This window comes from Ochotona princeps, chromosome 7 (genome assembly GCF_030435755.1).
Source record: "Ochotona princeps isolate mOchPri1 chromosome 7, mOchPri1.hap1, whole genome shotgun sequence".
In the NCBI taxonomy this organism is placed as follows: Eukaryota; Metazoa; Chordata; class Mammalia; order Lagomorpha; family Ochotonidae; genus Ochotona; species Ochotona princeps.
The window spans coordinates 34,589,473-34,660,460 of NC_080838.1; the positions used below are offsets into that span (position 1 = coordinate 34,589,473).

At 46.2% G+C, this 70,988-nt stretch overlaps 1 protein-coding gene and 2 long non-coding RNA genes across 6 annotated transcripts; 1 reads left to right on the top strand and 2 right to left on the bottom strand.

Moving 5' to 3' along the window:
* Positions 1-8,515: 8,515 nt before the first annotated feature.
* On the bottom strand, positions 8,516-28,655 carry LOC131480761 (uncharacterized). 2 transcript variants are annotated; one of them, XR_009245791.1, is made up of 4 exons: positions 28,480-28,655; positions 22,333-22,429; positions 13,878-13,938; positions 8,516-9,020 (listed from the first exon to the last, which is right to left on the bottom strand). It is a non-coding gene; the product is annotated as an uncharacterized LOC131480761 (long non-coding RNA). The 2 variants fall into 2 exon arrangements; XR_009245790.1 differs by lacking the exon at positions 13,878-13,938.
* Positions 24,653-30,508, top strand: LOC131480760 (uncharacterized). Its single transcript, XR_009245789.1, has 2 exons — positions 24,653-24,814; positions 28,913-30,508. It is a non-coding gene; the product is annotated as an uncharacterized LOC131480760 (long non-coding RNA).
* Positions 30,509-30,759: 251 nt separating this feature from the next.
* On the bottom strand, positions 30,760-50,790 carry PITX2 (paired like homeodomain 2). Of its 3 annotated transcripts, XM_012929625.2 has the most exons (5): positions 50,254-50,533; positions 46,235-46,291; positions 45,612-45,749; positions 34,602-34,807; positions 30,760-32,033 (listed from the first exon to the last, which is right to left on the bottom strand). In XM_012929625.2, the coding sequence occupies exons 2-5, from the start codon at positions 46,278-46,280 to the stop codon at positions 31,470-31,472; spliced, it is 954 nt and encodes a 317-aa protein (XP_012785079.1). In that variant the 5' UTR covers positions 46,281-46,291; positions 50,254-50,533; the 3' UTR covers positions 30,760-31,469. The 3 variants fall into 3 exon arrangements, with proteins under 3 accessions (XP_012785079.1, XP_012785081.1, XP_004594581.1); XM_012929627.2 differs by lacking the exon at positions 45,612-45,749 and having other exon boundaries at positions 50,254-50,790; XM_004594524.3 differs by lacking the exons at positions 45,612-45,749; positions 46,235-46,291; positions 50,254-50,533 and adding an exon at positions 35,647-36,907.
* Between the last annotated feature and the right edge of the window lie 20,198 nt (positions 50,791-70,988).

Sequence of the window (70,988 nt, forward strand, 5' to 3'; positions counted from 1 at the left end):
TATGAATTTTTACTGAATTTCTACCTGTGGTGAGAAACTGTTAAGAAATGTAGACACAAGAAAAAATAAGCTCCAATGAGGCACATAAAGTAGTGATCCTTTTAAAATAAAATTCTTTTCTAATAATTTAGTTATATTTACTGGTTTTTAAATGCATTAAAATGCATCCTAAAGTATTTTACTGAAAGAAGTGACATTTTGCTTTTTTTAAATCTCTAGGAAGCCATAACAAGAGCTTGGAGTTTAAAGAAGGTTTTAGAGTCTTCAAATCTATAAGACATGTTTAGAATATAAATTGCCAGTTCTGTCAGCTACAAGTCAAGTATTTACTACTATTTATTTGTATGTGGATGAACTATTATCCAAATTGCATTCCCCAAACTCTTTTCTCTAAAGCACTGTTAAAAAAAAAATATAATCCGGGCCCGGCGGCGTGGCCTAGCGGCTAAAGTCCTCGCCTTGAACGCCCCGGGATCCCATATAGGCTCCGGTTCTAATCCCGGCAGCTCCACTTCCCATCCAGCTCCCTGCTTATGGCCTGGGAAAGCAGTCGAGGACGGCCCAAAGCTTTGGGACCCTTCACCTGCGTGGGAGACCCGGAAGAGGTTCCTGGTCCTGGCATCGGATCAGCGCGTACCGGCCCGTTGCGGCTCACTTGGGGAGTGAACCATCGGACGGAAGATCTTCCTCTCTGTCTCTCCTCCTCTCTGTATATCCGGCTTTCCAATAATAATAAAATCTTAAAAAAAAAATACAATCCAAACACTTGCCCTATTTTGTACTGATGGATTCAATATTGTTTTTACATTGTAATGAAGATAGAAGATAGGTGAAGATGAGTTCCTGGTAAGAATTAGTGTTTTCTACTCAATTCCTGACTTCTTTCCTTATTGTGTCATTACAATAGTGTGTAATTTCACAGTGTGAATATGTAGATGCATATCCTTTGTTGGACTGGAAATATCATTTCAAATATTTTTATAATTGTGAATTAAAGTATAAATAACAGAGCCAGAAAATGATTCAATTATTTTAAGGATAAGAATTGTACAGGTTTGAAATGTATTAATTTTCTTTTAAACTATGTTTAATTAAACTAAGTTTAATTTCCTTTAAACTATCATGGAAAGAAAAGCAACACTGAATTTTGATAAATGTTCTATGCACCAATAACAATGAACACTTTGAAATTTGCAAATAAGTAATAGAAGCATTGTAAAAAATAAATAATTGTTTCATATTTTAAAACATGTTTTCCAGTTATCTAACATTAATTTCCATTATGTAAAATAAATACATAGAAATAAAAATTGCACTTTATTGTCTAAGATATTCTGGCAATGTTATAGTTGTTTTGTGCTCTAATATCTTTAAAAATGAGATCTTTAAACATAGTTTAACAGTTATTTGGAATTTAAAAGCCTTTCCAAAAGGGAACTAAATACATTAATTTTCCAGTATTTTAAATATTTAACATTAAGTCACATACAATCATGAAAAGTGAGACCGACTATCATTGTCAGAATTAAACTTGCTTATATATTTTCCAGACTGTACACCCTGCTGAGTTTTCAGAAAAGCTGAATTTAATATTAGTATACATTGAAAATGAGAGCTTTCCATCATCCTTAATGATGAGTGGGATTACCTCAACTTAGCACTGCAAGGAAAAGTATTTATACCTATTTGGAAATCCGTGGCTCTTGGCTTTCTGTGTATTTGCAGTTTATAAATGTTAATCCCAGTGGATCCCAGGGACTGGTGGAGGCTCATAGACTAGGAACATGCATTGTATGAAGTGAAAACAGGAGATATTCCTGTTGCTGTAAACCAAGAATTAAAGAACTTTGAACTACAATCTGAAAATTCTGGCATAAGAACTCAAGGTTCTAGAAGGCAGATAATGTTAGAATGTTGAGGTTTTCACATATGCTTTGTCACATACACATACACATTTCCAGCTAATCTGTACTAATAATAGAAAACAAAAATAATATTGATGAAGAAATAACTCGAGGGGCTTAGCCTGAGGAACAATGATGAACGACTGTCTTGCAAGTAAGATTTGTCCAAAATTCTAAATTGAAGAATAGTCTTTGAAATGAGCCAATCTCTCAGCAAAAGAGCACAGAACATTTGTGTTCTATTTATCTATAAATAGATACGAAACATCTCTCTTTAAATACGTATATCTAAAGCATCATGTTAATATGCATTGTTCTAATGAAAATGTTATAGCTATCTTAATAAACTGAAACTGAAGTAATTTTTGAAATGATAATATTTAACAGGCTCTTCATCTGCAAAGAACAAAGGGTAACAAACCAGTGTTTTTATAACATCCTAACGTGTTCTACATAAATATTAATCCCAGCTTATAAAGCTAAAGCATTTATAAAGCGTAACGCTAAGAAAAGATTCTTAACCTGAGAGACACCTGGTAAAAAACAATGGCTTTGTTTTCCACATTTCTGCTTAAGGAACTTGTATTATACTAAGTAAAATTATCCAATGGCATGAAATACTGTTTTTATGCCTGTAAACACTGCACTAATAATGCTGTCTATTTTCAAAAAATGATATCAACTAGTCTTTGTGACTTTTTATTAGTCAAGAAAAATAGCTATTTCCTAAGAGATTGTAAAATTGTGTTACATTACAATGTACATTACAATGTTAATGTACATTGTGTTACATTAAGTTGTAAGAACTCGCAATTCCCATCTCGACTTTATCATCAAAAATTTTGGGACTGAGCCGGGCTCAGTAGCCTAATGGCTAAAGTCCTTGCCTTGCACAAGCCGGGATCCCATATGGGTGGGAATTTATATTCTGGCTGCTCCACTTCCCATCCAGCTCCCACTTCGTGGCATGGGAAAGCAGTAGGGGATGACCCAAAGTCTTGGGGCCCTGTCCTGCGCATAAGACCTGGAGGAAGCTCTTGGCTTTTGGCTTTGAACTAGCTCAGTTCCAACCACTGCAGCCACTTGAGGAGTGAATCAGCAGACAGAAGATCCTTCTCTGTCTCTCCATCTCTCTGTGATTCTAACTTTCTCCCCTTTTCTCTGTGAATCTAACTTTCCAGTAAAAATAAATACATCTTCAAAAAAAAATTTCCGGGACTTTAGTTAATGGACAAGGCCTACACGTACATATATGGTACATCATATACCAAATACACCCCAAACAATATGAAATTGTTCCCAATGGAGAAAATGATTTATGCTTAACTTCACTGTACTTTGTAATACACAAGTCAATTTTCAATCTTACAAATCATTCTAGGCCACACTGTTCTGACTTAAAATGAAGCCAAAGCTGAACCTGAGTCTTAGCTTTAGAAAATCACTTCTCTTCCTGAGAAACTTTGCCCCCCAACCCTTAACCTGTATGTCAAATAAGGAGAAATGGTGTCTTCCTTCTGTTATTCACCTTCTGGTTTGTGTCTTGATACTTGTCTGACTGGGGAAACACTAATTACAGCCTGTGTGTCTGCAAAGAAGCTCATTGCATCAACTAAGATCATACTTCCACAAGATTTTGGAAGTTTGTGTAAAGGATTCCCTGTGCACACTCTTTATTTCAGACAGCTGTGTAAATGTATTTTCCCCTCCCTCCCTCCCTCCCTTCCTTCCTTCCTTCCTTCCTTCATTTCTTTCTTCCTTCCTTCCTTTCTTTTCATTGAATTATTTTTTTGAATAAAGTTTTGGGAAAACACATTTTACAGACAGAAAGAAATACACAAAGATTCTATGCCCACTGGTTCACTTCCTAGGTGGCTACAACAGCAGGAGCCAATGAATTCAAAGCCAGGATCCAGGAGCATCCTCCAGCTCGTCTCATGTGAGTGCAGAGTCCCAAAGGCTTGGGAAATCCTCTACTGCTTTCCCAGGATACAGGCAGGGAGCTGGATGGGAAGTAGAACAGCTGGGACTTGAACCAGCACCCATATGGGATCCTGACGTGTGCAAAGTAACCATTTAGCCACTGAGCCATTGCACTGGTTCCAGGAGCTTTCTATAGCACACTTCTTGTACGTGATAATTAAGCCTGTGTTTCAACTCTTCCGATGAGGAAGTCATCTTCCGATGAGGGAATTCAAAGCATCAAAAAATGCTTCCATATGTTTGGTCAAAATGCACCATTTTCTAACTTTTATTTAGCCTTTTTGTTTTTCTCCTCCTCCTTTGAAGGAGCATAGCGTGTGCAGAATACATTAATCATATCTTTCTTTTAGTGCTGTGTCTAATACTTGCGTAGATACTGTGCGGTTTGTAAGTTCACTTGGGGCTGAATGCCTATGCCCTGTACCTACAGTATGGTTAGATCTGAAATCATCCATTGTACGTTGAAAGTACAGTTAAAGAAAAGCTGCATTTTGTGTTCTGACTAAACATTGTAGCTTTGCTACATGGTATACCGTTCACTGCCAGATCTTTGCCCTTGTGGCCATTGGGCTTGCTGGGAGCTGTTTACTGGTGCACAGCATCATCGGAAACCATCATCATATGGGATATTGACAAACCAGGGAAAGATTAGAATTCAAGGTTTGGCAGGCCCAGAGCGGTAACCTAGTGGATAAAGTCCTCAACTTGAACCAGGATCCCATATGGGAGCCAGTTCACATCCCAGCTGCTCCACTTCCCATCTCGCTCCCTGCTGTGGCCTGGAAAAAACAGTCAAGGACAGCCCAAAGCCTTGAGGCTCTGCACTCATGTGAGAGACCTGAAAGAAGCTCCTGGCTCAACTCTGGCTGTTGTGGTCACTTGGGGAATGAGCCAGCAGATGGAAGAACTTTCTGCTTCTCCTTCTCTCTGTAAATCTGCCTTTCCAATAAAAATAAAATAAATCTGAAAAAATTCAAATTATGGCATTCCCATTCAATTCATTTTGCTTTCACAACATCATGAAGTAATACTAGTAACAATAATAATAAGGCAAAGCATCATAAATTTATAACTCTATTTTGTAAGGTCTTCACCATCCTGACAGTTGTTAGGTGTGCTCAATGTCTCTTTTGAAGATTTATTTATTTGTTTATTTGAAAGTTACACTTACCGAAAGAAAGGGAGAGACAGAGAGAGAGAGGGAGTGATCTTCCATCTGCTGGTATACTCCCAAAAAGGGCCAAAATGGGCCAGCTAACAGGGTAAAGACCGGTACTTCACCCAGGTCTCCCATGTTGCAAACACTTCAGCTATCTTCCACTGCTTTCCCAAGGCCATTAACAGGTAGATGAATTGGAAACAACAGCCAGGACTTGAATCAGCATCCAGACAGGTTGCTGATGTTGCACATGGTGGCTTTACCTTCTGTGCTACAGTGCCCACTCTGCTCTCAATGCCTTTACATGGTTCTTCCAAGAAGGTAACTCACATATCACACAGCATGACCAAGTTGGTATGGGTGTAGAAGTAGACTGCTAGCACGAATAACGTGGAAACTATTCAATTGATGCATCCAAAACAAAGAAATAAACACAAACACAAACAATAACAAAAACTCACAGCGTTTTAAAGGAAAACTGGAGCCTCCTACTGAAATTGTAGTTCATTGACTAGTTACCTATTGCTGTGTAACAAATTAACCCAAAAGTTGGTAGCTGAATACAACAACATTCATTTGTTATCTCACACAGTTTATGTGGCTCAGGAATTTGGGATCAGCATAACTGACTCATTCTGGTTCAGTGTCTCATTTGAACTTGTGGTTAAATCTCAGCTAGGGTTACAGTCTTCCAAACACTTGTCTGTAGCTGAACGTTTTAACGTCTTCTCCTCCTCCTTCTCTTCTTCCTTCTCCTTCTTTTTCTTTTCCTTTTTTAAAGATCTACTTATGTTTGTTTGAAAGGAAAAATTTACAGAGAGAAGGAGAGACAGAAAGAGAGATCTTCCATCTGTTGGTTCACTCCCCAAAGGGCCACATGGCTAAAGCTCAGCTGATTCAAAGCCAGGAGCCAGGAGCTTCTCCTACATGGATTAAGGGCCCAAAGAAGTGAACCATCTTCCACTGCTTTCCCAGGTCATAAGCAGGGAGCTAGATGGGAAGTGAAATAACTGGGACATGAACTGGTGCCCATGTGAGATGCCAGCACTTACAGGTGGAGGATTAGCCTGTTGAGCGGCTACACCAAGCCCTGAAGTTCTGTTTCCAAGATGCTTTGCTTTCATGGCTGTTAAATTCTTCTACCAAGGGCTGGAATTGTATAGCTGCCAACTGCAGCGCTGGCACCCTGTATGGATGCGGTTTGGGTTCTGTATACCCCACTTCTGATCTAGCTCCCTATTAATGTGCCTGGGAAAGCACCAGAAAATGACTCACACTTGGGCCCTTGCACCCACTTAAGAGATTCAGAATAAGCTGTAGCTTCCTAGCTTTGCCCTGGCACATTTGCAGCCATTTAGGGAGTAAACCAACGGATGGAATATCTATTCTGTTGTCTCTTCTTTTTTATCTGTAACTCTGCCTTTCAAACAAATAAATCATTTTCTAAAAACTTTTCAAAAAATGCATTTTCTTACCTTGACTCCTTGCCACGTGGACTTCTCTATGGGACTGCTTGAATGTCCTCACGACAAAGTGTGACAACTGCATTCCTCCAGAGTGAGTGATACAAGAGACACCACGGTGCAAGCTACAATCTCTTGTACATGCTAGCTTTGGAAATCACTTATTATTCATTCTGTAGTACAGAGTGGGTGCATACATTACCAGTGTCCAGTGTGAGAGGCCACTGAATAGGGACAGGAATACCACGGAGCAGGGATTATGTGGACAACATCTAGGAGGCTAGCTCCTGAGTCCACACCACATTCTCCAGGGACTAATCTTCCTCCCATATGTGATGTAAACTCACATTTCCTCAAGGCTACCAGAAGTCTCACTCCATTATGCAACATCTCAACATCATGAATTGTGCTGTCTCAGTGAGGTCTGAATCAAAATGAGCCTTTTTGAGTGTGGTTCTTTCAGTACAGCTCTTTGAGTAAATTTCTTGATCTAAAGACCTATATATAAAAAGCATAAGGTATATGCCCAGCCCCCCTTCCCCTGCACATATCTAACCTACAATGGTGGGATGGAAATAAGGTAACAACCAAATACCTTCCTGTCCAAAGTGTAGAAAGTAAGAGACATATGGAAGTCCTTGGTCAATAGCTATCCTGAAATTCAGCTAAGCAAACATTCCAAGTTCTTCACTCACACTCCTTCTACTACACCCATGAATGGTTTTCTATGACTCTTGCCTCTGACCTTTGGGCTTTTGGCTGTGGTTTGGGTTGTAGATACCCCACTTCTGATCTGTGTATGTTTCTCAGTTTGGTTTCTGCTTTCAATAACTTGGAGATTCCATAGCTGCTTCTCTTTCTGTTCTACCTTTGTTCCTTTCAGTTCCACAGCTGATGTTTCTGGCAGTTAAATCCACTTTAAAACCTTGCGAGTATCCTGTGAACTCTATCATAGTGGACCCCAACATGCAGAAGCCATACCGCACATCTGTTGGAGCTAAGCCTTTCTGTATATGGTTTTCTGCTGAGGTCACTATGGGATGGTCCCCTTACAATTTCTAGAAGCTGTGATATCTGCCTTGCTGAGGACAGCCTTGGAGCTTTCCAAGGTCTTTGCAAAAGATCTTACAACTGTATAATCAGTTTCATATCCAAAGAACTTGATGGTTGGGCAGTCCTGGGTTTGGTTTTCTCTCAGAGCCAATTTTAGGTTTCAGCATTATTTCCCATATCGAGGGACTGGTAATTCCCAAGCTAAGTCTTGGGTTCTGGTGGTTTAAAAATACCTCCTTTATGTGTTGGTTACTCAGTGGCACGTTCTTTCATGGTGCTGTAATTTGTTGTTGAAGTTGTTGTTGTTGTTGTTGTGGCTGTTCTAACTCATGCCAGTTGTTGACCTTGTTTCATGGCTTCTCAGTTGTGGAACTCTATAGTGATGGAGTACTGGGGTCAATCATATGCAGATGTGGGGGCACGATGGAACATGTATTCCTGCTTCCAGATGAAGGATGGATTCCCAATGAAATTGTTGGACATGTGTAGACAATGGGATGCTGGACTGTCTGACATTGTCTGTACCAATAATGTTGAGGTACACTTAAGAAAGAGACTGATATAATTATGGTTCCTTATGAAGGACTATACCATTATAGTAAAATGGGGAAATCTGTCAGGGGGTGGGAATCCCAGTCTATACAAAATTGTACCACATAATTCAAAATTCAAAATAAAAATATACTTAGAAAAAGAAGTACATCAGCTGAGACTTGATGTGGAGCCTTTACAGGATGTTGGTATTGCAAGTGACAACTTAACTCGCTGTACCATAACGTCCACTGCTAGTTGGTTAAAATGGCAGCAAGCTACTTCCAGATCTATTCATTGTCCATTAGCATGTTGAAAATTACTGCAATTTCTGATACCTCAAAATAGATGTGAACATTTACTATCTCAATTTCTGAGCCAGGAGTTTGGAAGCAATGCAGCTCGGTGGTACTGGGTCATGCTTTTTTTTTAAAGGCAGATTTATAGAGAGGAGGAGAGGCAGAAAGATATTCTGTTTGCTGATTCACTCCCCAAGTGACTGCAACAGTCAGAGCTGAGCCAATCCAAAGCCAGGAGCCAGGAACTTCTTCAGGGTCTCCCACACAGGTGCAGGGTCCCAAGGCTTTGGGCAATCCTCCACTGTTTCCCCAGGCTACAAGCAGGGAGCTGGATGGGAAGTGGGACTGCCGGGGCATGAACTGGTGTTCATGTGGGATCCTGGTGCATGCAAGATGAGGACTTTAGCCACTAGGCTGCCGTGCCAGGCTCCTGGGTCACATTCTTTCATGAAGCTGGATTCAAGGTAAGGCTGAGGTTGTAGCCATAGAAAAGCTTGACTATTGCTGGAGGTTCAGTGGTCAAGATGCTCTGTCCAGTGACTGTTATGTTCATTCTGGCCCATCTTCATTCATAGGGCTGCCCCAGCAGCCCCGTAACAGAACAACTGCCTCCGTCGCTGAGAGTGATCTGGAAGAAAGTTAGAGAACACTTACTATCTTTTCTGTCAGCCTTGAAAGACACACATCATCATTTCCACAGCGTCCTGTTAGCTACATGGGAAAACCTTATTCACTGTGTGAAGGCATGGCAAATGAATGCAAATTTTAAGAACCTGAAATCATTGAGATTGTGTGGCTGGCTACAATTTCTACTACAACCTCTGATGGCACAAGTCTCACTTTTCTCTTTTTCTATCTATTATCTACATGTTCCATATTGACATCCTGGTTCTCATTCATTGTCAGAGCATGCTGTGAACTGGCCCTGCTCAGCCCACATGTATGCCAATGGATAGTACAGCCCAGCCTGGCCTGACTTGCCCCCAGCCTCAGCTATCCACACTCACTAGTGGAGGTTATAACCTAGCAAAGGAGTTCCCCAAGTTGCCCTACCAGATCCACTACCAGCCCTGGATCTGTGTGTACGGCACGTGCTGTGGCCCTGCGTGTCATACCCCACCCCCAGTCCTGGCTCTCACTGGTGGATGTTGAAGGCCAACCCATCCTGATGTGGGCCACACTCCATCTTGGTGTTTGCATGTGCTAGGCTTCCACAGCCTGGCCCAGCCAGCTTGCCCCCAGACCCAGCCCATACACATGCCAAGAGCTGCAACTTTGCTTGGCCTGGCCCACCCCTAGCCCCAGATCTTGTGCTCCCCAGTGGGAACAGCAGCCTAGTAGGGGGGTTCCCCAGGTTCCCCTACTAGGCCTGTTCCCAAACCCAGATCTCATGTGTGCTTCGAGATGTTGCAGCTCTGGTTGGCATGGTCTGCACTCAGTCCCAGCCTTTGCATGTGTTTGTAGGTGCTACAGCCTTGCCCAGCTCAGCCTCCTACTAGCCCCATCTGCTGTGAGTGTTGGTGAGTTCCTTGATCCAACCTGGCTTGGCCCATCACCATGCCCAGATCGTGTGCAAACTGGCAAATGCTGCACTCCCACAGAAGCAAATCTCCCAATCCACTACAGAATTGGCTCCCAGATCCAGTTCTCTTGTGCTCTAGTGGGCATTGTAGCCCAGTCTGATGTGGCCTACTCCTTGCTCTGACACTCACAGGTGGGTACTGCAATTTAGTCCAGCCAAGCATGTGCCCCAGCCTCAGCTTTCACATGTACTATTGGGCAGAGGGTGATGCTATTCAACCCTGCCCAGGTCCCCCACATGGTCAGATGCCCTGACCTGACCCAGACATGCTCTCAGGTTTCGCTCTCTCTAAGGTACCTTGCCTCAGTTCCATTGCCTACATGCAGGTGCAGTGGCCAGTTCCATGGAAGCCTCCAGAAGTCACTCCTCTCCTGCCAACTAAGCCCATAGCCATTCTCACTCCAACACTTTCCAAGACCGCCTTTCCCAGGCAATCTGTAGCTCCCGCACCCCAACTCCCTTGTGGCACACAGTGTGCCTGGGGAACAGGGAATTGCATCCTGGTACAGCATCCCTTGCCCTCCCCAAATGTATGGCATTAAAAATGGCCTGCTGTGATAGCCTAGTGGATAATATGCTCATCTTGCATGCACCAGGATCACATATGGGTGCCGGTTCTAATCCCGGCTGCTCCGCTTCCCATCCAGCTTCCTGCTTGTGGCCTGGGAAAGCAGCCAAGGATGGCCCCAAAAGCCTTGAGACCCTGAACTCATGTGGAAGACCCAGAAGAAGCTCCTGGCTTTGGATCAGTTCATCTCTGGCTATTGTGTTTACTTGGGGAGTGAATCAACAGATGGAAGATCCTCCTCTCTGTAAGCCTGCCGTTCAACAAAAACATAAATGAACCTTTTTAAAAAAGTAGAATAAGGAATTATGCTGGCACACTGATATAGTTAACATCATACTTGGCATTGACCAGTCCCAGAATGCCTGCCAGCTATTATCTGCTTTTCTCCCAACAATGTAACATTTGCCAAGGTTCAAGGCAACCTAGGCAGTATTCTACAGCTAAGGAGGTCCACTAATTCTTAAGGAGTAGAGAAAATATGTATTTTTTCTTGCTTTCTTTCATTGGGTTTAGAGAGATGTCATATGTCTCATAGAACATTAGTGAATGTTTCTTAATTAATGCATTGGTTAAAAAATTGCATAGGTGGACTTCGTTGCACTGCCAGTTGTGCTGTTGCTAGGGACTCCCACCTATTTTAGTACCTGAGACCAGTTTCTATCTTCATTTCCAATTCATCTTCTGGAAAATGCATTTGGGAGGCAGTATATAGTGGCCCAAGCACTTGAGTTGCTGTACCCACCTGGGAGGTCCGGATGGGGTTCCTGGCTCCTAGTTTTGAGCTCCAACTATTATAGGCATTTCAGAAATGAATCAGTTGAGGAAAGATTTTCTCTCTCTCTCTCTCTGTAACTCTGCCCTCACTAAATAAATATTATTGACAGATTATAAATTCCTTGACCATAGATTACTTGCTACTCCATTCCTCCTGCCACTAGGTATACTCCTTGGACTCCATAAGTCTGTCCTCCACATTGCAAGACAATAGTCTTTTAAAAAGTGTCCCTTTTCCCAATCAAAATGGGACACCATTTTACAAGCAAATAGTTGGATAATGTAATGAAATTTAAAGAGTATTTGTTGTCAATGCCTTAATCTATACCAGGGTGTGTAATAGAATTTCTAGTACAATTGACAAATAGCGAAAAGTTTAGAGCAAACTTTTTGCTGCTTTACAAATTGTAAGTTGCTGTCTTCTTGATTTCTCAATAAAAATCAGTCTTGGACAAACATGTCTATTAATAAATTTCTCCCCCAGGAAATCTGGGCTTTCTAGAGCTAGAATTCCAAAACCATATTCTCTTAGTCTGCCTTGCTATGAATTATTCCTTTTTTTATTGACCCAATTTCAAATGCATTCCAAAATAGTATTTCTCTTAATTCTGTAAATACCATCATTATTCGTTCAATCATATAAATTGAAAAGCTTGAAGTTTAGTTGAGTTTGACCTTTCCCTACTTACTGTGACCAAGTAATCCACTGGCTGTCTTTCTCTGCTCCATTTTCTCTTCTCTCCTTCTATAACCCCCATTTAAACCCTTACATTTACTTCTTGTTGCAGTTCATTTGGCCCTGCATCCTTGCCACATTAACTGAATTAAGCATAGCATCTACCCATTTGTTACACTGTTGAAAACCTCCATCATGCCTTCTGACCACCTAATGCAATGAAGTGTGAACTTCTTCATGTCATTTCCAGTGTTTTGGCACATTCTAACCACAACCTAACTTTCCAAACTTTACTTCTTCACACAGTGTTGTTCTTGATTCATGGAACTCATTTATACCTAACTATAAAATCATTATTGTTTATTTTTCCTGCTGGAAACATTCTCCCTTCACTTTTTCAAAAAGATTTATTTATTTATTTATTTAGTTAGTTAGTTAGTTATTTTTATTGAGAAGGCAGATATACAGAAAGAAGGAGACACAGAGAGAAAGATCTTCTGTCTGCTGGTTCACTCCCTAAGTGGGCACAATGCCCAGAGCTGAGCCAATCCGAAGCCAGGATCCAGGAGCCTCTTCCAGGTCTCCCACATGGGTGCAGGGTCCCAAGGCTTTGGGCCGTCCTCAACTGCTTTCCCAGGCCACAAGTTGGGAGCTGGATGGGAAGTGGGGCAGCCAGGATTAGAAGCGGCACCCATATGGGATCCCAGTGCATGCAAGAAAAGAACTCTTGCCACTAGGCTACCACGCTGTTGTCCCTCCTCTCACTTTTGTTACAGCTTTCCCAATCACTGAAAACCAAAGTCTAAAGGAATCTCAAACATGATGTCTTGAGCCTTCTACCCAGATTGTTCCTTCTTTTCTGATCCCATGATACTTTGCAGTACTCTACAGTTTTCACTGAATTCTCACTTAAGTTTCAGTTATTTGCTTATATAACGTATCTCTTTGTGTGGATTTTAATCCTCCTGAGAATGTAGGCTGGGTCATACTGTGCATAATCATAACATGTATGCTTTACTTAGAAGCAGTTAGCTCCTCATGAAATGGATCTGTATGGAACTGTGGGAGTGTGATACATTGCCTTGATGTATTGGGTAGGAACATAGTATAATATCAAGAGAAAAACCTTTTGTGGTCAATCAATTCCAAATTTGAATTCAATTGTTTCCACTCATAGCTAGATTTTACCCTGGTTATTAATTTGTTGGCATCTTTAGTTCCTTCTTTAAAAGTATATTAGCAGCAGTAGCACCTATTTCATAAATTTGTTGTCATAATCGAAGGAGATATTGATTATAAAACATTTATTTCAATGAGGAATTATTGTTTTATCTTCTTTTGTGCACAGGACAAAACCACGCTATAGTACTCAATAATGTTGTACAGAGCACAAAACTTAGTTTTTTATTTTATTGAATTATCATGAATTCCTAATTACTTTTTAAATACAAAAATATATTTAACAAGTAAGAAAACAATAGAAGGATATAGCAAAGAGGATTAGAAATGGTAAAGGTAAGTCTAGAGTTAATATCTTACATTTTAAAAAAAATAAGCAAGAAGATATTTAATTTTTGACATGGACTTATGACATATTCTTTATAGAATATGCTTCGGGGCTCGGCGGCGTGGCCTAGTGGCTGGGGTCCTCGCCTTGATCCCATATGGCTGCTGGTTCTGATCCTGGCAGCTCCACTTCCTCTCTATCTCTCCTCCTCTCAGTATATCTGACTTTGTGATAAAAATAAAATAAATCTTGAAAAAAAAAAAAGAATATGCTTTGAATTACTTAAAATTTTCTCACAGAAAAAGCAATTATCCATTATTAATTCTAACAGCTTTCATCTTAAATTACACATAAAAATGTTAAAATACTGCAGCTTACAGGAGGTCTAGGCAGGCTCTGGGGTCTCAGCCACTGGGGAATGTTCATGCTGGACCACCCACTAGGAAAGGAAAAAAAACACCTTAGCAGTGTGGCTGTGCCTTCAGAGAAGTTCTGTAAGCTGCTGTAACTATTTTTCTCTAGGAGGAGTAGGAGAGATGAAAACACATGAGAAATTGCTGGACAAATACTCTTTGTCCAGGCTCCAAGGAATAATCAAAGCTAGAATTAATGCCTCTAACGCCGCAGCTCTCCCAAACTTAAGTCTGTTTATATAGATTTGGGCTGACTTGTTTCAGTCTGCCTTTTTGCAGGACACAAACTTACAGGAATAAAGCTAGAATTTCAAGGCAAGTCACGCTATTTAGTTATAGTTTGATTCAGACTTTTGGTTCATTTTTCATAATCTTTTCCCAAAATGTCTCTGTAGCAAGTCATTGGAGGAATAATACCAAAACAGTATTTTAATCTGAAGCCTTGCTACAGGTTTCTTGTAACATCCATGCACACACACACACACACATACACACACACACATATATATATGTAAAGAATTCCAAATAGTGATAAATTAACTCCAGAGAAGATGTAGAAAGATACACATAGAACCTATAGGCAAGATTTTCCTATTTTGTGAAGACTATTATTTAATATCTCTTAAAGATAACAAACCGGCTTTTGAAAATTCATCCCTCCGTCATGCGAAGGACTGCCTCTACTCTAAATTCCTATTTGAAAATATTTAGGGAAGGACCCCAGGGCTAACCAAGATCACTTGCCTGCTATTGTGATTATGGAAACCAGTTTGACAACTGGCAACCTCAATTAATTACACAGTTTGGGTGAAGAGAAGAGCAGTTATGTCAAAAGGAGGATACCTCTGTTTCCAGAGAAAAGGAAGTAGTTTTCGGTACAAAAAATAAACATTGTTAAGAGCATACTTTTTAAAAATCATAGTGAAAGGACAGTTGGCTGCAGACTGCCACTGTCACTGCTACGGGTACCAGCCCCTTGGGCAACACTCTGGAATGAGACAGGCCAATAGGGAAGCAAACTGGGGTGCAATTGATGCCTGATGTGGAAAGAGGCAGCAGTCCCAAGGGAAAGGGACCATTGTGGACAAGTTTTCTGGGCTTCCTTTTCCAGAAAATCCTGCCCTGCATCACAGTGCGAGATCATCAGCTCACAGCAAAGAGCTGCATCATTGGCGTAGTTATAGGCCAGCTCAAGGCTGGTGAAGACCCCAGCAAGGGGCACCAACAGAGGTTCCTGTTACAGAATATCAGTGATACATGAGTTTGCACATGTTCAGGCACGCCTTGCACAACTTCAGCTGACCTTCTTCCATCCAGGAACTCACCACTGTTTTCTCCTCCATTCGCTTCCTGGTGCTAGTCACATTCCTCTAGCTGCTCCAAACACAATACAGAAACAGAAATGAATGGGCCACCGTGGGAGTGGATTTGGTGCACTGCTGCCAACAAAGTGTTGGACACTAGACTACTTGCATCTGACAGAAGAAGTTTGTGTTATATCAGCACATGCCTTTGAAGGCTGTAGTTCTAAAAGTTGTCCTTTTAGAAATCTACGAACAAGTTGCCCTAGTATCCAAAAGAGGTGAAGGAGAAAGCAGTTGTCTTATTGCTCATATACTGATTTCTTTAGATGTTTCAATGCCTTATTATACAATAAAGTCACAAAAACTTTCTTTAGAAAAATCATGAGAAGTGGTTGATTGGATTATGCCACTGCTTGAAATGCCTTTATCCCACAACGAAGTGCCTGTGTTTGATTCTTGCCTCCACTTCCCTTTTAGCTTTCAGCTAATGCACACCCTGGGAGGCAGCAGGTGTCTCTCAAATTGGGTCCCTGCCACCCACATGGGAGGCCCAAATGGAGTTCCTATCTTGTGGGGTCAGCCTAACCCAGAGCCGGCTGTTGCAGTCATTGTGGAAGTGAATTCGTGGAAACAACAATTATTCTGTGTTTCCCTTTCTGTCATTCTGCCTTTCAAATAAATAAATCTTTTAAAAATCAAATAGGTTAAATATGGAATCAAATACATTTTTTACTTTCTTTTTATTTTCTATGAAAAGTCTTTTCTGGGGCCTGTGCAGTGGCATATCAAGCTAATTCTCCACATTCAATATGGGCACTAGTATGCATACTGACCACTCCACTTCTAATCCAGCTCCCTGCTAATGGCCTGGAAGAGCAGGGGAAGAAGGCCCAAGAAACTAGGCCTCTGCACTTATGTGGGAGACTGAAAGAGCCTCTTGGCTCCCAGCTTCAGACTGACCCAGAGCCGGCCATTACAGCCATCTAAGAGTGAACTAATGAGCGGGAGATCTCTTGCTCTCCCTCTTTCTCTCTCCTTCTCTTCCTCTTACTCTTTATCTCACTGTCTCTCTCTTTCAATAACTCTTTCAAGCAGAAGAAATATATCTTTTTTAAAAAGTATTTTCTGGCCAAACAGCATTCCAGCTAAAATCCAAGAATTCTATTACTAAGAAAGAAACAAAACTCTGAGCCTCAGTGGAAAATGATATCCCAGGACTGACCTGAAGAACCGAACATCCTAATCTGTTGTTTGGTACAGAATCCATGCCAACAGAAAACCTGGACTGAATTATGTCTGAAATAACCATTCTTTTATAACATTTTGTCTTTATTTTTTTAAAAGATATATTTTTTAATTGATATACAGAGAAGGGCCCAGCGCGGTGGACTAGAGGCTAAAGTCCTTGCCTTGAATGTTCCAGGATCCCATATGGGCGCCAGTTCTGGTTCCGGCAGCTCCACTTCCCATCCAGTTCCCTGCTTGCTGCCTGGGAAAGCAGTCAAGGATGGCCCAAAGCCTTGGGACCCTGCACCTGCGTGGGAGAGCTGGAGGAACTTCCTGGCTCCTGGCTTCAGAGCGGCACAGCACCGGCCATTGTGGCCACTTAGGGAGTGAATCATTGGACGGAAGATCTTCCTCTCTGTCTCTCCTCCTCTCTGTATATCTGACTTTGAAATAAAAACAAATAAATCCTTTTAAAAATAAATAAATAAATTAATTAATTAAAAAAATATATACAAAGAAGAGGAAAGACAGAGAGGAAGATCTGTTGATTCACTGCCCAAGTGGCTGCAATGACTGGAGCTGAGCTGATCCAAAGCCAGGAGCTGGGAACTTCTTCCAGGTTTCCCACAAGAGTGCAGGGACCCAAGGCTTTGGGCAGTCTTCTATTGCTTTCCCAGGCCACAAGCAGGGAGTTGGATGGGAAGCATGGCTGTCAGGAATAGAACTGGTACCCATATTGGATCCTGGGTATAAAAGCTAAGGTTTCTTTGGGGAACTTCTCAACTAGATCACTGGACTCAAACTCTGACTACAGGGAAAACCACAAGATATGTGGTCCAATCTTGGAGTGCACATATCAAAACTGGCCTCTTCAGTGCTAATGTCTGTGCAGTGGAAAGCACACACAGATACACACAAAGAACATGTTAGTCAACTCAACTAGACCAGAAGAGGACATCAGGTACCATATCAGAAGACAGAGAACAGAGCAGGATGGACAACTCTCCCGGCCAAGCTTTACAACAAGTGTCTGAGTCTATGGATGCACTAAGATGGATTTGTCAGCCAACAAACCTTGGAAAGACTTTTTGATCCTTGGAGCAACAAAACAGACAACATCTCAGAACTATCAAAATCACTAAAGTAATAACATGCTTGGATCAACTCTCCCCACATTGTAGTCTGTTAGGTGTCATCAAATGACTGTCCCACCTCCCCAGGTACATGCAGTTTGGCAACAAGGAGTGGCTCACCGTAGCCCACCTTCCCCCCAGCCCGGATACAAAAGAAAAAGATGAAATTTGGAAGCACCTTCTTTCATATCTCAACCTTTTTCTCCTTAATCAGAGGCCCACATCCCTATCAACTACGTAAATAACAGTAAAAATAGAATAAAACATGTTTAAGAAACTAATGACAATAAAGAAAGCCATAGCATTGATAGAGAAGCTATTGACTGATATAGTTTTCAAACATTAAAATCCTGAAGCAGAAATTATCTCAACCAAGTAACTGGCATCCTAACAAGATGATGCACTAGAGATTCACTGGGAGCTATGCACTGCCTTTTCTGGATATCACAGAAAGAGAAATAACCTGAATTTAAGCATGTGAAACTGGCACATAAAAGTACAAGCTGAGAATATTCTATAAACTTACTGGCTTACAACCTTCAAACCTGTTAAAGCCACAAAAGTGTGTTAAGTGGATTGACATTGCTATGAAAACACACACACGGTGAGCACATAGTGATCTAAAGTTGCCAAAGTGTCAGCAAGGTCTTCCTCAGAGTAAGGATGTCAAAATAAGAATCTGAAGTTAGCTTCAAAATGGGACAATGCGTGTGGGTGCTCAAAACAGTGGAGGAAATAAGCTGCAATGCATAAGACCAAGGCAAAGTAGTCGTATGCCAACTGATGCATGTGTATGTAAATGTATCACAGCATGTACATACATACATATATGTGTATATTTAAATACAAAGGATGTTCCTATGTATTCATATATATATATAGTATATCTCTTTAATGTCAGCAATGTCACTTATTATATTGAAAAATAACGCATGTCAAAATCTCTTGACAAGTTGTCTATACTGATTTACTTTAAATCCAAAACCTGTGCTTTGAAAAACCAAACCAACTTCAGCTTTGATTGGCTAGTCACTTTGATTATAATTTTTTCAAGCACTTGGGCCCAGCGCAGTGGTTTAGCAGCTAAAGTCCTCCCCTTGTAAGCCCTGGATTCCCATATGGGTGCTGCTGGTTCTGGTTCCGGCAGCTCCACTTCCCATCCAGCTCCCTGTTTGTGGCCTGGGAAAGCAGTCAAGGATGGCCCAAAGCCTTGAGACCCTGTACCTGTGTGGGAGACCTGGAGAAACTTCCTGGCTCCTGGCTTCAGATTGCCTCAGTTTGAGCTGTTGTGGCCACTTGGGAAGTGAATCAATAGTCAGAGAATCTTCCTGTCTGTCTCTCCTCTCTTTATATCTGAGTTTCCAATAAATAAATCTTTACAAACTTTATATATATATATATATTAATTTTTCTCAAGCACTGATTATCTCATAACCAGGTGATCCTATTTTCACAGAACTTTTAATGCATTTCTCTTTATTTTATGAATGGCATTTTCTTTCAAAAACTTTTTGTTTATTTGTAAAGGACATTCACAGGACAGAAAGAGAGATCTTCTGTTTCCTGATTCACTCCCCAAATAGTAGAAAAAAAAGAACTAGGACAGCCTAAAGTGAAGAGCCAAGGAATGCACAGGGGCGGTGTGTACATGGGCGACAGGGACTCATGCATGGGAGCTGTGTTTCACAGGCACATTGTCAGGGAGCTGGGCTGAAAGAAAAGTCATCTGGATGCACTTCCGGTACTCCCAGTGTGGGATGCCGGTGTCAGCAGCATTGGCTGACACTGCCCTCCACCCCTTAAACCATAATGCGCACCCCTTGAACGGCGGAAGGTCTGGAAGACTAGCCATTCCCTCAGTAAGGCAGGATTATTCAATGACCGTGTTTGCTTATAACCGATTTGGATTCCAGTTTAGGATTGATCCTACCAGTCATTAACCAGGCAACCTGAGTTAGCTTCTATATGAATATCAGTTTTCTTATCTGTCACAGAAGGAAATAATAGTATCTACTGGATAAGGTTGCTGTGAGAACTGATAGAGATTATAAAGCAGTGACCCAGTTCTTGGCTCTTGGAAAGTACTCAGTGGATTATCTTCAGCATCACTTTGTGCTGCTCTAGAAAGCATACATAAATGAAAGATGAACATCTATTGTTTATGGTAACAGAGGCAAAATGTAATTGGACATGGTAAGTGTTCTAAGAAGTATTTTTTCCATTAATGACCAAATATATGTGAAGCCTACTGGCTAGAAATCAGTACAGATAAAAAATGACCATGATCTGCTTAGTCTATAACTTCAGTGCTCAGGTTAAAACATCTTTCTTGTTGTTTGGATAATGTTTATTTTTATGTAAAAGACTAAGAGATTATATCCACTGGGCCAGGTAGAAGCTGGGAGCCAAGAACTTAATCCCACCCTCTGCAGCCATCATCAGCTGCCTACAGAGGTCTACATTCATGGGAAATGGGAACGGAGGAGTGGAACGCGAACCTAACTCTCTGATATAGAATTTGGGAGTCTAAACTGGCATCTTAACTGTTTGCTCCAATGTCAATTTTTTAAAAGATTTATTTATTTTTATTGTAAAATCAGATATACAGAGAGGAGGAGAGACAGAGAGGAAGATCTTCCGTCCGATGGTTCACTCCCCAAGTGGCCACAAAGGCCAATGCTGCACTGATCCGAAGCCAGGAGTTCCTCCAGCTCTTCCATGCAGGTGCAGGGTCCCAAGGCTTTGGGCCATCCTTGACTGCTTTCCCAGGCCACAAACAGGGAACTGGATGGGAAGTGGAGCTGCCGGAACCAGAACCGGCAGCACCCATATGGGATCCTGGCACGTTCAAGACAAGGACTTTAGCTGCTAGGACATCACGCTGGGCCCAAAAGTCAATATCTTTAATTTTAATTTTAATTTCTTTGACTCTAACAATAAAATAACAAGTTTTTCTTGTAGTATGTTTTGGTACATTGCATTTTGCTATACATGGTCAACAGTGAAATTTTAAAAGTAATTATGAGGCCAGTGCAGTGGCATAGCACGTTAAGCCTCAGCCTGCAGAGCGAGCATCCCACAAGGGTAAGAGTTTGAGCCCTGGCTGGACTCTTGTACCCACAAGGGAGACCCAGAAGAAAATCCTGGCTATTGTGGCCATTTGGGGAGTGAGATGCAAGATCTCTGACTTTTTGTCTTGTTCTGTAACTTTGTCTTTCAACTAAAAATAAGCAAATCTTTTAAAAAATGTCTGAGAACTGAATATCATAGTCTCTCAAGTAGTAAAATGATCCTAGATACTTAACAGCTGGAAAGTTCTATGTCATCTGGGCGCTTCCAACATCCCCTTATACACACCTTATTTTTCTACTCTCTCCACATATTTCCAAAGCTAGGTTATTTAAAAAATTTTTTTTTCAAGGTTTATTTTATTTATGTGTAAGTCACAGTTATTGAGGGTGGGGGCAAGAAGGGAGAGAGAGATCAGTCTGGTTCACTCCCTGGATGGTCAGAATCGTGTGGCCTGTGCCAGCTGCACGCAGGAGTCTGGAACTCCAGCATCATCTCCCACATGAATGACAGGAGCCTGGGAACCTGGGGCGCACTTGGACCAGTTACAGCAGGGAACAGGATGGGAAGTGGGCAGCTAGGACTAATTTCAGCACTTAAATGTGATGCCAGATTCACACGTGGCAGTTTAACCCACCACAGCATAACAGCAGCCCCCAAAGCTTCCTTATCTCATTTTAACATAAAGATATGAAAAACTTAAAATTAGTCTGGAACCTTTAAAATATCATTCATGATTCATCATCCTAAAAAATGCTCTGACAAGCTGACAATGATTGCAGTGATGGTGAAAAAGATTAAGCTGAGATTGTTGTACATATCTGATTTGTTGCAAAAAGGATTAGAAATTAATTAGCATTAATTTGAGATTTAATTCATGCCAGTTCAATAGATTTTAATGTCTTTGAACTTATTTTGTGAGCAAATGTACCATTTGGTCAATAGACATTTATTGAACATCTACAATTTATCAGACATAGGCTCACACATAGAACTAAGAAAAGACCCCAAAAACCTTATCTCCTGATAAAATACTCAACGTAGTAATTTCCAAAACAGTAAAATAGATAAAAGCTAGTTTTAGAGCATAGGAACAAAAAGTATTCAGAAATGAACTTTACAAAATCCAAAGAAAGAGTTGTGAGATTTAGAATTACTGCTTAAGTGTGAGGTTGGAAGAAACCAGACCGGAAAGGGAGGATGGAATTGGGCAGCTCCTTTATGTTGGGGACAGGAAGAATGGCCTGCATCCAGGTTCTTGCCTAAGAAGAGTAGCAGGAGGAAAAGGAAGGCATCACTCCCTCACAAAAAGTAACCGAAATCACCACCAAAAAGCTACTGAAACACAAGAAGATATAGAGTAAGAAAAGCAGGATGCAGACAGGGACTCATATAACAGCACCTCTATAAAGGACTGCTCTGTGCCTTCTCAGAACACCTAATTTTGACAATGTGTGACAGGTGTTAGGGTAGTAGTTTGGGATGGGGAGGAGCTTCCCAGGTCAGTTCAGTAAACTGAACTCCAAGTTCCCACTCTGCTGTCTTAATAATAACGTTGATGCTGCCTGGAGGGAAAGGCATGAGCTCCTGCCTTGTCCTAGGACATCAGGTGGTCGTGGGGCTTTCCTGCCATGCACAGTCCCCCCTGTGCCTAGGGAGGACATTCAGCATGGCCTGCTGTACTTACGGGTCTGGCAGCCTTTATTGTTCAGGCAGTCACTCCACAGTCATGAATGCAAATGGTTTGCCGGTAGACACTGGATTGAGTCAAACACTTTTCATGTCTAGCGAAGAGAATGGACAAAGTCAACACCACTTCCAACAAAGCCTTTATCCTCAGTAGGACAAACCAGGGGTAATGGAGGAGCTGATGAACTCTGGGGAGAGCCTGTTGAAGTAGAGGAAGAGAAAACAGAGAAGAAAGAAGTGACCCAGCTAGGAGATAAAGGGAAGGTAGTGTGAAATGGGACGTGGAGGGAGACTTCAGCTTCTCTCCTCCAGGAAGCTGTGTTGGTGGCCTTTCCACAACTCCCAGGCTCTGCCAAGGCACTTGGTGCACCTGCAGGGTCTAGCAGAGACTTGGGGTTGCCAGGCTACTTCAGGCATGGTAGCCACCTCCTTCACCCATCTCTTTTGGTGGCACCCCACCCAGATTCCTTTCTTGTCAAACTTGTTCCCAGTCACCCAAGCCCTCTAGTTTCTGACCTCCTGGTCAAACTGCCTGTTACCCAGGACACAAATAGATTGAGGGTGTCAGATAACATGGTAATTTGGTGTGTGTGTCAGGGTGGGGGAGGCAGTTTGAGTGAAGGCTGTCATGGGCTTTATAATACTGCTTTCCCCAACCACCCACACCTTTAAAGTAAATGCCCTTCCCCCACCCATGCTCCTCTGTGTCTCTAAGTCACTGAAGGGCAACTGAGTGTGTGATTCATACCTCTTTGTATTTGTTTGCTTTGATGTGTTCATTATCTCCCCGGAGCCAGCTGGTGGAACATTTGAGTCAATTCTATTTTTCTTGGGGGAGCGGGTGGGAGTGCAGGAGTACCACAAAGTTGGGCCAGACTGCTCTTCAGGAATGATACAGAACACTGCGGGAGACCTGCACCGCTTAAACTCAAGGCCATTTTCTCCAGGAGCTAGCTGATGGGGGCTGGCCCAGTCTCACACACACACACACTCCTCACCACATGCTTGCTGCCTGCTGGCATCTCTGAAAGTTCTTGTTCACAGCCTGTCCTGCTGCCACCCTGCACCCCCTGCCAGAAACTCTTGGAATCACCACGCATGCTGGGAGCCCACTGGAGTTTTCGCAGGGGTCACTGCAGAAGCTAAAGGGTGACAATGAGGCAGATGGAGGAGGACAGAGTCCACACACCAGACACTCACACAGCAGCACCATGGCCACTTTACACTCACACCCAAAAGTGCAAAGATTTGGGTGAATGCCCTGGGCAAACATTCTGGTACTTAAATGAACAGATGGGATACTGGCTCCAGGTGGCCGGAAGAGCGTCATCATGGGACTAGTTCCCTCTCTAATGTTAGATGTAATATATTATATATAGATATATAAAATTTATCAATGACGTTTTATGGGCCAGTGCTATGTCTTAAATAATAAAATAACTGACAGAAGAAACAAGCCCATGTTAAGAACGTCAAGAGTTGTCTAGCACCTCCCTGAAGCTGCAGCTCTTTCTCCTACTTGCATTCACTTCATCTCTGTTCTGGGACCTGCAGAGAGGGATAGGCTCAGAGGCGGCAGCCCCTAGCCGCTCAGGAGTCCGCTGAGCACCAGAGTCTCTGTCGTTTCCAGGTGAGGGCACAGGAACGCAGGAGGTGCAGGATCTTCCTTCTTCCCTCAGCTCTGTTATCTTTTCACTAGTTCTGTGCGTTTGACTGGGCACGGGTGGTGGGGGGAGGCGCAGCACAGAAGTCGCTGCAGAAGTCCCCACTCGTGTTTAAGGAAACAAGCAGCTCAGAGCCAGAAGCAGGTGGGGCCCAAGCAAGAAAGAAGTGGGGTGGGGATGGGCATCGAGCCTGGGGTTCCAACTCCACCGCAGGCTAGGGCTTGCGCGTGGTGGCAGAACCGAGGCAGGGCTGGGAGGCCCAGTGTGACCAGGTTCCAGGCTACTGCCATCGTGTCCCCTCCACAGCTACCCAACCCAGCCCAGCCGCGCCAGGGCTGGCAGCTCTGAGGCTCTTCTGGTTGGTCCCTGTGAGCACCTGCCCCCTCCTAACGCTCAAGGTATCTCTCGTAAAAGGCTGCTTCAGCCCCTTCTCCAGTGGAAAAGGGTTAGAAGCCCTTAACTGTAGGCTCCACAAGAAAGAAAATTGACTCAGTAACCCCCACCCCTATCTCCACCCCACACACTCGTCCTCAGAGGCCTGCGGCCACATGGTCCTAGGAAAATGAGCACCAAAGCATAGGCTCCCGAGGCCCAGAAAGCGGCCGCTGTGGACGTAGAACTCGCTATAGGACGTCTCTCTCAGGATCGGATAGATGATTCATTTTTATATGTAACGTTTTAGCCCACTCTATAGCTCGGACCGGTTAATGTTCAACTCCTGGGCGTGGAGAGGCAGTTCCAAGGAGGCAAGCAAGGATGACCCCATTCAAGGTATATGGCCGCGTGGGAGTGGAGGCGCAGAGGCCCGAGGCAGGGGTGAGCAGGGATGCGGTTGGTGGGAGGCTCCTCGGGCCCTATACTCCTTTGGCCGAAGCGTCCTCCTTCGCCTGCCTGGAGGTTCTGCTCCAGGGCCGTGCCTCGGTTGGGCTCCGATCACCCACGAGGCAGCCCTCAGAGCCCTGGAGCAGCGCTGACTGGGGCATCTGGCCCGCAATCAGGAGCGGTGTTTATTCCCAGCTGGGCTCGGAGGGCCGAAGCGCGCAGCCCCAGCTTTGGGCCAGGCAGGGACTTCGGGCCAGGGACGCCCACCGGCAGTGGGGCACTACCAGCCAGCAGCTCAGCGGATTTCGGGTTTTGTTGCCCCGAACTAGTGAGAATCCAGTGCCAGGATCTTAGCGGGGAGGGAACCCCAGACAGGGCGTAAGATGGCGCTACCGGTTGCTCTGTAAACAACCTCAGGGTAAACAGAGGCAGGACTCTTTAACACTGTAGCCGGCCTCAAAATTGAGTGTTAGGGAAAAAGCAGCTGCATTGGTCTTTGGAAGGCCATGGGGCGCAGGAAAGCCCTGGGAGAAGCCGCCCTTGGTAACAACACTGAGGTGGAGTTGCTGCATCTTTGGTCCACGGGTGGGGCCGTGAGGCATCCGTAGAATTCGTGGAGGTCCTGGAGCTGTCTCCAGGTCAAGCCCAGTGCCGGGCAGTTGTTGCGCCGGCCTAATTGGGCAGGGCAAGGGGTTTGGGGGGAGGGGGCTGCGAAACCAGGAAGCTGCGGCCCAACTGCTGCGCGGAAGCTTTGTGGGATTTTTTTTTTCCGTCATAGAAACAGATAACCAAGGTCCCGCCCCCATCACCACATCAGATAAGAATAGTCCCCCGCAATTTCACAGATTTCAAGCACGGCCTGCAGGCTTTGGGGTCAGCGGAGTCGCGTGCACCAACAACGGCTGGAGGCCCAGCGCCCAGCTAAAGAAAGGTTTTATTTTACTCGCTTCTGTTTGGTATTCTTTTATTTTCTGAGAAAGTGATGTGTGGTCTGCAGCCTTGGGTTCTGACAGGCAAAGCCCCTTCCTTAGCCCCGGATGACGGCCTGCAGGGTCACACACACACACACAAACACACACACACTCTCTCTCCCTCTCCCTCTCCCTCACGTAAGCTGTCGCGCAGCAACCCAATGCAGATGGTCAGGTGCAACGAGGCCTGGGAGAACCCTGCCAGGCCCTCCGCATGGGGCAGAAAATGACCGCTATGAAGATTTGACTGGTTTGCAGTCACCACCACACGACCCCTGCCCAGGGAAGCTGACTTGGCCGTGGGTTGTTGACACAGAGCAGGGGAGAGCGCCTTAGAACTGAAGCCCGTCTCACCGCTTTCCTGGGGACACACAGGGACGGTTTTGCGTCTTATCTTCCCTGAGCACCAGCATCAAATCCCGCTCAGGACTTGGTGAGAAGGCTCCCCGGGCTGCCGAGAACTGCAGGAGGAGGGGCGTGGCTCGGTTTTGTGCTGTAAGCGCCCGGCTCTTAAGAAACCGCCTACAGTCCTCACCCTTGGTCGCAGGTCGTAGCCATCTGAGAGCCATTTTCTAAGTTGCTAGAATAAAGTACAAAACAGCACAGGATGCCGACAAAGAAAACAAGAGAACAGGTTGCGGGAGAAAAAAGTAGTTGGGGTGGGGGTCCCTTAAACTCCCCCCCCCCCGAAAACTAGGAGAACTAGGTATTAAAAGGTCCAAGTCACAGGACACAGACACACACCCCTCTCAGGAAGGACCTCTGTAAGGTGGGAGGGGGGAGAAAAAGAAAGAAAATGCAGTCCCTCTCAACCCACCACCCATAAGGAAACACTTTACCATATAGCCGTTAAATGCTCTAAAGACAGTTTTTTAAATTACGAGGAATTTAGGTGGTTCTTTCAGCCATTCTTCTGCTGGGTAACGTAAGCTTCAAGTTATCTCCTGTTTTCCCCAACTGCCACTCCACTGTTAACAGCAGTTTCCAAAAGGAGTAGCAAAGACGTTTTAAAAGGTAATTGAGGAGAATTAAATGCTCATATATCTTCAATGAAATATTGCGTTTCTTGCAAGACTTTCCCAATCTTCAAACAAAATCTAAAGTCAACATTTACACAAAATGCATAAAATAACTAGGCACAGAAACGCAGAAGTGCACCCCCAAACATAACATTCTAGCTTCTATCTTGCCTAGAGTGGGGAGGGGGAAGGGAAAGAGAGAAGGCAAGCGGGATAAACTTACAAGATGAGTAAAACTTCCCAATTTCATCTGCTGAAACTCAGAAGGATATACGTTGGTAGTCACTGTTTCCACTTAACCCATTGTTCAAAGTCTCATCTTGAATTACCATTTTCTCAAGTTCAGTTAAAAATTCAGTTGTTAGGGGGGAGAGACGGGGGGGCACGGGAGAGAGCTATATTTTAAAATTTCTTCAGAAAAATCTGCTACCAGGAGTTTCTCGTGTTCATTTGGAGACCTGTCCGCCCCTTGGTCAGCTACCTTTCTTGCCTCGGTGTGTTTGGATTAAGTGCAGATCGCCGAGGGGTTTATAAATCAATCACTAGAGAGTCTATATTCATAAAGGCTCTGATCTGATTACATCCCCTGCCTCCCCTACCCCCTTCTGGGAAAAAGTTACCGGGCCAGCCGGGACCTCCCAGCGCAAGCAGTCGGCTGCAGCTCGCGGGCGGGCGGGCGGCTACTGGCGCGCGAGCCGGGCCGGGCGACGGCGGCCAGGGCGCCCGTGGATTAGAATGTGGATTGCAGGGCAGATCTTTGTTTGGTCCCCTTCGCTCTGGGGGCTGGGGGTGGCGAGTGGGGGGAAGGGCTTTCCTTTGGAGAGAGCGCGCTAGATTTTTATAGACTCGCCTTGAAAGAGTTCCGTCGCTCCTCCTAGGGTTAATTTATGGGACTTTCTAGGAATATTAGAATATGTGTGTGTGTGTTTGGAAAGACGCGGTGCGGTATTTTCCCACTGATTTTGTTGTCGCTGCACCCCCCAAAGAACTCCCGGGTGTCAGCACCTCGTAGGAAGAGGGTGGGCTAAGAGAAAGGGCAGGTCAGCAGGCAAAGCGGGTTCCTTCCCTCAGCAAACGGCGCCGGCTTCCCCCCCCCCCTTTTTTTTTAATAATGATAGATTATTAGCATTTTATGCCAAATTACAGACACTAAGACTCGGGTTTGGGAAATGGGAGGCAGTCGAGGTGGGCTGCCTACCTCTTTCTCCAGGTCTGTGACAATCTGCATTGGACATGGGGTGGGGGATGAACAGTGTGTCGCCTTAGAAAAGTTTCCAAGCTTTGAAAAAGTGAAATAAAAATCCAAGGATTGGCCAGGGGCACTCAGGAGAAGAAAAGATTCACCCAACAGGTAGGTGGGCTGGCAGGGAGGAAAAGCGAAGGCCTCAGGCCGAAGATATGGTGCTCGGGGCTCCTGCTCTAGGTCAGCCAAGCTCCGCGCCAGGGGAGGTGGGTGGCGGTGGGCAGAGGCCAAGGAGGCCTGGACTGCTCAAGCCTGACCTCCAACCTCGCCATTTTGGAACCCAAGCGAGGTGGGGAGCTGGGAGGGGTGGATGTTGGTGTTCATGCTATAGATTATGGTAAAGGCTGCTTTAAGCACTTTAATAGACAACTAGTTCAGAAATCATTAAGAGACCTAGAGAAGAAGAAAAAATACCCTCACACTCACCGGTAATAAGTGTTGACATGCAGCAAAAAATCGATTGAGTGGAACCGAGGTGGTGCCTGGAGCCGTAGTGGGTGGGGGCCCAGGCTCCCCGGGCGCGGGAGGGGCGAAGCGACCGAGTGCACCGGGGACGCACCCGGCTCCTCTGGCTCACAGAGAACCGGGCAGGAGGTGCGCAGAGACGCTGGCGGCCCGGCGGGCGTGCGTGGTGGGCAGTGGACGCAGAGGCAGGAGAGGGTGCAATTCTTACCCCTTGGAGCTGCAAGGCAAGCAGCCGAGGTGCTGCCTTATCTTCGGTCCCAAGTCCCCTCCCCCCAGCCTGTGCCACTCAAGTCGGGGAAGTGGCAAAGCGTCCCAAACCTGGACCTTCATTTCTATCTGTCCTTTTTTTGTTGTTTTTTGTTTGTTTGTTTGTTTATGTTTTTGTTTCCTGCAGATGGATGGGTTTGCTCGCTTGAGTTCTGTCTGCGCAAAGTAGGCCGAGATCCACCTCCAGCACCCAGAGTTCGCAAGTCACTCCCGGTCCGACCGGCAGGAGACGCAAATTCTGACGGCAGTTTGGTCCACGCTTCCTTCCAGCCCCCATCCCCAAGTCCGCTTGCCCAGCTCCTGCCCTCCCCCATTCTCAGACCCCTCCCCACCCCTCCTCCCCTCCCCCCCCCCCGGGTCCGGCGGAGGCGCTGGGGAGGCCCGGACCGCTGGGCCCCTGGGGGCTCCAGAAGCCAAAGTCCGCTCGTGGGGACCGTTTTCCTCTCCACTGCTCTCAAGTGAACAACAAGGACGGAGGTGACCCTCGTCCAAAGGGCTTTTATCTGACCCCAGCGCCGCGTGATCCCGCCGCCCGTTGGAGGCAGGAGCTTTGAAAAGAAAGAAAGCAAAGTTAATGTGCGCTGAGGACTGATCTTAAATCGGGGGACATTATCTTCCATCTCCGTAAGTGGCAGCAGCAGTGCCTCGCAGAACAAAGACTCAGTGTCTGAGCTTTCCACAGCTTCTAGGTAACGTTTCAGCGAGATAAGAGCCACCTCAGCGCAAAAACACGGGTTTTCTCGGCTCCCGAAAACCCGCGGCTGTTCAGAGCTCGCCATTCTCCCGCGTCGTGTTTGTCCTGGCCCACTGCGGGATGGGGGTGGAGATGGCAAGAATAACAAAGGACTTCGGCACCCACCCACCCCGCCCCCATCCTGCGAGGGCGACGCGGAGGAATTCTTTAGAACCACCTCACATTTGCTACTATTTGCCCCAAAATCAAATTCCACTTTTTTTTTTTAAGAGCGGAAAATCACCTATCAAAGCAAAGTGAGCGGGCGTTGCTGGAAGTTAAAAAAAAAAAGAAAGGAGGAAAAAAAAAACCCTTTCACCGCGACCTCTTTCCCGATTAGATGTCAGAGGATGGGAGGGAGGGCCTAGGCTGTAATTCATCTTGATTTGCTTCATTGTCCTGCAGTTTGCAAACTATAATCCTGTATAATTTCAGGAACAAGCAGGTTTAGAATTAATGGGTCAATATTATTTAAAACAAAACACGGGGAGCACGACCTTTGCCTCAACTACATATTGCTCGACAAGACTCAGGAAACTCCACTCTAACCTCTCAACCCCTGGACTCTTTGAGAAACTAAAGGGCCCTGGTTATTAGAAATGGTCTTTGTTTCTTTTAATGTCTCCAAAGGATTTGGAAATAGTAACGCAATAGAACATGAAGGATCTCTCTACTTAAGTCGGAAAGATAAACGTGGAGGCCTAAATATTTTGAACTGGAGGCGTTTCCTGGTAAATTTATGATGGATGTATTCCTTGTGAGAGGAATGTATATTAACGCTAGACTTATACCTGCACACCACACAAGCTTCTCCTGAAGAATTTACTGGAAGCACAGGTCCGCCCCCTCCCCAGGAGAAAACCTGAGAGCCATTCCAAACTAGCAGTATTTACTAAATCTCTTTCTCCTTTCTTCTTTCTCTCTTATATTATTTACTGGCAATAATGGAATCCACTGGGTGTAAGCCAAAGAAAAATTTGAAAGACAAGACCAGACTTTGAATCCATATTTTTTTTTTCCTCCCTGGGGAGAGCCTTTTTTTTTTTTTTAGGTTTTTTCTTCTTCTTCTTCTTTTTTTTTTTTTTTTGATGAATGGCTATAATTTATTTCTATCAAACTTCAATGAGTGATGCTGCCTTGTATGTTTAAGAAGGCAGGCAGAGGGAAGTGGTTTGGTTAGGAGGCAGTGACTGAAACACCCTGTCCAGGTAGAGCAGCGTAGAAAGAATCCAGGCCGATTCGTAGGCAGTATATTTTACTCCCATGAAATAAAACACATTTTTTTCATATTTGCTGAAAAGTAAAACAATAATATTGTACGAAATGTTATACACAGGGTAGGTTGTACATAGCAGTTCCAGAAACATGACTGCATCCACCAGAGGAACTATTCTAAAACTGATATTCACACATTTTTTATAATAATAATATGTTAGAAACATACAGTGTGGCATTTAGTATATACATTCCCTTGCTCGCAAGCGAAAAAAATCCTAATCGCTTCTGTATAACATGCTTTATTTTAAAGCCTAACCTTTAAAAACACTGTTGTGATATTACTAACAACTGCTTTTATAAAATTAATTTGACATTTCGATATATATACATCCTTTCAGTCATTTTAATGTTAACAATGCTAAACTTAAAAAATAACAAGCTTATAGTAATGTTAAAATGTCATATCCAGTCAGACACTTGCTCTGTGTGTGTGTGTGTGTGTGTGTGTTGTCCTTGCAACTGTTGGAAATACTTGTAATGAAAGATGTCACACATAGAGACACCCCTTTGAAGTCAAAGGAGCGCTCTCTCTCTAATTCAGTGGTTTTCTTTGCTTTACATCTTCTCTCTTTCTCTCTCTCCCTTTCTTTAGTGCCCACGACCTTCCCAGTCTTTCAAGGGCGGAGTCGCCCCCACCCGGCACGGTCCTAGAATCCCGGCCCGGGGGCGCGGCTCACACGGGCCGGTCCACTGCGTACTGGCAAGCGCTCAGGTTGGACCCCGGGTTCTGCACGCTGGCGTAGCCGAAGCTGGAGTGCTGCTTAGCTTTCAGTCTCAGGCTGGCCAGGCTCGAGTTACACGTGTCCCTGTAAACGTACGGGGGAGTCGGTGGTGCATACGGACAGGCGGGTGTCGGCACGGCGGAATTCAACGACGGGCTGCTCAGGTTGTTCAAGTTATTCAGGCTGTTGAGGCTGGAGCCAGGGACTCCCGTCACGGCCGAGGGCACCATGCTGGACGACATACTCATGGACGAGATGGAGTTGGGCGGGGAGAACATGCTCTGCGACGACAAGGGGTTGACGTTCATGGAGTTGAAGAAGGGGAAACTCTTGGTGGACAAGGAGGCCGACGTGAGGCCCTTGGCAGCCCAGTTGTTGTAGGAATAGCCCGGGTACATGTCGTCGTAGGGCTGCATCAGCCCGTTGAACTGCGGCCCAAAGCCATTCTTGCACAACTCGGCCTGCTGGTTGCGCTCTCGCTTTCTCCATTTGGCCCGGCGATTCTTGAACCAAACCTGGGGGGTGGAGGTGGGTGCGGAGAGGGCGGTGGAAGGGCCGAGGTTGGGGAGGGGGACAAGGAAGCAAACAGATGCCACAGCGTGGATTAGTAAAAACCTGGATTGCGCAAAACACCTTTTAATTCACGGGTGCCCATTCTTGCTCGCAGCCCCATTCCTCCGTGCCCGGGCCAGCACTCGCTCGCCCAGTCCTGCGCACTCCTCCAAGGGCGCGCAGAGGCCGGCCCGGCTCTGGCCGGCTAGCCTGGGCTCCGAGCTGCGCCACAAACCCCAGTCGGACGCCTGGTGGCCTGCGGGCCGCTTGATCACTAACCCAGACCCTCCTTCAGGTCCAAAAACCACTTTGTAAAATAAACTAGGGGGCAGCCGCCTTTCCGCCCAACCCTTCGCGCGCTCCCTAGTAGATTTGCTTCCAGCCCAAAGCCACAGACTCGGTGATGAGAACACGGGGCTGAGAGGGCAGCAGAAGGCTCTCCCCCCCACACAGTTCTTCCCTCCCCTTCTGGACCTCCACTGTTGTCCCCCACCGTCACCCCCAACCCCTGGAACACGATCCCCTCTATCAGGGCCGGGCTGCGACGCTAGAGTCTCGCCTGGAAAAACAACCAAATAAAAAGCAAAAGACCATCTCCTCGTCAGCTCATTAAACCCCAGGAGCTGAGCGTGTAAAGCTGCGGGTGCTCTGGAATCACTCGGTTTGCTCTCTCCGCTTCCCCTCCCCTCAACACTCCACTCAGCCCTCAACTGCTCCATCTCATCCTCCTCCGCCCAGCTCGGGCCACGCCGCCGCCGTGGCCGGCCTCAGCTCTGCGCAGGACTCTGGCCGCTGCTTTGGCTTCAAGAGGGGCCGCCAGAGCCAGCCAAGCCCCCACCCGCGTCCGGTGGCCCCGCCGCAACCCCGCTCCCAATCCACAACGGGGCCCGCTGGTCGCCCCAGACGGCGGCTTTTGTGTATTGGGGCAGGGCCTGGCCCGAGATCTCCCTAGTTGACACCGGTGATGTTTCACATTACACATCTCTGCCGGGCCCAGCCGCCTAATCCGCTTTTTTTTCCTCCTTTTTTTCCTTTCATTCTCGATTTCCTTTTTATCCCCCTTCCTCTTTGCACCCGACTGCTATAAAAAGCACGACTGGCTCCCCTCTTGGCTGGCCGAGCAGCAGCCTGGAAGGAGGCAGCTGGAGGGGTGAGAGCCGAGCGCGGCGGCGACGGAGGCGGCTGTGGAGACGCAGGAGAAGGGTGGGAGGTGGGGGAGGACTGTAGAAATGCGGGTGGGGTGGATGGGCATTAATAAGGCATTGCTGTGAGGCCACAGATTGTATTTCTAGTTTCATTGCTTGCCATTTGCACCCTAGGCTGTCTAAACTTTGCCCAGGCGAGGGGAGTACGTGCAAGGCCCGTTCCTCCGCCGCTCCACAAGGAGCCTGAACGACTGACCTAGCGAAAAGCCACCGGCACTGGCCCCAGCAACCGCTCTGGGCAGTTAAACTAAAACCATTTCCACCGTCCATCTGGCTATTTTATCCAGCTGCGCAGCCCTCCTGTGCTGCACACGCGCCACTCCGAGCTGGGTCCTTCTGCTTTGGAAGCGCACTTCCTCTTCATCGGTTCCATCACCATCGCCCATCGTTGTCTAATTTTTCCTTTTTTGCTGCTTCTACTCTAAATGGGGGCTTCACAGTTCCACCGAGAGAACTTTAAACAGTAAAGCCTCTGGATGCTGCTTGGTTCTCCTTTCCGCTCCCAGAATCCTAACAAATTTGGGAATTTTTCACGGATGAACATAAATTATCATGTTGCTATGGGGTAATTTATTAAATCTATTTTTCTTTTTCTTTTTTTGCCAATTCATAAAGTACAGATTTGCTGCAAAGTTAAGGTAAGCTCTTTTTATAAAACTTATTATTATTAGGAGGAGGGGTGCACGTATCCGTCTCCAACGAGTTCAACTGTTAAGAGAAGATAAATAAACCAAACCAAAAAATCTTTTTCTCCTTTTCCTTTCGAGATAGCTAGCAGGATACTAGTTGGGTATGAAAATATTGCATCCAGCGATCACAAAATCAGGAGAAAGGGGATAGGGAGACTTAATGTCTAGGGGGGGAACAAACTCAAAGATGTGGAAGCAGTTTGAGCCAAAAAGAAATGGGCTCCCCCAAACTACCCCTGGTCAGGCGTGAAGGTTTACAGGGAAGGCTAGTCCTACGGTGGTGTCTCTGGCGGGTTTTCCATGTTAAAAGCGCGCAGGTTGGAGCCTGTTGGAAGCTCCAGGCCTAGAAAGGATTTTTATTAGCGATCGTCAGGCGAGGCAAGCCCGGAACACAATGCCCTTTGCAGAGGAATGCCGGAATGCCCACGCGGCCCAGCTCTGGGATCTCGGGCCGCTGAGCCGGCCAGTGCCGCTCCGGCCGCCTGAGCCCGGCTGGCAGCTGGGCCTCGGAAGGAGGAACTGTAATCTCGCAATCCTGGCCGCTGCGAGGCCTCCAGCCTTCCCTCCCGCGCCCTCCAGGTCTACCCTTAACAACGCTCTCCCATCAGCCCTCCCCAGGCTCAGTATTGGCTCCTACCCGGACTCGGGCTTCGGTCAGGTTGGTCCACACGGCGATCTCCTCGCGCGTGGACATGTCTGGGTAGCGGTTTCTCTGGAAAGTGGCCTCCAGCTCCTGCAGCTGCTGGCTGGTGAAGTGAGTCCTCTGACGCCGTTGCCGCTTCTTCTTGGACGGGTCTTCCGCTCCCACGTCCTCATTCTTCCCTTGTTGGCTCTTATCTTTGTCTGAAAATGAAACAACATACCAAGATTCCCATCAGCGCAACCCCTGAAGCTTGCCAAGTCCAACCCGTCCCGGTGGCGGCGGCGGGGCGCGGGACGATCTCTAGTGCGTGTGGGGTGTGCAGAAGGAAGAGTGGGTGTGTGCGCCCCATCTCCTCCCCTCCCCCAACGCCGCGCGTTTTATTTACATGTTTATCGCTCTGCGGCGGCACATTCATTTTTACGGCCTGCGCTTTCAAGTGTATTTATACACCCGAGCAGACACCAAATCTCCCGGGACGCGCACACGCGCTGCAGACCCCCCTCGTTGCCAGCTCAGATTTCCATGTGGTTTCGGAAGGCTGGGAAAAGTAGATGTTTGGGATTCTCCCAAACTAGCCAGTTCCTTAGATGTTGGGGGGGGGGGAGTGTGAGCCTGTGTTCGGAGAGCGTTTCTAAGTAGTTTTACAAATAACTCTTCTTAGTAGCGGAGCTCCCCAGGAGCTAAAAGCCGACGACTGGAACCGGAGTAGAAGTGGGGCGGCCTCCTACCGCGCTCGAATAGAGATGCTGGGTTGGTGTGACCCAGGAACAGTACGGAGGCGAGGGTAGGGGGGAGGAGACGGAGGTGGAAAAGCTGTCTCTTTGCCCCTCGCGCCACAGAGCCAGGCCGATCAGGGGAGAACGAAAAGGGACCCGGGGTCCGCAGAACCCTGGTTCCCGGAAGTTCTGTGGAGGACAGGCGGCACGACGACTCCCACCACGCCTACCCCCAGGAGTGGCCGACTGCCTCCGGGGCCCGAGAGGCCAGGTGGCGCCGGGCGGCTGAGCCCGACTGTGCGCGGGGCGACGCGGCGCCTTACCTGCGGCCTCGGGGCTGGAGGTGTCGGAGATGGTGTGCACCTCCAGCCTGTGCTTGGAAGCGTCCAGGGAGCGGGGTTGACCAGGAGCCAGGACCGAAGCCATGGCTGACGGCGGGGGATGGTGACAGGAGGAGGAAGAGGAGGCGGCGGCGGCCGACAGCTTGGTCCCCGCTGCTCGGTGCTCCAAGGGCAGAGGGCCTTTCATGCAGTTCATGGACGACGGAGCGCGCTGCCCTACCGAGTCCTGGGCTACCGCCCGGCTGAGCGCCCCGTGGCCGCAGCTGACCGCTCTGGGTCCCGCGCGCTCTAGGCGCGGAGATTCCCGGCTCTGGCTGTGGCTTGTGGCTGCAGCGGGCAGAGCCAGGGGACGCAACCCCCTCCGAGTCCTGGAGCCAAGCCGCCCCCGTCTCCTCCAGAAGGCTCAAGCGAGAGAGTCCGGCGGCAGCCGAAAAGTCAGCGGGCGAAAGGAGACATGGAGTCGGGGTGGGGGGTCGGGATGTAGGCAGGAGGGTACCGTTCGGAGCGTCTTTAGGGAGCAGGCTTCCAAGCGCCGAAGCGAAACCGGAGTGGGTAGAGACCCCCTTCTCCCCTCCCTCCCTCCCCCAAGTACCCCTCCAATAAGGACAGCTAACGCCGGTCGCGCTCTGCCCGCCCCCCGCGCGCAGCCCTGACGGCGAAGTGTCAAGAGTGACAGGGACAGGTAGCTGATATTAGATTCCCCGCGCCGGCGGCAGCAGCCGCAGCGGCGGCGGCAGCGGTGGCGGCGACGCGGCCCTCGGCGCGCACCCTGCGCCCGACGCACACGCACACTCTCTCGGCCGTCGAGCGGGAGCCGGGCCTCGCCGCAGCTCAGCTCCAGGCACCCAGGCGATCGACGGACCAGATCTGTGGCTCCACGCTTCCCAGTGGGCCTAACATCTTAAAACCAGAGGCGGGCTTCCTGGTGCCGAGACGTCACTCGGCCGCGGCCCTCCCTAGCCTTCTCCGCCTCCACCTCCTCCCAGACCCTTCGCCGCGCGGGAGTGACACGCCTGCGCACCAATCAGCAGGCCTGCAGCCGAGGCGGAGGGACTGGTCCAGCTGCGCCTATCAGCAGAGAGGGGCCGGCCTAATTGCTCGCTGTGCCCACCGGGTCTACGCTGGCCCGCTCCTGGGAATTCTGCTCTGGCCGAACCAAAGGTGATCCGGCTTTCAATTCAGAAGCGAGGGAGAGAGCTGAGGCTAGGAGCAGCGAGCCAGAAGAAGGGAGCGGAGAGGTCAAGGGTTGAAAGGAGCAAAAATCAACAGCGCACCACCATCACCCCCTTTTGTCTCACTGCATCTATTTCCAATTGAGAGCCCCCCTTCCTTGCCCCTTACAGACAGAAGACCTACTATTTAACACTAGAGAATTAAGGGGCGAAAAATCACCTCTCCGATCTAAAATGTTCCAGTCTGTCAACTGAATGCTGCGCTATTGTGGAAAAAAAAAAAAGTTCTGCTTTAATTGCAAAATAGAGCTCCGAAAAAGCAGGCTAATAAATTAGAAATCGAGAAGCAAACGGACCCGTCAAAAGAAAATTACCTTGACTTTAAACGAACAACTGCTTGGTGGTTCACTCAGGATTTATACAAGAATAAAAGTCGCTTCAGATCACGTCTTCTGTAATGCTTATTAGTCCCCAGACAGAAAACACACAATAGAATAGAAACCCTAACCCAGCGTCTTCAAAATGCTGAAAGCTTATCCATTCTACTTAGTGTTGATTAAGACACATATCCTAGATCTTTCAAATTCCTTATACACTGTATTAAGCTCGTTCTAACCCGAGAGAGCCACGCTTTAAATCCGACTCTCCTGTTTACTTTATTATCAATCAGATTCAAATCCATAAAGCCTTCAGAATCAACAACCTTGAGCTAATTATATATAAAATATGCTTTAATTAATTTCCATACAATTAAGAATGTGGCCAAATCACCAATTTCAAGGATAATTTTTAACAGTCATTTTCTTTTCCTAGGGAGCTCAAGGCTGTCTTGAATCGTTAGCAGTCCAAGCAGGCAAAGGCGGGAGGTTGTGGGCTATAGGAAAAAACTCAGTAGAGTACCCAGCTGGGAGAAGCAAAGCCTCTCCTGTTCAGAGAAACAACAGTAGCAGCAACAAGGCGAAACCACCTTTGGGGGCCTTGGCTCTTGACAGGGCATCTGATTTCCAAAGAAAATGAAGACAGAAAGTCAAGCATATTCAAAGTGAGTTTTGTACAGTTGGATCCGTTGTCCCCCAGTTTAGGTTGCCTGAGAGGGCACCAGCTAATCTCCCCCGGGTTCCTGCCTTGGCTATTGTTTTATTGTGGAGTTAGTGTTATCACCCCTGAATGTGTATTTGTTTGACATTACAGTCAATGATTTGCAACACCAGGATGAGGTGCCTTTAGAAAACTCCCTCCTTGTCCTTGTTCAGGAGATTGGGAAATTTACCCTGCCTGCATGGGTGGAGCAGATTCCAAATATGCCTGTAACCTACGTGGATGTGTCCTACCCCCCAAGCTCAACCCCCCCCTCCCCGCCGGCCCTTGGCCCTGCTCACCCAAAACCCTGTCTGTAGCTCCTCTCTCACTTGAGAGCAGTCCCAGGAACTGAAAGAGAATTGATTTTTCACTCTCTTCGCGAGCATCTTGTCACTTTAAGAAGAATTTAACTGCAGGGGAGAACTTTCCTCCTAATAAACTTTCAATTGGCATTTTGGGGTTTAACCTTGTATTCTGCTTTACTCTAGTCCATGTCTATTCCACCCCTCCCCCAACACACACACACACACACACACACACACACACACACACCTGCTCAGGCACAGTATGTCCCTGTGTGACAGGTCCGTATTAGCTGAGGCTGATACATTTAGCTACATTAGGTCCTGCAATCTTATCACTAAATTATACATATTACACCAGCAGCCTATTGGTAAAGAAGGTTAAATTAATTTACATTCTGCTCATTATCTGCTGCTTAAATGACGCATTTTATCCCTGAGATTTGGCACACAATCTCCTTACCAGACCCCACACATTTCGCCGAAGACAATGCACTTACATTTGTAGTGGTTTTTAATCTGATAAGACTCTAATTTGCTTAAGTCTTTTAAATAAGGGTTTTAAATGTTTCGAGCCGTTTTCTTATTGAATTTCCTCTAATTCCCCCAAGATCATAAAGTATATGTGTAAAGTAAATATTTCCTCCCATTGCACTGCCAGCCAATGACCTATAACTAAGTCAATACCAATTCAGCTCTCTTCTGCCCAAAGTGTTTACTAATCATATTCCAGTTTCTTCTTCTAAACCTCAGCCATTGCTGTAAGTCCCCATGGTACCGTGTCCCTAAAGCTTCATTTTACAAGACCCCTATCACATCAGAGAATACTACTACTACTACTAATTATTATTATTATTTAAAAATTCCCCTCTGTAGTAGCCATTCCCTTCTTCCTTGTTTCTTCAAGATCAAAACCCAGAATAGTGAGGCTGATCTGGCAGCTTGGGGCATTTTTAAAACTCCATGCTGTGGAAAGCTGGGGAGCTCAGCAGAGTCCAGAAGATGGCTAAGCCCACCTCGCATTAAACCCACAAACTTTTAAGTTCTGACGGCTCTGCTCCATTGAAGCATCATTCACCGTGGCAAATACACATGCATGAAGGATCTCCAGCCTCCGTAGGTGAAAAATCCCAGGGTAGATGACGGCTGCTCACGGTGCTAGTGCATGGGCAATGTTGAAAGTGCTGGAGATCTGCTGGCAGCCTAGAAGCCTAAGGCAATAAGGATCCTCAAATTATATGGATCCATTGGAATCTAGAGGACAATTAAGACAATCTTCTAGAGAGCGCCAATGAAAGTAACAACAACAAAAGAATCCAAATATAGATTGTTTCTGTATTTCTCTTGCTCCCCAGCTCTCCAAGGAACTGACTCAAGATGAGGACTTTCTTTGTATTTTTCCAACCAGAATTTCCACCTTTTCCTATCTCCTCATCACATTACCTCATCACAGTACATGCTCTGGATAGTTGATATTGGGTAACACTGTGGCCCAGGAGCCCAACAAAGGACCGATGGCAGCAAAACTCTCCTGTGAAGTCTAGCCAGGAGAAAAGAGGCAGATGGGAAAGACCAATGCATCTTTTCAAATGACAAATTCTCGATTGTGGAAGTTTCGTCTACAGAAGACTTGGGGTAGCAGAAATGAGGAAAGAAGTTGAAAGTTCAGGAATCATATCCATTTTGGAGTTCAGTACCACTGTGATCTCTGACTTGGTCTTAACTGGTTCTAGAGATCACTGGGATGTGAACCCTCCACTGCAGAGGTACTTGATCCAGAACAAGAAGAATGAGGGCTGGATTCCTCAGTCTTTGAGGAGAGGATGCCCAGGGCTGAGTTTCTGAGTCCAGGAGATGCCATGGGTTATCTCTACCGGATTTTTCTGGCTTGCTCTTTCAAATAAAGACCCTCCAGGAAGGAAACGGTGTGATGTGGGGTTAGGAAATGTTTTCAGCTCATATTCGTTACTGCTTGCCAGTCTTAAAGTCATCTTTCACGTCACACTCTTTAGTGTTAGTTGCAAAGGCTCTCTGGCCATCACGGTCAGTGAACTGCTGGTTGAGCTGCAAAGCCAAACTGTACGCAGTGGCGGCTGCCTGGCTCTGGGCTGGGACCCAAGCAAGTGATCCTCTACTATTGGAAAGAATCTGTCCTCCAAGCTCATCCACAAGATGGTTCAATTAGAGGTTTCTGAACTGTCTGGCTGTGGAGGGACAGCAATCCTGCCGGGTACAGTCCAGTTCAAGGACAGAGACCAGCCAGAGGTCACGTGATGGGAGGGAGGGAGGGAGAGAGAGAGAGAGAGAGAGAGAGAGAGAGAGAGAGAGAATATGTGACATAGTGGTGTAAGGCTCAGAGGTCAGCTGGAGACCTTGCACCCTGCCCAGAAGTAACCCTTTCTCCCCTCTTTCCATCGCCTTGCTCCTTTGCACGTAGACCAAGCTGGAAACAGTTCCCACAGCCATGAAACTGAACCAGACATTTAAAATGTCTCTGTGGCTGATTCCCCCCCACACCCCATTCTCCAGATGGAATTTTAAAAAATGCTAGTTTGTTAAAAGGGGTGATTCTTTTGTAAATCAGAAGTCTTTAGATGTGCTGGTCTCTTTAAATGGTACCCAAGCTCTGCTAGACCAGTCTCCGAAGTTTTAGAGCTACTGCTCCTTGGTGGTGGTGGTGGAGGAGTAGCTTTGTGGCACTGGGAGGTACAGGAAGAGCTCTTGGAGGATTGGAGGGAGCTGAAGTCACTAAACCAACAAGTCCTTAATGCTCGCTGCATTTCCCTGTGGGTCCTCCAGATGTACAGGGTGCTCACTGAAATGTTCATTCAATTTCTGAAAAGTAACTATTCATGTAACTAAGTAAGAGAGAAGGGTAGAGTGCAAGTGTGGACGAACACACACACGCACGCACACACGCACAGAGAGGGAGAGTGAGAGAATGAGGTTAAACATAGATATTCAAGCTCAATGGGAAGAAAGTAGCAATGGATAACTGAAGTCACTTAAAAAAACAGTTGGGTGAACTTGCTGCCTTTTCTTTTTCTTTTTTTCTCACCTCTCCAGCTCAGGTCCACGTCCCTTTCTCCTTCTCTCCTTCCTTTCTGTTTTCTCTCTCCCAGACATGCTGGTAGCTAACATTCAGCATTAGTTGTCATGGTGACCATAAATCACATAAATCCAAAAATACCCACCTATAATCTGAGATGAAGCTTTTATTTCCCTAGCGAAATAATATTTTAAAAGCTGTCATCTGACAAAAAAAAAAAAAAAAAAACACACCTCATTGTAGTAACCCAGGGAGCATATTACTTCTAAAGGTTTAAATTAAAATGTCAGCCTGTTAAAAAACATGCCAGGAGAATTTTGGGCACTTCTCGTGTCAAATCCTCACAAAGAGGTCGACTCCATCACTCTGGTCACTCTAGCGCCCGTGGACCATTTTGCAGATTCTCACTGTTTCAGTTAATGTCGCCCCTCCCAATTAACTTGAGTCCTCACAGACTCAAGGCATGGAATTGCGGGGAGGGGGGGTATGCAGCTTCCTTCTAGATCAGAGATGTGTGGCTAGTCTTTTGGGCGATCTAGTGTGCGGCCTGTTAATCACTGCCCCAGGTGAAAGATGTGGGCTTTAGGGGACAGGGAGCAGGTCAGGGTCCCTAGGCGGGTGGAGCGGGGACGTGACAGAAGTGTTAGGGAGAAAGGCTGGGGGCAGGAGGGAGACCTGGAGGCTGGGGCTGGGTGGCCAGGAACTGTGGTTAAAGCCTGCCTCCCAAACGGTCGGCCACAGTCTCCCACTCCTTCCTTTGCTGCTGGAGGAAACTTTCCCAGTGGGAGAGCCAGGGGGTGGAGGGGAGGGAGATGCGGCTGCACTGGGCCTTTTGTCTTCTACCTTGGGCTTGTTGTCTTTTGCTTCTCTTGGATTATCGGGTATTCGCCTAGATGAAGAGCCATTAATTACCCATTCAGTCAATATTAGGAAGACGACAAAGCTTTTTACATAGGATTAAGAAGACATCAGGTTGTTCCATTAGTATATTCCTGCTCACGAATAAGCTTTCGTTATACATTTCCTTTTCCCTCGAGTCGCTCCAACAACTACTGCATGTTTTAGTAGCCGCCTGCAAGAGACAACAACCCCGGCAGCCGCGAGGAAACTTAGCGCGAGGAGTGGCTTGTCAGCAGGGAGCTCCGTGACCTGTCGAGACCACCTCGGGCCGCAGGGCTGCGAGGGCATTGACTACCTGCTGACCACCGGTACCACCTGCCCGACCAGGGAGATGCCACGAAGGCCTCGGGCAATTTTCTGCCTCTAAGCTGCAGGTGTGATGGGAGCGAGGGTTGGTTGGGTTGGGTTGGAGACTGAAAAATGCAGAACTCCCTAGACAACCCAACCCCCTCTCCGTTTTTCTCCTCCAGTACTAGGGCCTTGGTCCCTGGCTACTGTAAGACTCTCCTGTCCCTCAATTCCCGCACCGTCCACTTGGACTTCATCTTCTCTAGCAACGCATAGGGGTTCGGGGCCGGGAGAGCAGCCCTAGGCACCACCATGTCTGCGTTTTACTAGACCTACTTTGGTGATCTCGCTGGTATCCAGTGCGCCCACTGAAACTGTTTCATGCTAGCCAAGGAAAATCGAGATTTTGCTTTCGGGGGTTACACTGGAACTCCACGGAGTACGTGCTTGGCAAACATTTGGTGATTAGTTGGGGGAGGGCGACGAGGGGAGAGAAGTTCGTGGGGGTCCTCTGAAGACGACTTGGTACAGAGTTGTGCTGAGTACAGAATGCAGAACCTCAGCCGTTTCCACGAGCCCCAAGCAAATGAATGGCAGCTGTGGTAGGCTGGCTAAAACCCGTAGGTCAGGCCGGGATGCAGAGCCAGGGACTGGGGCTTTCAGGCCTGCACCCACAAGCGCCGCCCTAAACTTTCTGAGTTCTATAGGGGAGGATCACATCATTTTATAAGATCTACAAAACGGATTCTCCATCCTGGACATTATCAAGGGCGCTGGGCACCTTCTAATTGGGGGTGAAGCCATTTCTCTCACTAACTTTTCGTCTCTTGGTGCGCCATTCCTCCCAGGTGGGGAGGAAGGAAAGTCTGCCTCAAGGGAAGAGGTCTGTGGGCCTTTCCGCCTCTGAGAGCTGGCCCTTGTCCACTCAGCCAGCCTTTAGCCTTCCAGAAGATCTACCGGGGTTTGGCAGCCAGGGTGAAGGGTGGGATAAGAGTCAATACTAGACGCCATTATTCCCTATCAATATAGAACAGGACATCAGTATTATCCCTTAAAAAAAAAAAGAGTGTGTGGTTGTAACCATTTTGTTGTTGTTGTTGCAATTGAAAACCAACAAAACCTGGGCGATTGGGGCCCAGAGACGCTAAAGCTGCTGCTGTTTTTAAGCAGGCCAAGGCTGAAGATTCGCAGGTTCCCTAAGTAAGGTCCTCAAAGCACAGTGTAGCGAACGCCTTTCTCTCCTGCCCTAGCTTTGGTCTGTCTGCTCTCTTTAAACCCGGCAAACCGAGATGTTTTTTTTCAGCATTTTCTGCTGTCCAGTCCCATCCCTTGCCTCCTTCTTCAGCAAAGGCATTAAACACGTTTCTCTCGGGGCCGAAAGGTGGAGAAAGGACGCAGTGTCAGCCTAGGGGACCAGGCCCCCCCACCTCGCGCGCCCGAGACCCGACAGTCCTGGATAAGCCAAGCACCGTTCGCCTACTTAGCGAAAGCGAACGTCCAGGGGCACCTGCCCAACCTGGGGCTGCAGAGGACAGGGCCTCCTCTGCTGTCATCCGCTTCTTACCCACCTTGACTGGCTGCACCCCACTCCAGGTTGCGCCTGGCCGGGGGGGGGGAGCCTTTTGCCCCCAACCTCCAACCCCCAATCCCCTTCACTAAGTCTGACCCGGAGGCCACCTGTCACGCAGAAACCGATCGCGGGCGGGGTGCGGGGAGAAAGGGGCCGCCGGAGTGTCCCCGGCTTCCGCACGGCCCGGGCTCGGAGGCCGCCCGCCCGCCCCGTGCGAAGCCGGATCGGGGAGCCCGGGGGGCTGAGCCCGCGCAAAGCCGTCTCCCCGGAGTCCTCACTGCTCTTGATTTTTAACCATATCTCAAACATTCTCCGGTCTAATAATTTATTTTTACGACCGATTATTAAACAGAAGAAGAATTTAACACAATCTTAATGACAGAAATCACCAGACGTTATCTCTGCATTGCCCCCATTTAACTCCGCGGGGTTAATCCTAGACAAGTGAGCGTTTAACTGGCCCCGCAGTTCGCCGGGCGGTGCCGCGCCGCTGTCGGGGTGCCGAAGCTCGGCCAGGCCAGAGACCTGGGGCTTCTCCCAAGGCTGCTTCTCCCCCGGTATCCCCCAACACCCAGGTCTTGGCGGTCTGGGGGGTGGGAGGGAGGCTTTGTTTTTCTTTTTAGTAAAACATTTTGTTTACTTTGCGGGGGTCCCCAATCGCCGCCCCCTCCCTGGTATGTTTGTATCCTTACACTTTAATCCGGAAGGAGGGGGTTAGGGGCCGAAGGCCATGGAGGGGGGAGCTTTATCTCCTTAACTATCAAAGGTCAACAACCTCCTAAGGCTAAGCTCTCCTAGTCCTGGAACCTGGACAGCGCGGGTGGAGAAAGGGGCCCTTGGCGTATTTCCTGGATTTTCCAACAAAATCTCCCCTTCTCCCCATCTTTTGGACACACACACACACTTCACTGAGGGACACACCAAAGGCCTACGTTGTGCGCTGGGGACGTACTTTCAACACAAGCCAGCAGGCTTGGCACAGCAAGATCCCTCCATTCGCCCAAGACGAAAGCAGTTACAAGCCGACGCCTGACGACCTAACTGTACAGCAGGCCGGCAGGTTCGTTTCAAGGGGGTACACATCCCGTTAACACAGCGCCCCAACGCTCTCCATCCGCCCCTTTCCCCAATCGCTAGAGGAGCACCTCTACAAACACAGCTTTGCAGGGCTCGCCTGCTGCCTTGGAAGAGTTGCGCACCCAACACGACTGGGTGGGGCATGGCCGAGAGCCCCCAGGTCCTGGTGGACCCGGGTGGTGCAGCGCGCAGTGGGCCACCGCGAGCGACAGAGGTCGCTGTTGGACCACTTTTGCAGGCCGACTAGAGGCACGAAGGTAGGCTGGGGCGTGAGCGGGGGATCAGACCACTGGGAGAGGCGCTTCGTCTCTGGAGTGCAGTATAATTTGGGGGAAAGGAATTACTGTCTCTGGGACGGCTGCTTTCCGTCCCACCCAGAGGTCGGAACTCCAAGTTCAAGCACAAGGCGTGCCGTGTCTGGTGGCGTCGCCTGCGTGTTTTTCACCCAAGCCCCAGAGTCCCGGGGGCGGGTGCCCAGCGCGCGGCCTGCGCCTCCCTTCAGGCCTTACCATTGGCGCCGGGATGCTGCCGAGGGAAGAGCTTGCTGCTGGCTGCCTCTTTCCGGCTCTCGGGAGAGTCTGTGAACTCGACCTTTTTGATTTCGGAGTCTTTGGAGAAGAGGCATTCAACGGCCGCCGGCTGCACGCCTGGGCCGTGGCCGAGCCCGCCCCAACGTGCGGTGCAGAAGGACGCCCCGGAGCGCGGCCGAAAGGAGCCGGGCACCGGGTTGGGGTGAAGGGGGCGGGGCGAGGCGAGGCAGGACGGAGAAGAAAGAGGGACAAAGAGCAAAGACCCAATTAGAGCGAAAGGCGAACGGCACTCCCAATCCCCAGGACCCTGTGGTGGCAACCCGGAGCGGGGCTGTGTGGTCCACGTGCCTGCCAGCCTCCGGCGGTTCCAGCCCGGAGGAGAGCGCCAGGACCTTCTGCTGGCCCCAGGCCGCTTCCTCCTCCACTGTCGCCTCCCTCCGACAGGGAGAGACCCGACAGCGTCCAGGTGCCGAGCGTCTTCCAGCCGCGATTGGCCCCTCGTGGGGATCGGCTGGACCTTGCAAGGGGTGCCAGCGCTCTTGCCGCCCTGACCTGGCGCAGTCGCCTATCCGGTGACCCGGACGGGAGAAGCGGGATCTTACCTAGTTGCACACACGCCGACACTAGTTTGCGGCAGTTGGTCTCCATTCCCCGTTTATCTGCAAAACAGGAGACAAGGAGGGCTGTGAGCCGCAGCGCCCGTCGAACGCGCGCAGGGCTCAAAGAGGCGACATCTGGGGAGTTCCTCATCCATGCTAGTTATTAGGCGCCTACTGGCTGCAGGCATGTTTGTCTTGAGCTGACAGGCCTCTGGCTGCCCAGCAACACCCAAAAGGGGTAACCTGCTCCCCGGGGACCTCTTTTCCCAGCCGAGCTTTGGGTCTGCTGAGTTGCAGCCAAGGGACCCAGCGAAGGCCCAGCGAAGCCAGCTCATTCCGGGAGCAAGGTGGAAGCACGCGGGAGAGAGCCTCTGTGAAAAACGCATTGGGATGGGAGCGGTCACCTCAGTACACAGAACAGCTCGGGAAGGCCTCTGTGGGGACTGGTGTGGCCCAGGCCATCCTCCCGCGCAGTGGTGTGCAGATACACTGTGGTGTAGCTGGAGCTCAGAAAGCATTCAGGGGACGCCAGAGACACACTGGCCCAGCCCTGGACAGTACGTTCCCTCGTTTGGCTGCATTTCTGTAAGCAAGGGGCTGGTGGCCTAGGGTGCTGCCTCTGGGACTTTCATCCACCGGGAGCCACTTTTCCATATTTAGCCACATTTTTTTTCCCCTTGGAGATACTCACCCGGCCATTTATTTATCCTAAAGTATGATTTAAGATGGCAGGCGAGATGGGGTGGACGGGGTTGAGCCCGACGAGGGCGAAGCGAACGTTCCCGGAGGGCTTCGTGCCTGCCCGTCCAGCCCAGAGAAGGACCTCTTGGGGCGGGTCGAATGCTTCCCCAGGGCTCCCCCTTTTGCCTCCCGCCGCGCGAGCCAAAGCTTTTTCAAATTTCCAACCACAGCGCAGCGAGCCAAGCTTTTAACGCGCGCCTACTTCTCCACCACAGGCACGGCGGGGAGGGGGTGAGTGGCTAGGGGCACCAACGGGTGGGGAGAAAGAGCCGCCCGTGCTTTCCAGACGGAGGAAAAGAAAGGAGGTTCTGAGCCTCCCGGTGCCGCCGCTCGGGACCTTGGCGCCGGCCCCTCTCCACGCTCACCAGGGTGGGCACGGCGGCGAGCCGAGTGAGTGCCCAAGGCGTGCGCGGCCAGCACTGGGGGAGGGAGCGGGTGCTGCCGGGTTGGCGGAGGGGCAGAGGCGGGGCAAGGCGCCCAGGGCCTGGCTCTACCCTGAATCGCTTTTCCCCCCTCCAACCCCCAGCTTCTCTGCCTCTCCAGCCTCGCCCGGCAACCTCTGGCCAAGGTCGCGCCGTCTAGAGAAGGGGCGCCGTGGCGTGGAGGTGTCCAGGCACCGTCCCTCCACCCGCCACCGGGGACGCGGGTAGGGGATCTGCCGATGGATCCTTGTGGGCTCGTAGGCCCAGAAGTAGCAGTTTGGCGGCTCCAGATTTAGTGATTCTGCAGTAAAATCACAGGATTAGTCCCTGATTGAGATGTCTGTTCGTGAGATATTACAAAATTCATTATCACAGCTTTCTCCTAACTCGATATGAAGTAACACAGATGGGATTTTATTAGTCCAGACTTCAAATGTTTACTTATGATAATTTCAGGGGAAATTTGCATGTCATCATCATTTTGATAATCTTTTTTTTTTTTTTTTGTATGTCTGAACTGGCTGCATTATTAGCCAGTAGCCAGGGCATTGCAGATGGTAACTACAAATGGTTTTTATTTTATTTTTTGATGATTGAAATATATGAAAAAAAAAACTGGGTAGAGAATCAGCCCATGATGACACATGTTAGCCCCTACCTGATCTCCCCTGTGGGTTTCAGTTCTAAAGCCTAAACAAAGCAACACAAAAGACATTTTTAAGAACTCACAGGGCACTGCTCTCAGCACTGGGAGGGAGGGCAGGGCATGTTTCTTCCCTCAATCCAACACACCCTTGTGATTTCAAAACGTGTTTTACAGTCAGAATGAACCCCTAGACCTGCATTTAGTGCCTCTTAGAATGACCAGGCCTGCACATTCAGACCAAGCAACTGGGGAAGATCTTTTTTTTTTTTTTTTTTTTTTTTTTTCTGAGACCTCCAATTCCTGCCTGCCCTGTCAAGAGAAGTCTGTGACAAATTTGGCTGCCAGACTTTGGGACTGACTTGGCTGGCTAATCTCACAAATTGAGATGCGGAACTTTTTCCTTATGGGAAGTTGTTCTCGCCCTCCCTGCCCCCACCTCCACAAACACACCAGAAGTTCAAGTCCAAGTTGGAAGGTATAAGTTAGGCAATCTTGTTTAGGTCAACTTGAGTTTTCCATTGTGACCACACTCAGAAACACGACATAGCTAATGGAGACTCAGGAACCAACCCCAATCGCAGAGCCGGCAACCCCTATGAAATAGAACAATTTGCTAGCAAAATACTTTTCTGGAGATTGCCTCAAGAATGAAATTGTAAGAAAAAAATATATATACTTCTAATAATTCCAAATCCCTTCCTATTTCCCTCCTGCCATTTATGCTGTTGCCCCATAGCAAAATCGTTAATGGAAAGTTTAAAAATAAACAGCACCAGAACATATGTTTTAAATAAACCAAATTGGTATGATTAACCAGTAAATTAATTTGTTGGGTAATCATTTAAGAAAAATAAAATACTGCTTGATGCAGACTTTATTTTTTAAAAACCATGTGTAAGTCTTCTTTTAAACCAACTAGCAAAGATACTACAGGGACATTTGAAGACAAATAGGCTCAACTTCAGAACAAAGCACCTGAATAATTCAGGGGTAGTTTTGTCGAGTACAGTAAACCTTCCGCAAGTGAAGGCGGCTAGTGCATTCTTACGGAAAATTTCACGATTGAAGCCTAACATGTTTATTTTACATTGCATCAGCAGAACTCAGTTTACTTTCCTTCTGGGTTTTGTGTCTTTTTAGCATTACTGGTATTTGAATTTTTGATGGATTTCTCCCCCAAATGCTATTTTATGCATCTAAGACATCTCATGCTGAGGCATGGTTTAAAAAGACAATCAGGGAAATCTCTCAAAATCAAATGTAGATTTGTTTTTGTTAAGAGTAGTTTCAGGGTATAGATGGTCGTTGTTTTGATTTGTAATAACAAGCGTTTTCCTCCATCAGTTTACCTGAGCAATCCATACTTTTCGCACCACACAACCCTTCTGATTCTCCAATTTTCTAAACTGCTTAGGAAACAAAGATGGTTACACTGGAGTCAGGAGAGGAACATGTTTCTCAGACTTAGAGCTTTCTTTCTTTCTTTCTTTCTTTCTTTCTTTCTTTCTTTCTTTCTTTCTTTCTTTCTTTCTTTCTTTCTTTCTTTCTTTCCTTCTCTCCTTCCTTCCTTCCTTCCTTCCTTCCTCCCTCCCTTCCTTCCTTCCTTCCTTCTTTTTCTCTTAATCGCCTGTTGGAAAACCGCTTTCCTCCCTGCATCCATTTAAAATCTATCTTGTGAAGCGCCAAGACTGGAGTTGACTGGTGATCAATTTAAAGGATTTATAATCCAAAGTAATTGTGCGCGCTTGGCATCCAGGCCTGGCTCCCAGGTAATCGCTGGGGACTGAGAGGTCACGCTAACTGCCAGTTAAGGTGGAATCTCTTTTTCCAATGGGTAATAATGGGAAGGGGGCTAATCTTCCAGTAGCTGCAACTTTGTCCCCAGGCCCTTTATCTTGAGAACTCTAATCCTCAGCCTGAAGGTTTGTCCCCGCAGCGTTGGCACCAAGATTTCCGGGAACATACCTCGTTTTCAATGCCAGCCATGGTCTGGCTCCCCACTCAACTTGAGCACCGCGTAGATTGTCAGTGCCTGCGGCCAGGGCGAAGGGAACAGGGCTTGGCGAGGTCTGCTTGCCAACTGCTTTCCCTCGGAGGGGGAGAAACTCAGCCGGGGAGCCACAAATCACCTCCGGTGAAGATTCTCCAAAGTGGAACAAATTTCCAGACTCGCATTATCTCACATCCCTACGGGAGAGATGACCTCCACTTACCAGCTACCGGGAGAGCGCTGCTGCCTCCGCGTCCCACACGGCTCTTCGTTGGGTGCTTTCCACAAAGCCGAAGCTCCGGCTGCACCGCCGGCGCCCACAAACCGGGCCCAAGAGGACGACAGGGCCCCCGAGGGTGCTAAGTTCCCAGAGTGTCCACGGGTGCGCGGGGCGGTTGGGAGGGACTCCGAAATCTAGCCGGCGCAGGCAGTTTCTTTCTGCTTCTCTCCAGCTTTCTCGCTCCGTCTCGCACTCGCTCTCCCCTCCCTCCCTCTCATCCCTCTCTCTCTCTTCCCTCAGCTCCGACTGCGTGTGGGGAGTGACGTGACGTCAGCAGAGATTCCACCAAACTCCAGTGCACAGTGGCGCGCGGGCGGGCCGGCGGGCGGGCGGCCGAGCCCGGCTGCGCGGCGTGCGATCCAGGAGCGAGCACCGCGCTCGGGCGAGCGCGGGGGGAGCGCGCAGAGGCGCCGAGAGACAAGGCTGGGGACGGCGGTGGACGGCGGGCGGCCGGGGTGTCGCACGAGTCGGGGGAGGGAGAGGAGTAACTGCGGTGTGGGGTGGGGAGAGCAAGCTGGGGAGGGCAAGGAGGAGAGGGAGTCCGACAGGAGCCTGCCTCACGGCAGGAGCGTGCGCTGGCACCGTGGAAAGGAGGAGGACAGAAAGGGAGGCTAGGATGGAGGGGAAAGAGAAAATGATCTGTGCCAAATCGGGAGCTCTAAGCAATTAGAGAGGGGGCGGACCAGGCCTTTGGGAGTCAGGATCGTCCTCGTGGGGGAGTGGGAGGAAGGGACGGGAAAAGTGGCCGACGAAATGGAACAAAGGACAGTGTGTGCAATGGGTTGCTTTGGGGCGAGGCGAGTGGGGTGTGGGATTGAGAGCGTACGTGCGACCTCTCCCTAGGCCTGCAGCGTGGACGTAAGAGGTGGCGGCGGTGAGGCAGGGAGGGAAGTTTGGGGCCCGCAGTTGGGGGGGGGGGTGATGTAGAGGTGGGCGGAGTTGGGTGGGTGAGCTAGGATGGCCCAGGAGAAATGAGCAAAGATGGGGAGTGTGAGGCAAAGAGGGTGGAAGGGCTACGATCCGGCAGGCGAGCTGCACTAGTCAGCCAGAGAAGGCCGGGGCGGCTGGGCCCAGCCCGCGTGGCGTGCCCGAGGTCAGGGCCTGCAAACCAGGCGCGCTACCGGTGTCGGCGCGCAGGTGGGCACAACCAAGCACTGACTAGTGTTCACCAAGCAATTGCGCTGGACAAGGCTCGGACGCTGCTAGAGTCTAGAGTTTCCTCTGCTGTGTCTGCACTGCACAAGTTCACCTTGGGTCACGGATATCTCATTTTTTAAAATGACGAGGTTAAGGTTCTGGCGAGGATGGGATTAAATTGCAAAAGATGGAGGTGGGGGAGGGGGCCGAAGCTGCCCTCCAATCCGCTTTTATTCCTCAAACCATAGCATCTGGGAAGTTTTCGGGGCCACCCACACCCACCAAGTGTTCCCCACTTCTGAACTCTGGGTTTTCTACAGATTTTGGCTTGAGCAAGCCGTGTATTTTGGTAGCCAGGAAGATATTTTGACTGGATCCGCCTTTGGGTGAAAGAACTATAAATATGATTTGCCTAGAGGACCAGGTGCGAAGGCTGCTGTCAGGCATGTGGAACAAAGTTCTTTCAATCTCAAGGGCGTCCTGTTAAACGTATTTGTGGGATTGGAAAGTGTGAGAACAGCCATAGCTGGGGGAGGCAGGGAATGAGTGAGGAGGAGGAGTTCGGGTTTTCCCACTCATCAAAATCTCAATACTGCCACCGCTACAGAGCCGTCCTTGAGGGTCCCCACTGCAGAATAACCGATCCCCCTCAAAGTTAACTTGCTCTTCCTAGATCAACGCAGCACTGCTTGCAGTTTTAGGGAAATAGGATGACTCCTTCGGGAAAATTCGCTTCACGTTTTAAGCAGCTTGCTGTCCCAGACCAGCTCCAGGTCGCCACGCAGGTGCTTGGCTTCCTTGCGTTTGGGGACTGTCTGAAACATGTTGTGTGTTCTCTTGAGTGACTCCGTGTTTTGAATTCATTTGAGTAGCAGTAAAAACAGGCAAACAAACTCGCTCAATTTGTTTTGAGTGCTAAATCCCTTCACTTTGAAACAGCTAACAGTCGACAGATGAACTCATTTTAGAGGAAAGGTTGGTCTCTTCCGCCACGAAGGAAGCCGAGGCGATATCTATATTTTAAGCTATCCTCTAACCTGTTTGGAACATCCATGAATACTGGAACTAACACTGGAACTTTCTCTCTGTCTCTGCCCCTACCCCCTTAGCTCGCTGTAGTGTTATCAAGGGAGAGAAGAGGAGCAAGTGCACGAGCTGTTTTAAATTTTTTATTTTCTTCTCTACCTCTAAGAATCCCCCCCCCAACCCCCTCCTTTTGAAACCTTGCAGGGGCAACCCTTAAAAAAATACTCAGCAAGTTCCACGATTGAGCTCCAGTCGCCGCAGACCAGAAAACATAGTTCGAGAAAGACATTTTCATCCCTGCCCATCCGCTTGCTGCCTTTGCACCCCCTTAGGTAACGGGTATCTGTGCCCAAACCGTCCCCCTCCCAAACCCCTCCGCCCTTTTCATTTGCGAGAGATTAAGAGGTGCTCGGGACAGAAGGGCCTCGCCTTCAGCTGGTGGCAAGGATGGCGGGAACTCGCCAAGTGAGAAAAGGCAAGGAGAGCAGGGACGGAAAGATTCCTAGACGCGGGGAGAGACTTGGAGACCGGGCAGGGTTCTGCACCGGCGAGAGACGCGCTGCTGCGCGCGTACAGCTCCCCGCCCCCTCCTCCTCGCCGAAATGTAGGGTCTCTGCGAAGCTCACGTTCCCCAGCCTCCCCTCCCCGCCCCCTTCTGTCTGGAGTCTGGCCCGCCAGGGCCTGGTTAACCCCAGTCTCAGCGGCTTGCAGGCACCGCGCAGAGCTTTCGGGTCCTCGCCTCGCCCAGCGCTCGAGCAGCTGAAGTGAGCAGCTGGTGGGAAATGCAAATGGCTCCTGCAGAAATAGAAGATCCAGAATGATTCTCATTCCCTCCTCGAGTGTAGGGAAGGAGCTGGACATACGTTTCACGCTCCTAATCCTTCTTTTACATTTTTAGTCATACTCCTATTAAACAACTAATTAATGCCTAGAATCACCAGGGAATACATTAGGCATGCAGCGGAGAGACAGGGTGCTGGGGGGACTGTGCACCGCCAAGCTGATTTAAGACGTGGATTTCAGGATTTTCCCTCGTCGAAGCTGTAATGGAAGAGAGGGCCGTGGCCGTCATATTTAGATTCCGATTACTACTTCCAGTTAGAAGGGGGTGGAGGGAGCATCCAAGCAAAGCAAGCAATTCCCTGCTCTGCACATGTAAACAAGATTGTAGCATCAAAGGTACCAACTCCTTGAGGGCCAGATCGCTTGGACTGGGAGACACTGACCCACACATCAGCAAATTTCAAGGATGTTACACTTTTACATAAACAACTCCAGTGACTGATCGCCTCCGGTAATTCCTGGTAAAACCCACCGGTTCTAGAATATCTTTAAAATTCCCCCCCCCCCCCCAATCCATCTTTCTTTTACACTTTTCCAAAAATTTAAACTAAGTCTAAAGACAATAGCCTTCCAAGAAACCAGAGCGCTGGACCGTCCCTTCAGCTATTCCTTCGATGTTTTGATTTATTTAATGGGCTGGGGGTACAGAGAATTGAATACAATCAGAACAGCCAAGCACAGCAGCCATCCTGGCTACCTGGGTGCCGAGAATTGGTGAGGATTTGAATTCTATTCCTCCCTCTAGTATTTTGAAGCAAGTGACAGAACTGTTAGAAAAAGAATCAAGCGGGCAGGCTCCAGGAGGACGAAACAGTTGTGATTAAAGTGGGACAAAATCAAAGACAAATATGGGGTAACCCCTGCCAACTCCCTCTTACCCCAGAGTTGGGTTTTGGGGAAGGAACTGTACTTCTTCTGGAGCCTGCTGTGACGGGCTGCGGGCTACCATTTACTTTCTTCACTTGGATTATGATCTCAACCCTCGCAAGCAATTTCCCCAGCTCCTAATCTGACAACAAGCGAGTATGTAAATAGCAATGGCTGGCGATGTTTAACTGCCTCAAACATTATTGATTTGTTGGCTATTCTACATTTTCTTCTCAATCCAGATTTTCTTTTTGAATTATCTATTCAAGGGGCTTGATCGTGCTTCCGATGCTACAATACAATAATTGTTTTTTAAAGGCATTTAAGATGAACCAATTGATTTGCATATAAATTAAAATTACCATGCGTTGCCTATTCTAGTGTTTTATAAGCATCTCGAAATTAGTGCTTAACCACTTGAGCTAAAAGAATATATAAATGTCTGTATTGACTCACTAATGAATTACCTAATTAAAACGTCTGAGAAATGCCGGACGCTGGAAAGATTGTTAAATCAAGACATATTAGGGGGAGAATTGACTATTGGAAGGGGGCCGACCAGCCTCTGGAACGCAGGACGGAGTTTTCAGCGATTCTGAGGCCAAATTTTGGAGCTCGGGTCTTTTTCCTCGGTTGTGAAAGATTTGGGACTTGTTTGTAAATAACAAGGAGCGCTCGGGTGGCTACGGTAGCTAAAGCTCCAGTCTCCGGCTGGGAGCTCACAGTTGGAACCCAGAAACGTTAAACCCGCCAGGCCACGGAGTCGGTCTCTGCAACCTCCCCGGGCGGTTAGGAGAGAGGCAGCCGCGAGCTTTCTCGAGATCCGACAGTCGGAACCAAAGTCGGCTTTTAATAGATATGCTAACTGAGCACTTACCTTCGTCCAGAGAATAGGAATGAAAGGTAGCGCTTCTGAAGAGAGGCGGTGCAAAGGCACGCCATAGGAGCTCAGAAAAGGCTGGCGGCGCGAAATCTGTAGCCTGGGGGCTAGCCAGCATCCCCTTTCATTTCAAGCACTTATTGATTTGCTGTTGTCATCTTTGGCGACGCAGAAGGACTCTTGAAAGAATTTCTGATGGAGCTCTGATCTGAGAAAGGAGGTGACCTGCCTAGACTCCTACCAAATTCTTAATTACCACATCAACTGCCTTTTTTTTTTTTAAATCCCGCACTCCACCGCCTTCCCCCATAGCAACCAACCGAGTTTGCTTATTCTGAACTTTTTAATTATTCAGAAACTCCCTTACCTCGCAGTGGCTTCACTGTTGCAGCGTCTTTCTGTCTCAACCTTTCCCCGCTTTTCCGTGCCAAGGCCTCTGTATTGATCCCCCTGACCTCTGGCACATCTGGAACGCCTGCAATCTCTCAATCTTTGCAGATTTGAGGATGGAAGACTCCTGCCCTCTTCTTTGCTGTGCACACACTCTATGGGATAGGAAGACCCACACAGACTGCCCCCTCAAACCCCTGGGGATTTAACAGATGTTCCCTGGGCAGCCCATCTTGAAATCTGAAATGCCTGCCAGACACCACTGTGACTCGCTCTTCCTTTTTTTTTCAGGCAGTTTGAAAATGTGCATAAGTATGTCTGAAACATCTCCACCCACATGCTTTCCCAAATTGTAAAATAAAGAGGAACTAATGCCATGAATTGGCATATAAGTTGCCCTTGGAATCACAACCATCAACTTCAGGCTCTCCCCATCAACTCCTATAGTGCACTCTGAAAGAGAGAGGGAGGGAGGAAGGGGAAGAGAGAGAGAGAGAGAAAGAAATTTCACCAGGAGGTCCCCCCTCCCAGGACACCTGCATTTTGGGGTAACAGGGAAAGCCACAGTAGAGAAGAATCATCTCAGAGTAAATGAATGCAATGCAGGTTCTAGTTTGGAGTTTTTGCTTTAAGATAGGCAGAATCAGACAGGAAAGTATAGGTCAACATGTTCACTGATGTCAGGACAAATTCCTTGGAGTCCTCTGTGGAAAGAGGATCCTTAAAGTCTAGAACTTTTACTATTTTAATTTCATTTATGACTATGGAGATGAATAAAAGAGGAATTGTTTCATTTATCTAAAAGACACCTATTTCTGTGTTTCCATTGAAAGCAGCTAAATACAATTTTTAAAACATCAAATACTAAGTTCATAAAATGAAAGCATAGAGAGACTCTGAACTGGGTAAACCCTTTGAGTTGACTACTCATGCATTCTTAGGAATGAACTGTTGTACTCATGTGATCTTGTTGGATTATTGGCTAATGTTCGCAAGTTCTCACAAGGCCTGACATCCTTGTTTGAGTCCATATTCTTTACAGACAAATTCAGTGGGTATCCTGATTTTACAATAGTCCGTTCTGCCACTAGACTCTTCAAATCAGTTTCAAATATCAAAAATACCTGATTTTATACAAAGCTTCCAGATTTTATCCTGTCACAGTTTCCCCCCCCCCCCTTTTTTAAAATTTTTCTAAGGATAGCTTGCATTGCTATTTAAATTCTTCTCACTTTTTTTTTTTTTTTTTTGGTTCCAGAGAGGACACTACCATCACCACCAACAGCGATTTTGGCATTCTTAACATCATTCTACAAATGCTCCGCCTTTGACATTTCTTTGACTTTTGAGCAAGAGTACAGCAGCTGGGCAAGTGTGGAAAGACATCCTCTTTGAGTAACAGTACGTTTCTGGAGGCAAGGGCCAGAGGTAGGAGGGAGGAAGAGGACTGGACGGACGCTGGCAGCTACTGTAGTGGAAACCAGCCTGGGTTGAGGGAGCTGACTGATGTGGCAGTCATCCCCCACTCCCTGAATTTCTCCACTTGGAGCATTTGTGGATCCTGAAGCAGAAGACATGTACCTTTGTCCATTCCTTCACCACATGGGTTCAGAAGGTCTCTGATACAACAGTGTTTTGGAACCATTACACTTCTACTTGTCATGATCTCAGTGTTTAGGCTTTGAGGTATCTAAGTGAAGCAGATCTGATAGGAAGCCGGAACATTCCAGGAGGCTTGGGACAAATAAGGACCCAAAAGAACACAAAGGCAGACACATCCAGAAGCTTCTGCTATGTGTGTGGCCGTGCTTCCTGCTTCCCTAGCTTTCTAATCCAAGCTTCATGTGGATGGTGACAGAAAGCCTCTGGCTAATGAGGTGTGATCCAGCCTGAATGTTAGAAATTATCACAATTGTTGAGAAGAAAATGAAGTCAGACAACCTCAGATATACTAAATGGATCTAGTGATTTGAATTAATAATAATTATGATGATAACAACCAATATCTACAGCATGCTTGGTTTATTTAGTTATGTGCTAAGCACCATTATATTGGACATCACATCTGTTCCTAAATCATCACTACAAGGTAGGTATTGTCATTTTATAAATGAGGACTGACTGAGACTTGGAGTGATAATGTTACTGGTCCAAGGTTGGTCCTCTAGTATTAGCACAAGCTTAAAGGCCCTTGGAGTAAATTTACTAAGGTCACGTGGCTGATTAGTGGTATAGTGGGAATTTAAACCTAGGTTCGTCCAACTCCAAAGTCCCAAATATTAGCTTTTCCACTGAGCTAGTGGAAACTGGAACTGACAGATTGGAATTCTCTCATGGAGAGGCAGGCATTTAAACTGGAGGTTGTGAGTTGCTAGGCTGTCTTCAGTGAGAGCCTGGTTGCATGCCAGCTCTGGCTCCTGATGATAGCTTCCTGCCCATGCAGACTTTGTGAAACCATGGTCATTGTGTTCCTGTTACCCAGGTGGAAAATCTGGGTTGTATTTCAGGCTTTTGGGAATTGAGCCACTGAGGAGGAACTCTCTGTCCAGTTTTTATTGCTGGTCAAATAAATAAATTTTAAAAATCCTCTGCTGAAAAAAAATGAAATTTCAATGCAGAAGATTTAAAAAAGTGAAAGGAAAATGAAGCAGGAAAAACAAATATGTTACTTGGGTAAATAAGAGATCTGAGAGCTGAAGCAAGTGAGAAATACTTTAAGTCCCAGAGAGAAGGGAGAATAATTGGGTGACAGACAGAAAGTCAGAATCTTGTATTTATCATGGCCAGTTCATTCCAAGGAATAAAAAGGCAAGTTCTAAGATATTTCTCAGTCATAGAAAAATGAATGCTTAGATTGTCAAGATGGCCTGAGCCTAACATACAATGGTACATCAGGCATTTCAAGGAAAGGTTGAATCTAAAGGCAAATTTATTTTGGGGCCAAAAGAAAAGAAGAAAAAGAAAAGCATGCATGGGTTTCCCATAATACACAGTTTCCATAAACTTTTTGAGGATCTATCATAACATCTCAGGAATATAATTTACAAGAACTCTTTCCCAGAGATTATAAGAAAATAATACCATTTCAGAATTAATGTAGGTTTTTGGGAGAACCAAAGAGAGATGAAAATAAGGGTTGAGTAAATAAGACATCTTGATTGCAGGAACATGTCAGTTGAGTAAGGAGTGACATCTAGAAAAACCTGTTAGGAATCTGGTTATTGTGTTAAACTCTGCCAAGCTCGAAGGAGGAGTGATACTTTTGCCTATGATTACCTACTTTGTCTATTTGTGTTTGTATTGCTGAGGAAGGATGTTTGAAATCTGAAAAGAAGTGACTTCTTGGAGCCGGAGCAGGCTTCAGGAGACAGCCTCTAGGAAGGTTAATAGCTGCAAGGACCACGGGTGTGCAGTGCAAAGGTTGGAGGCCAAGTGTCAACCTGGGAGACGGCCAAGTAGAAGAATGAAAGAATGAATCCAGTTTCTTGTTTTGTGGCAAAAATGCTCTTGTTCTGTTGTGGTGTATATAGAAAAAGGATATGAAGAAGTGGGCTCATATCATGGCAAAGAAATCTGATTTCCTTCTAGGTAAAGATTTACTTTTTAATTTAAAGAACAGAGAGAGAGAAAGAAAAAGAATCTTTTATCTTCTGTTTCACTCCTCAAATGCTACAACAGCCAGGAACAACTTTCCCATGTGGGTAAAGGAACTTAAGCACTTGATCCATCTTCTGCTTTCTCAGACACATTAGTAGGAAACTACATCAGACATGGAGCAATCAGGACACAAAGTGGTGCCCACGTGGAATGTTAGTGTTGTAGGTGGTAGTTTGACTCCCTACACGGTAACACCAGCCCTGTGAGTTTCTTTAAAATGGACGTCACCCAGTGTCTATAACAATAGGCTTCAAGTGATTTTTGAAAGAAAGGTTTGAGGGTGCATAACCTAGTTTCTGTTTGTATCTTATGGGTAGCATAATTAAAATTTTTCTAAGTAGAAAAGAGAAACTAGGATTCATGTAAAGTGTGTTCTGGAAGGGATGTAAGAGGATGTCCTCTCGCTTCACCTGGTGCTTTCTGCTACTGAGAAAGCCAGCTGCCCTTTTCAGTAACATGTCTCCATAGGTCCCTAGGTAATGCAATCTAATGCTTCACAATTTCACATTTGCACTGAAGATCTGTCTATTGCCTGAATCTAGTTACGGAAGCAAACAACGTCACATTAAATAGCTCTAATTAATCAAGAGAGGGTATGCCTTCCGTGATCCTTAAAATACTTTTTTGTGCCTTTTATCTTAAAAAAAAAAAGCTGTAAAAAATATCCTCATTGAATGGATGGAAAATTATGTCATGGACACTTTCAAAAAGTTACATCCAGTTATGAAGGATGACACTGGATGAAGCAAATGAGAAACAAAGTCCAAAACATCTGTGTTCAGGCCTTCTTGGCTGACATGCCACTTCTTGGGGGCTGGTTATTATCTTGGTGCTTGAGTAAAGCGCACGTTTGATTTTCACTGTATCTGCCTTCCTGTCTGTGAATAGTTTATCTTTTAATCCATCACTGTACCTCCACGCTAGTTTTCAAATACACGGCGTGTTACTCAATGTTGATAGATTTCCCCTTAGCCATGAGTGTGACAGAGCAGACCGAGGTGATGGTTGTATTTTTCAGCTCTCACATGTAGCAAACAGTGCTGCTACTGTTTCCGTGTCATGATTTTGTTCTTATCTTGGAATTGTACACATACCACACCTTCGGTCATGAGAGAAATGGCCCCACTGATTAGGGCTTTTTATATTTGTGCAGTCTCTTGGAAGGATGTTGATTATTGTGCTCATGTCACTCCTGAGGTTATAACAATTTTTTTTTGGGCGGGGGGGAGATCTAGATGTGTCTTTTTCCACAAGTTTTTTTTTTTTCCTGAGCCTGACTTCTTGAAACTGGTAATTCACTGAAATATGTTCACATTTCTTGACAGAAAATGTTTGAGGTAATCCTGGAACAAATGTGATTTTTTTCATGTACAGTCTTTTATCTGAGTATAAAAGTTTTTTCTTCTTTCAAATCCATATATTGCATGTTGGTCTATTGGGTTAAGCCATCATCTGTGAGGCTGGCATCCTACGTGTGCACCAGTTAGAGTTCTAGCTGCTTTGCTGTCTGTCCAGCTCTCTGCTAATGTACTTGACCACACAGTAGCTGATGATGCAGGAGGTGATCCAAGGGCTTGGGTCCCCGTCACCCACCTAAGGGCTCTCGGTGGACTTCCAGGCTCCTGGTTTCAGTATGACCCAGCTCCAACTGTTCTAGTCATTTGAGAGATGAACCTATGGATGGAAGATTCTCTCTGTCTCTCTCCTCTGTTACTGCTTCAATTACCTAGTTGTGGAATGGTGGAATGATATTTATCAGAGGCTGAGGTGGCTAAGGAATAGGGACAATAGGAAGATGTTGGCCAAACACTATATAATCATAGCAGGGAGGAATAAACTTCAAGAAGTCTGCTGGATGGTGTGGTGACTGCAGTAATGGTAATATATTATGATCTTGAAAAATGTTAAGGAAGTGGATATTTCACTACAAAATGATAACTGTGTGAGGTAATGCACTTGTAAATTTGGCTGGATATAACCATTCCTTAAAACATCATGTTGATCGAGAAGAACCACTGTAACTCATGAGGTTAGCTCTTCCTAATTCAAAATTTTTTGTAAAACTGCAGATGGAGGCTTGGTTGCAGTCCTCACACAGCACAGGCCTGTGTCATTTCTGTCCTGCCATGCTGTCCACAACCAGGTAGAATAAGCTCAACCCTGTGGGAACAGCAGAGAGCTGGGAGTTGCAGGCCTCTGATGGACTTCCTGATGCAGGTGGAGGGTTTCATGCTCACCATCCCAGATGCAGTAACTATTGACCACCCGGACCATTCTGGCTTGGAACCTCAGACCCACACATAATTTGGCTCATCTCTGTAGACACCTAGAAATTCATCTCACATGTTGTCAATTATACCTCACACACAGCCTCAGGAAACTCCCAAAGCAAGAGCAGGGAACCTCCACTATATCCTCCCCAGGAAGGACTTGATTCCTGCTGCCACAAGTCTGGCATGAAGGTGAGGCAGTCACATCACTATTACCTGAGTCACCCATTGTCCCACACCAGCTTGCTTTGACTAAAAACTTCTTTCTGACAAGCAAAAAGAATAAAGTTATAAAAGTAATAGAATATTGGAGATATACTCAAAAAGCTCAGGGTGGGCACTTTGTGTCACAGTTAAGACATCACTTTGGGACACCCAAATCCTATGGCAAACCCACATTCAGCTCCAGCTCTGTTTCCAGTTCTAGCATCCTACTGATGCACACCCTGACAGGCAGCAGGGATGGGTTAGGTAGTGGAGTCCTTGCCAGCATGTGGGATACCTAGATTGAGTGGCAGGTTTCTGACTTCAGTCTAGCCCAGTTCTGGCTATTGAAGTTTTTGGGGAATGAATCACCAAATGGTAAATGTCAGTATATAGCTCCATCTCTATGTCTATGTATGTTTGCCTATTTTTCAAATACAATGTAAATAAAAATTCTCAAAAAAAATTTATTTTATTTGTTATTCTAAAAAGTGTAAGAGTAGTAGGAGTCTTACATATACCCTATATGATATTTGGCTCTTATCCTGCCCCGCTGTAGTCCCTCTGTTTTCAGAGATGTATGAACCAAGAGAATTTTGAATTGTCTTCCTCTTCTAAGAGTAGAGTATCTGCCAACATGCAAGTTAATGCTGTGTCTTTACCATTTAAACAAAACAAGCAAAACCCTTATTTAAGAGACCAAGGAAAGAGACAGACCCAACCAAGACATGAAGAGAGGCTTCCCACCCACTAGGCTTGTTCATAAATGCCTAAATGCTCCCAGTTGATGAGGTTGGAATGCAACTCAGGCTTCCTGCTTGAGTGGCAGCAGCTCCCCAGGTGAGCATTGCTAGGACATGGAAATCAGAAACAGCCAGTTATCAAGCTCAGGCACTCCAAGGTGGTTTTTAACTGCTAGGCTAAATGCCCTCCCAGTAGTTCTTTATTCTTTTACCACCAACGACAGCTGCTGCCTCCTTTCTTCTGCCATTAACGTCCTTTTTCTGGTTTCTGAGTCGCAAAACCAAGTTGGTTCTGTAACGTGCAATTTTTGTAGCTCGAAATATATATTTATTGTTTTCTTATATTGTAGAAGAGGGATTTGTATCGTATTTGTATTCCTAATTTTACCTTTCCAGATGCACAAGACAGGATTGAATAGGAAGAAGAAGGAACCAAGAAAGAGCAAGAAATGACTGAGCTGAAAGCAGAAGGAAAGCAGTCATAAAGCTGAAGATTGTTGCTCCACAAGATGGTAATCTAGTAGATTCATTTTGCAGTGATTTGTTAAATTGAGTTCCAGATGATGGAAATAATATTTCTAGGTCTTTAATGGTCATAAATTGAGTTAAAGAAGAAAGATCAATGAAATCTTTTAATTACACACACAGGAGCAAAGAAAAGAAAAGATAAATGGTTAAGCTGATACAGTAGGGTTCAGGATTAGGGGAAGAAAAGAGTCCTACTGAGTAGAATAGCTTGTAGATTGACTTCACAAGATTGCGATTTTTGAGTCATTCATTTCCCAGGTTAAATTTAAACACCACATTCTAAATAGAAAATTACAGGTGAAGTTAACTTCTTACCTCTCCAATCATTCTTTTTTACCATCCTTTATATTGTAAGGAATCCAGTGATTTAGATTAAACATTGCTAGCTAGCTTTTTTCTTCAAACATTTTTTTTTTCAGGAGGCTTGAAAACAGTGGGAATATACACTGTTTCCAGGCCCTTCCAAAGATCATTTCACTGAAAAGCTCTAACTCAGTGAATTAGCCCAGACCTCCTGGGGTGCAGAACACACCCTGGGTTTGAAATAAGGCAAGATAGGGTATCAGCTTCATGTGTCCTCTCTTACTTGGTTTGATTATGAACTAAACAAACCTGGATTTCTCATTGGCAGAAATTTTTATTAGAGTTTCTCAGAAGAGGAAATGTCCCAGAGGTGCCAATTTTGGTGATGGTGCAGCTCACAGGAAATGAGAAGCCTTTCACGACAGAAACAGTAGACCTGGGAGGCTTGCGTGAAACATAGGGTAGTCTGCAAGCCCCTCTACTGCCAGGTGCACGAGACATTGCTGCCCTGAGGAAATCTATTTCCATATTCTATTTCCTTGTAGGTTATTGATCTATGTCTACTGGTCATGGTCCTTACATAATAGAACAGCAGATGGCAAGAGTTGGGAAAAAAGGAAAACAAATCAGTATTTCTTTGTGAAATTAATAAGAATAAATTCAAAAAGGGATGATTACTGATGATGAGAAAATTCATGGATTTGAATGACTCATCATGTCTGATTTATTAGATTAAAAGTAGGTATTTAAACACTACAAAATTAATACAAATCTAGAACTTCAAAACCACAAATTCTTTGCTAGCATTTTGTTTTAGTTAATATACATTCCTGTTGAAGCAAAAAGTATCTCATTGTTTCTGGAGTTATTAACTGATTGTCACTATTAAGTTTTGAGATTCCTTTTTGGCAGCGTTTTTTCTTTATATTTGAGTTGATATCTCTGGAAAATAAATAGAACCTGCATGAAAAACTTTGAAACCTAATCAGTTCTCCCAATCTTTCTTAGAAGTAAGATAATTAAGCTTCATCATACTATTTTGTTTCATGTCATTTTTAGTATGCTTTCATTAAAAAGGTAGTTTAAAATAGTTTCATAATTGTGAATAAATTCTCTTTGTATCCTGTATTGTATATATAGAGAAGAAAATATATGTTTAAATATTCACAATAGGAGGTCCATGTTTTAGCATTATGATTTTAAATGGGCTGCCATGTATAAATGCATGTATAAATATTTATGCGCATATATACATACATTGCATTTCACCATTTCCTGTAAGTTTGAGATGCTTATATAATTTTGGCAACGAAAACAAATTAAGAATAAGATAAATAATAATCAAATGGGAAAACACTCTGGCTTATTTAGAAAACTCATATAAATTCCTTAAAAACTACCAATTTATCAAAATATTGTCTCATTCTCATGAGTTCATGTAGTGCTTGTTTAAGATCTAGCACAGAGTTTAACAGCAGGCTTCATTCAGGACAGGATAATGCTTAACATGTGAAAACAGAGCTTTATATTTTCTCAAAGCCTTCTCTGAAGTGTTGACGACTTGTAAAACCAAGCAAATCAGATTCAGGCTCTTCCTGCCTCTCCTTTCTGTAATCTCTTCATTCATAGAGGCGATTTCCCTTTCATAGTCATAGCTAGTTAAAATATATTTAATAAAGGATTGCCTCCCAATTTAAGTAAGTTTAAAGTCCCCATGGTAAGATTCTTAGCAAGGGTTATGAAGGAGCTTTTTTCTTTTCCGCCCCCAGAATACCTTGGCATAGCTGCACATAATTAAAGAAATGCATGACTTCGTCTAAAGCTGGCTCTTCTTCGAAATAATGTTGGTGGGAATTAATGAAAATCTCCTTGTCTCAGACCAATTAAAACAAATACTGCCCAGACTGCATGGTTTTGTAGTACGAAATGATAGGTGGAAATATTTTTAGATGATGTGTCCATTTCAATCACTACATCGTTGTGGCTTTATAAAGGTAAAAACACCCCTTCTCTCCTTTCTTCGCCTCCTTCTCCAAGCTTCTCCGTCTCATTTCTTTTCTATTCATCCATACACTCTAAAATCAAAAGGCTGACCAATTCTGTAACTTGAAAACTAAAGTTAGAACCTATGGAATACTTGTTTTTCCTCATATTTCTCCATAGGAATGCTAACTATGCTGGATTAGATTCAATATCCTTTCCTACTTGCAATTGTGATTGATTTATATTAAAGAATCTAATCAAGGTTGTAATAAAGACTCCCAGGTGATTTGGCTAGTGTTTGAAGCAGTTTAGGTTATCAAATCAAAACCAAAACCAAAAGCAAAGCGCCATGTACAGGGAAGACATGGTGCAATGAGTGAAATTCCAAGTGAGAGTGCATTTGGAAAGAAAGGATACTTCTATTTTCTTCCCGGGCTACCTTTGTGAGTAGTAACCCGGGTCAGGCGCCAAGTGCTGCCCCCCTGAGCTGCTTGTGCTGTTTGGCTTAATTCTCGGGGTCAAGGAAGAAGGGATGTGTAGGGACCAATACACAGAGAAATAAAGGAATCCAATTGTCTACCCTGAGAACTCACTTGAATTAGTCAAAATTTCTTTATTTTCTTCAAAATAGCATTAATGCAAAGTCAACATAAAGATTATAAAATAAACCCTACGCTTCAGCATGTTGTCTAATAAAAATTCTTTTTGATTAATTAATTAAATTATTCCGTGATACAGTTCCACAGCCTCTGGGATTTCCCTTCACCCCTCCCCAACTTCCCACTCCCCAACCTTAATTTCCCCCATGTCATTACATTAGTATAGACCTTCACAATCAGTCATAAGTCCATCATTCTGCTATTTAAGTGTATCCTGACATTGCAGGCATGGACAATGGCAGAGTCCAGCTTCCTATTGTCAAGGTAGATTTGATAGGGTCTGGAGTGGTAGCCTAGTGGTTAAAGTCTTCGTCTTGCATCTGCTGGGATCCCATATGGGTGTCAATTTGTGTCCTGGCCGCTCCAGTTTCCTTCCAGCTCCCTGCTTGTGGCCTGGGAAAACAGTTTTAGATGGCCTAAAGCCTTGGGACCCTGCACCTGCTCCTAGCTACTAATCAGCTCAGTTCCAGCTATTGAAGCCACTTGGTGCATGAATCAACAGATGGAAGATCTTTCTGTCTTTCCTCTTCTGTGTAAATCTGCCTTACCAATAAAAATAGAAATAAATATTAAAAAAAATACATTCAACAGTTTCATGTGAATCCATCTTTGATTTGTAAGTAGAGATGCACACTGCATTGTATCTTTACATCTGTATGTGATAGTCTCTAGTATGTAGTTACTATATATCTCCTTAAACAAAAACACATAAAACAAAATTTTAAATGCCTTATTAAATTTTAAATGCTTCATTCAACAGGTTCTTTAATTATATCAATAATTTTAAAGAGCTGTTTTTTATTTGAAATGCAGATTTATAGACAGAAAAAGAGACAGAAATATCTTTTTTTTTTTTTTTTTTTTAAAGTCAGATATACAGAGAAGAGAGACAGAGAGGAAGATCTTCCATCTGATGATTCACTCCCCGAGTGCGACGGCCAGTGCTGCGCCGATCCTAAACCAGGAACCTGGAACCTCTTCCGGGTCTCCCACGCATGTGCAGGGTCCCAAATCTTTGGGCCGTCCTCGACTGCTTTCCCAGGCCACAATCAGGGAGCTGGATGGGAAGTGGAGGTGCCGGGATTAGAGCTGGCGCCCATATGGGATCCTGGCACGTTCAAGGCAAGGACTTTAGCAGCTAGGCCACGCCACCGGGCCCCAATATCTTTTTTTTTTTTTAAGTTTTTATTTATTTATCTTATTGGAAAGATTCCTAGAGAGAAGGAATTTCAGAGATTTTCTGTTTGCTGGTTCACTTCCCAAGTGGCCGCAACAGCCGGAGTTGAGCTGATTTACAGGAATTTGCTTTCCATCTCCCACGTTGGTGCAGGGTCCCAAGAACGGGAGCGATCTTCTGCTGCCTTCGCAGCCCATACGCAGAGAGCTGGATTGGAAATGGCGCAGCTGGAACAAGAAACAGTGCCCATAGGAGATGCCAGTACCACAGGCGGAGGGTTAACTGGCCAGCCCCGTAACTCTACCAACAATACTTTTCAAAAATTAAATTTGGTTTAAGTGAGCAAAGGTCTTCAGGACATTCAAACACAAAAAACTTAGTTCCATAAACCCATGTCTTTATCAGAATAACCCATTATCCAAAAAGGTATAGGGAGAAAAAGTCTTCATTCAAGGATACTCTTCATCTGCAGTGGTAGAGGTAGGCTCATTCACAGTACAGCAACAGAATGCTCTGGGATGCGAGGCCCGGACACCCCAGCCTCCAAAACTACTTACCTCAGCATAGGACGTGGGGCCTGTGATTCTCGTAGTGCGGGTACCAGGCTCAAGCCTATGCTCATCACCTGCTTCTGCAAAGGGGCTGCCGCCTGCACTTTGAGTTTGGTTACGGGATTGTGTCCATTAGTCCTGCCTACAGGTAGGACACCGAGGAGGTTGCTCACTCTTGCACAGAAACCTCGGCAGTGGGACATGAACGGTGATTTGGAAGTGATAACCTAAGTACCTTCTACAGGGACTGTGCAGGTGCTGCGGATTTGTTCTGTTTGACTTCTTGGCGATTCCCGGTGGTTCTCCACACTAAACAGCTCTGGTGGGAGTCCCGCCAGTCAGTTGCAAGAAATAAGGGATGACTGTATTAGTTCCGTTGTAAATATAGTAAACAGGATCAGCTAAATTTCTACATGCCTATGTAGACTATTTACATTGATGAGTAAGTAAGCCTCACATTTGCTTGTCTAGGTGTAGTTCTTCTGTTCAAACTTCCAGAAGCTGTAGCTAAATGTAATGCATCTTTACAGTCCCGTCACAGTTCCTTGATATCAACGATTGTAATTTATTTAATGGAGGAAAAAATAGATCAAATTGACAAACTGCTCATGCGCTCACAACAAGCAGAACTGAAAATGGCATACCTGGCAATTATGGTAAGAGTACCAGTGGGATTGACCTGTTGGCAATCTGCCCCCACCTTTTAATGTTTCATTGAAGTCAAAATGCCCTTACATACCTTATATAATTCTTAAATGACTGCAATTACCCATCCGGTCCAGGCAAAGCTTGGAGACTAGAAATCCATTCAAGAGTCTCCCATAGGGGTGAGTAGGATTTGGGTACTCTGCTGCTGCCTTCCCATCTGTATTAGCTGAGAGCTGGATCAGAAGTCGAGAGGCTGGGACTTGAACTTGCACTCATACAGATGCAGCATTGCAAGCTTTCCGAAGGTGTCACTGTAATGGAGAGAGAGCCAAATGCTTACAAGGTTGGATCCAAGTACATGAGTCCCTGCCGTCCACGTAAGAGGCTGGGGTGGAGTTCCTGACTCCTGTCTTTGGCATGACCCAGCCTTTGATGTTTTGAGCATTTGGGGCTAAGCAAGCAACTGGAAGATCTCTGCTTCTTTCCTCACCTCTCTCTCTGTGTTTCAAAATAGAATAAAAAACTTTGAAATGTTTCTGTGGCTAAATATTTCATGTATCCAGTCTAATGCTTCTCCCATGCCTAAGACTGAAAAGGCAACATTTATTTTCATTTATTTATGTTTTGGATAAAGACCATACCTTATTGGTCATGTGCATCTTTTGGTAACTGCTTTACTGTGTAGGTGATATTATTTTGCTTGTCTTACAAGAAATTTGACTTTATTTCTAGAAAATTAAGGCATAAAGAGGAATAATAGCTTTCCAAAGGTTTTACTGTAATGAAGAACGAGGCAGGCATTCACAAGGTTGCATTCAAATGTAACTTTGGCAGACCCTGGAGTCTAAATGTTCAAACTGACATTTAGCTGCCTCTACAGATACTAATGAAGACTCTAATTCTGGCACGTGTATTTTTGGGGACCATTGTAATTAAGCTTTATAAGAGTGTTTTCTTGGAAAACAACTGTAGGAAAGATTTGGGAATAAAAAAAATCATCAAATATTGACAAAACACAAATTTATTGCAGAAACAAATTGTGCAGCTAGATAGCTTAGAAGAAGTGGGTAGAATATATGAATTTGGAGAAGGCAAATGTGGCATTGGAATGACCTTTAACTGTTAAGAATATGCACTCCCTTGTCATTATTTTACTTAAATAATTTCTTGCTGCGAATTTGAACTCTATCTAGCTTTCAGTCTGGCTTTAGTAACAAGCTAGAGTATCTGTTTGCTCCTGCATTCAGTTCTTAGCTGCTATTCTATAATGTCTAAACGAAGAGTCCCTTTCAGAATCAGCTGCAAGCTCTTCTTTCATTTCATGAAACTTCTCCATTTCCACCCTCTCAACTCCAGTCATCTTTTTGCTCATATCCAAGTTTCTTGTGACAGACTTCTTACCACTAGTAGGAGTAATTTGGTGGCTGCTTCAGGTAACATATGGGTTTGAATCATTTCAGTTTAATCACTAAGCACCTGGAAACGACAAGTCCTTTGCCTGGAAGGGTTGCCATCAGTAGGGAAAAGAGAAGTACAGGAAAGCAGGTGAAAAGTAAACTTCAAACACTTTACAACTTTGTTTAAGGTCAGATCTGTTTGCTTTCTCCTGGGCAGGGCAAACAGAAGGAAACCACACTTGCCAGGCAGCTGCTGTGAAATGCCTTCCATATCTTCTTGAGTTGGGTCCTCACTGTCTCCCTGTGGAATACGCATTCTTATACTTTACCTTGGTTTCACATAAACATACAGGTTCTGGAAAGTTAAGGGATTTGTTCAAGATATTAGTATTATAGAATTGGGAGTAATCTCAGCTCAAACTGAATCCAGAAGTCACACATTTTTTTCTTCCACCACAGTGCCTTCCTAGCCCAGCACAATCCCGGGTGTGTATCAGACAGCTCTGAGCTGCCACCAGGCATCTCTGCTTTAAATTAGTCATGCCAGTTTTTTTCCCCTTTCCCTCTTCCATCTTTCTCTCTCTCTCTTTTTTTAACAGAAATAAACTTTGTATAAAACAGTTCAATTTGTTGAAACTTGTTTAAATTAGTATCACTGAAACATTCTCAAGGTAAGTTTTTTGGTTAATATAGCTACTTTCATTAATGTACTAGTACTTTCTTTCCCTGGGAAAAAAAAGAGGACATTCAGTAGCATGCGCTGGGTGGAAATCGAGCTGCGATAACATTACTTTTGTCTGTTTTTTAGCTGTGTGCATGTTGGGCTTTAAAATATGCTTGGAATTCTTTGTAGACTAGTATGATGTTGAAGTTGGAAGTATACTCAAAGAACATCTGAGCAACCCCTCATTTATAGATAAGAAAACTGAAGCCCTGATAGGATCAATGAATCATCCAAGATTGCCTGCCTGGTCGGCAACTTGTTTGGGACTGGACACTGATGCTCTTTTCTGGCTCTTTTAGGGATCACAGTCTCTCACTTTAGTGTCTTTCTCCATGAGCTGACGGGTCTGGCACTACAAAGCACTGTCCTTCTGTTCCATTATAGCCTCACATTTTTTCTCACTTGAGTTTCTGGTGTGATATTGTGGTTTAAATGGCACTATTCCCAGTCCTGCCCCAAAAGGTATGTCCACATCTTACCCTCTGAAATCTGTGGATGTTGGTTTATTTGAAAAAGGATCTTCACACATATAATTAAGTTCAAATCTTGAGGTGAGACCAACAGAAGAGAAGCTGATATGAAGGAAGAGTCAGAATTTGGAGTGATGTGGCCATAAGCCAAAGATGTCTAGGAATGTTGCCAGCCATTGAAAGCTTGGAGCCGCAGCAAGGAAAGATTCTCTTCTGGAGCC

Excerpts from the sequence above, each read along its gene's own strand:
- PITX2 (XM_004594524.3), bottom strand. The coding sequence starts at position 35,860 with ATGAACTGCATGAAAGGCCCTCTGCCCTTGGAGCACCGAGCAGCGGGG. Across the intron at positions 34,808-35,646 it reads CTCCAGCCCCGAGGCCGCAG|ACAAAGATAAGAGCCAACAA; the intron begins GTAAGGCGCCGC and ends TTTCATTTTCAG. Across the intron at positions 32,034-34,601 it reads TGACCGAAGCCCGAGTCCGG|GTTTGGTTCAAGAATCGCCG; the intron begins GTAGGAGCCAAT and ends TCCACCCCCCAG.